The following is a 71873-nucleotide window of genomic DNA, read 5'->3' as shown; positions in this document are numbered from 1 at the left end:
TTTACAGTGGTCCCTGGGTGGTTTATCTTTATTTACAGTGGTCCCTGGGTGGTTTATCTTTATTTACAGTGGTCGCCGGGTGGTTTATCTTTATTTACAGTGGTCCCTGGGAGGTTTATCTTTATTTACAGTGGTCTCTGGGCGGTTTATCTTTATTTACAGTGGTCCCTGGGTGGTTTATCTTTATTTACAGTGGTCCCCGGGTGGTTTATCTTTATTTACAGTGGTCCTTGGGTGGTTTATCTTTATTTACTGTGGTCCCTGGGTGGTTTATCTTTATTTACAGTGGTTCCCGGGTGGTTTATCTTTATTTACAGTGGTCCCCGGATGGTTTATCTTTATTTACAGTGGTCCTTGGGTGGTTTATCTTTATTTGCAGTGGTCCCTGGGTGGTTTATCTTTATTTACAGTGGTTCCCGGGTGGTTTATCTTTATTTACAGTGGTCCCTGGGTGGTTTATCTTTATTTACAGTGGTTCCCGGGTGGTTTATCTTTATTTACAGTGGTACCTGTGTGGTTTATCTTTATTTGCAGTGGTACCTGGGTGGTTTATCTTTATTTACAGTGGTCCCTGGGTGGTTTAGCTTTATTTACAGTGGTCCCCGGGTGGTTTATCTTTATTTACAGTGGTCCTTGGGTGATTTATCTTTATTTACAGTGGTCCCTGGGTGGTTTATCTTTATTTACAGTGGTTCCCGGGTGGTTTATCTTTATTTACAGTGGTCCCTGGGTGGTTTATCTTTATTTACAGTGGTCCTTGGGTGGTTTATCTTTATTTGCAGTGGTCCCTGGGTGGTTTATCTTTATTTACAGTGGTTCCCGGGTGGTTTATCTTTATTTACAGTGGTCCCTGTGTGGTTTATCTTTATTTGCAGTGGTACCTGGGTGGTTTATCTTTATTTACAGTGGTCCCTGGGTGGTTTAGCTTTATTTACAGTGGTCCCCGGGTGGTTTATCTTTATTTACAGTGGTCCTTGGGTGATTTATCTTTATTTACAGTGGTCCCTGGGTGGTTTATCTTTATTTACAGTGGTTCCCGGGTGGTTTATCTTTATTTACAGTGGTCCCTGGGTGGTTTATCTTTATTTACAGTGGTTCCCGGGTGGTTTATCTTTATTTACAGTGGTACCTGTGTGGTTTATCTTTATTTGCAGTGGTACCTGGGTGGTTTATCTTTATTTACAGTGGTCCCCGGGTGGTTTATCTTTATTTACAGTGGTCCCCGGGTGGTTTGTCTTTATTTACAGTGGTTCCCGGGTGGTTTATCTTTATTTACAGTGGTCCCCGGATGGTTTATCTTTATTTGCAGTGGTCCCTGGGTGGTTTATCTTTATTTACAGTGGTTCCCGGGTGGTTTATCTTTATTTACAGTGGTCCCTGGGTGGTTTATCTTTATTTACAGTGGTTCCCGGGTGGTTTATCTTTATTTACAGTGGTACCTGTGTGGTTTATCTTTATTTGCAGTGGTACCTGGGTGGTTTATCTTTATTTACAGTGGTCCCTGGGTGGTTTAGCTTTATTTACAGTGGTCCCCGGGTGGTTTATCTTTATTTACAGTGGTCCTTGGGTGATTTATCTTTATTTACAGTGGTCCCTGGGTGGTTTATCTTTATTTACAGTGGTTCCCGGGTGGTTTATCTTTATTTACAGTGGTCCCTGGGTGGTTTATCTTTATTTACAGTGGTCCTTGGGTGGTTTATCTTTATTTGCAGTGGTCCCTGGGTGGTTTATCTTTATTTACAGTGGTTCCCGGGTGGTTTATCTTTATTTACAGTGGTCCCTGTGTGGTTTATCTTTATTTGCAGTGGTACCTGGGTGGTTTATCTTTATTTACAGTGGTCCCTGGGTGGTTTAGCTTTATTTACAGTGGTCCCCGGGTGGTTTATCTTTATTTACAGTGGTCCTTGGGTGATTTATCTTTATTTACAGTGGTCCCTGGGTGGTTTATCTTTATTTACAGTGGTTCCCGGGTGGTTTATCTTTATTTACAGTGGTCCCTGGGTGGTTTATCTTTATTTACAGTGGTTCCCGGGTGGTTTATCTTTATTTACAGTGGTACCTGTGTGGTTTATCTTTATTTGCAGTGGTACCTGGGTGGTTTATCTTTATTTACAGTGGTCCCCGGGTGGTTTATCTTTATTTACAGTGGTCCCCGGGTGGTTTGTCTTTATTTACAGTGGTCTCTGGGTGGTTTATCTTTATTTACCGTGGTTCCCGTGTGGTTTATCTTTATTTACAGTGGTCCCTGGGTGGTTTATCTTTATTTACAGTGGTCCCTGGGTGGTTTATCTTTATTTACAGTGGTCCCTGGGTGGTTTATCTTAATTTACAGTGGTCCCTGGGTGGTTTATCTTTATTTACAGTGGTCCCTGGGTGGTTTATCTTTATTTACAGTGGTCCCCGGGTGGTTTATCTTTATTTACAGTGGTCTCTGGGTGTTTTATCTTTATTTACAGTGGTCCCTGGGTGGTTTGTCTTTAGTTACAGAGGTCTCTGGGTGGTTTATCTTTATTTACAGTGGTCCCCGGGTGGTTTATCTTTATTTACAGTGGTCCCCGGGTGGTTTATCTTTATTTACAGTGGTCCCCGGGTGGTTTATCTTTATTTACAGTGGTTCCCGGGTGGTTTATCTTTATTTACCGTGGTCCCCGGGTGGTTTATCTTTATTTACAGTGGTCCCCGGGTGGTTTATCTTTATTTATGGTGTTCCCTGGGTGGTTTATCTTTATTTACAGTGGTCCCTGGGTGGTTTATCTTTATTTACAGTGGTCCCCGGGTGGTTTATCTTTATTTACAGTGGTCCCTGGGTGGTTTATCTTTATTTACAGTGGTCCCCGGGTGATTTATCTTTATTTACAGTGGTCCCTGGGTGGTTTATCTTTATTTACAGTGGTCCCTAGGTGGTTTATCTTTATTTACAGTGGTCCCCGGGTGGTTTATCTTTATTTACAGTGGTCCCTGGGTGGTTTATCTTTATTTATAGTGGTCCCTGGGTGGTTTATCTTTATTTACAGTGGTCCCCGGGTGGTTTATCTTTATTTACACTGGTCCCCGGGTGGTTTATCTTTATTTACAGTGGTTCCCGGGTTGTTTATCTTTATTTACAGTGGTCCCTGGGTGGTTTATCTTTATTTACAGTGGTCCCTGGGTGGTTTATCTTTATTTACAGTGGTCCCTGTGTGGTTTATCTTTATTTACAGTGGTCTCTGGGTGGTTTATCTTTATTTACAATGGTCCCTGGGTGATTTATCTTTATTTACAGTGGTCCCTGGGTGGTTTATCTTTATTTACAGTGGTCCCTGGGTGGTTTATCTTTATTTACAGTGGTCTCTGGGTGGTTTATCTTTATTTACAGTGGTCTCTGGGTGGTTTATCTTTATTTACAGTGGTCCCTGTGTGGTTTATCTTTATTTACAGTGGTCTCTGGGTGGTTTATCTTTATTTACAATGGTCCCTGGGTGATTTATCTTTATTTACAGTGGTCCCTGGGTGGTTTATCTTTATTTACAGTGGTCCCTGGGTGGTTTATCTTTATTTACAGTGGTCTCTGGGTGGTTCATCTTTATTTACAATGGTCCCTGGGTGGTTTATCTTTATTTACAATGGTCACTGGGTGGTTTATCTTTATTTACAGTGGTCCCCGGGTGGTTTGTTTTTATTTACAGTGGTCTCTGGGTGGTTTATCTTTATTTACAGTGGTCCCGGGTGGTTTATCTTTATTTACAGTTGTCCCTGGTTGGTTTATCTTTATTTACAGTGGTCCCTGGGTTGTTTGTCTTTATTTACAGTGGTCCCTGGGTGGTTTATCTTTATTTACAGTGGTCTCTGGGTGGTTTATCTTTATTTACAGTGGTCCCTGGGTGGTTTCTCTTTATTTACAGTAGTCTCTGGGTGGTTTATCTTTATTTACAGTGGTCCCCGGCTGGTTTATCTTTATTTACAGTGGTCCCTGGGTGGTTTATCTTTATTTACAGTGGTCCCTGGGCGGTTTATCTTTATTTACAGTGGTCTCTGGGTGGTTTATCTTTATTTACAGTGGTCCCTGGGTGGTTTATCTTTATTTACAGTGGTCTCTGGGTGTTTTATCTTTATTTACAGTGGTCCCCGGGTGGTTTATCTTTATTTACAGTGGTCCCTGGGTGGTTTATCTTTATTTACAGTGGTCCCTGGGTGGTTTATCTTTATTTACAGTGGTCCCTGGGTTGTTTATCTTTATTTACAGTGGTCCCTGGGTGGTTTATCTTTATTTACAGTGGTCCCTGGGTGGTTTATCTTTATTTACAGTGGTCCCTGGGTGGTTTATCTTTATTTCCAGTGGTCCCTGGGTGGTTTATCTTTATTTACAGTGGTCGCTGGGTGGTTTATCTTTATTTACAGTGGTCCCTGGGTGGTTTATCTTTATTTACAGTGGTCCCTGTGTGGTTTATATTTATTTACAGTGGTCCCTGGGTGGTTTATCTTTATTTACAGTGGTCCCTGGGAGGTTTCTCTTTATTTACAGTGGTCCCTGTGTGGTTTATCTTTATTTACAGTGGTCTCTGGGTGGTTTATCTTTATTTACAGTGGTCTCTGGGTGGTTTATCTTTATTTACAGTGGTCCCCGGGTGGTTTATCTTTATTTACAGTGGTCCCTGGGTGGTTTCTCTTTATTTACAGTGGTCTCTGGGTGGTTTATCTTTATTTACAGTGGTCCCCGGGTGGTTTCTCTTTATTTACAGTGGTCTCTGGGTGGTTTATCTTTATTTACAGTGGTCCCTGTGTGGTTTATCTTTATTTACAGTGGTCCCTGGGTGGTTTGTCTTTATTTACAGTGGTCCTCGGGTGGTTTATCTTTATTTACAGTGGTCCCTGGGTGGTTTATCTTTATTTACAGTGGTCTCTGGGTGTTTTATCTTTATTTACAGTAATCCCTGGGTGGTTTATCTTTATTTACAGTGGTCCCTGGGTGGTTTATCTTTATTTACAGTGGTCCCTGGGTGGTTTATCTTTATTTACAGTGGACCCTGGGCGGTTTATCTTTATTTACAGTGGTCCCGGGTGGTTTATCTTTATTTACAGTGATCCCCGGGTGGTTTATCTTTATTTACAGTGGTCCCTGGGTGGTTTATCTTTATTTACAGTGGTCCCTGGGTGGTTTATCTTTATTTACAGTGGTCCCTGGGTGGTTTATCTTTATTTACAGTGGTCCCTGGGTGGTTTATCTTTATTTACAGTGGTCCCCGGGTGGTTTATCTTTATTTACAGTGGTCTCTGGGTGGTTTATCTTTATTTACAGTGGTCCCTGGGTGGTTTATCTTTATTTACAGAGGTCCCCGTGTGGTTTATCTTTATTTACAGTGGTCCCTGGGTGGTTTACCTTTATTTACAGTGGTCCGCGGGTGGTTTATCTTTATTTACAGTGGTCTCTGGGTGGTTTATCTTTATTTACAGTGGTCCCTGGGTGGTTTATCTTTATTTACAGTGGTCTCTGGGCGGTTTATCTTATTTACAGTGGTCCCTGGGTGGTTTATCTTTATTTACAGTTGTCTCTGGTCGGTTTATCTTATTTACAGTGGTCCCTGGGTGGTTTATCTTTATTTACAGTGGTCCCCGGGTGGTTTATCTTTATTTACAGTGGTTCCCGGGTGGTTTATCTTTATTTACAGTGGTCCCTGGTTGGTTTATCTTTATTTACAGTGGTCCCTGGGTGGTTTATCTTTATTTACAGTGGTCCCTGGGTGGTTTATCTTTATTTACAGTGGTCTCTGGGTGGTTTATCTTTATTTACAATGGTCCCTGGGTGATTTATCTTTAATTACAGTGGTCCCTGGGTGGTTTATCTTTATTTACAGTGGTCCCTGGGTGGTTTATCTTTATTTACAGTGGTCTCTGGGTGGTTTATCTTTATTTACAATGGTCCCTGGGTGGTTTATCTTTATTTACAATGGTCCCTGGGTGGTTTATCTTTATTTACAGTGGTCCCCGGGTGGTTTGTTTTTATTTACAGTGGTCTCTGGGTGGTTTATCTTTATTTACAGTGGTCCCGGGTGGTTTATCTTTATTTACAGTGGTCCCTGGTTGGTTTATCTTTATTTACAGTGGTCCCTGGGTTGTTTGTCTTTATTTACAGTGGTCCCTGGGTGGTTTATCTTTATTTACAGTGGTCTCTGGGTGGTTTATCTTTATTTACAGTGGTCCCCGGGTGGTTTCTCTTTATTTACAGTGGTCTCTGGGTGGTTTATCTTTATTTACAGTGGTCCCTGTGTGGTTTATCTTTATTTACAGTGGTCCCTGGGTGGTTTATCTTGATTTACAGTGGTCCTAGGGTGGTTTATCTTTATTTACAGTGGTCCCTGGGTGGTTTATCTTTATTTACAGTGGTCTCTGGGTGTTTTATCTTTATTTACAGTAATCCCTGGGTGGTTTATCTTTATTTACAGTGGTCCCTGGGTGGTTTATCTTTATTTACAGTGGTCCCTGGGTGGTTTATCTTTATTTACAGTGGACCCTGGGCGGTTTATCTTTATTTACAGTGGTCCCGGGTGGTTTATCTTTATTTACAGTGATCCCCGGGTGGTTTATCTTTATTTACAGTGGTCCCTGGGTGGTTTATCTTTATTTACAGTGGTCCCTGGGTGGTTTATCTTTATTTACAGTGGTCCCTGGGTGGTTTATCTTTATTTACAGTGGTCCCTGGGTGGTTTATCTTTATTTACAGTGGTCCCCGGGTGGTTTATCTTTATTTACAGTGGTCTCTGGGTGGTTTATCTTTATTTACAGTGGTCCCTGGGTGGTTTATCTTTATTTACAGAGGTCCCCGTGTGGTTTATCTTTATTTACAGTGGTCCCTGGGTGGTTTACCTTTATTTACAGTGGTCCGCGGGTGGTTTATCTTTATTTACAGTGGTCTCTGGGTGGTTTATCTTTATTTACAGTGGTCCCTGGGTGGTTTATCTTTATTTACAGTGGTCTCTGGGCGGTTTATCTTATTTACAGTGGTCCCTGGGTGGTTTATCTTTATTTACAGTTGTCTCTGGTCGGTTTATCTTATTTCCAGTGGTCCCTGGGTGTTTTATCTTTATTTACAGTGGTCTCTGGGTGGTTTATCTTTATTTACAATGGTCCCTGGGTGGTTTATCTTTATTTACAGTGGTCCCTGGGTGGTTTATCTTTATTTACAGTGGTCTCTGGGTGGTGTATCTTTATTTACAATGGTCCCTGCGTGGTTTATCTTTATTTACAATGGTCCCTGGGTGGTTTATCTTTATTTACAGTGGTCCCCGGGTGGTTTGTTTTTATTTACAGTGGTCTCTGGGTGGTTTATCTTTATTTACAGTGGTCCCGGGTGGTTTATCTTTATTTACAGTGGTCCCTGGTTGGTTTATCTTTATTTACAGTGGTCCCTGGGTTGTTTGGCTTTATTTACAGTGGTCCCTGGGTGGTTTATCTTTATTTACAGTGGTCTCTGGGTGGTTTATCTTTATTTACAGTGGTCCCTGGGTGGTTTCTCTTTATTTACAGTAGTCTCTGGGTGGTTTATCTTTATTTACAGTGGTCCCCGGGTGGTTTATCTTTATTTACAGTGGTCCCTGGGTGGTTTATCTTTATTTACAGTGGTCCCTGGGCGGTTTATCTTTATTTACAGTGGTCTCTGGGTGGTTTATCTTTATTTACAGTGGTCCCTGGGTGGTTTATCTTTATTTACAGTGGTCTCTGGGTGTTTTATCTTTATTTACAGTGGTCCCCGGGTGGTTTATCTTTATTTACAGTGGTCCCTGGGTGGTTTATCTTTATTTACAGTGGTCCCTGGGTGGTTTATCTTTATTTAAAGTGGTCCCTGGGTTGTTTATCTTTATTTACAGTGGTCCCTGGGTGGTTTATCTTTATTTACAGTGGTCCCTGGGTGGTTTATCTTTATTTCCAGTGGTCCCTGGGTGGTTTATCTTTATTTCCAGTGGTCCCTGGGTGGTTTATCTTTATTTACAGTGGTCGCTGGGTGGTTTATCTTTATTTACAGTGGTCCCTGGGTGGTTTATCTTTATTTACAGTGGTCCCTGTGTGGTTTATATTTATTTACAGTGGTCCCTGGGTGGTTTATCTTTATTTACAGTGGTCCCTGGGAGGTTTCTCTTTATTTACAGTGGTCCCTGGGTGGTTTATCTTTATTTACAGTGGTCTCTGGGTGGTTTATCTTTATTTACAGTGGTCTCTGGGTGGTTTATCTTTATTTACAGTGGTCCCCGGGTGGTTTATCTTTATTTACAGTGGTCCCTGGGTGGTTTCTCTTTATTTACAGTGGTCTCTGGGTGGTTTATCTTTATTTACAGTGGTCCCCGGGTGGTTTCTCTTTATTTACAGTGGTCTCTGGGTGGTTTATCTTTATTTACAGTGGTCCCTGGGTGGTTTATCTTTATTTACAGTGGTCCCTGGGTGGTTTATCTTTATTTACAGTGGTCCCCGTGTGGTTTATCTTTATTTACAGTGGTCCCTGGGTGGTTTATCTTTATTTACAGTGGTCTCTGGGTGTTTTATCTTTATTTACAGTAATCCCTGGGTGGTTTATCTTTATTTACAGTGGTCCCTGGGTGGTTTATCTTTATTTACAGTGGTCCCTGTGTGGTTTATCTTTATTTACAGTGGACCCTGGGCGGTTTATCTTTATTTACAGTGGTCCCGGGTGGTTTTTCTTTATTTACAGTGATCCCCGGGTGGTTTATCTTTATTTACAGTGGTCCCTGGGTGGTTTATCTTTATTTACAGTGGTCCCCGGGTGGTTTATCTTTATTTACAGTGGTCTCTGGGTGGTTTATCTTTATTTACAGTGGTCTCTGGGCGGTTTATCTTATTTACAGTGGTCCCTGGGTGGTTTATCTTTATTTACAGTTGTCTCTGGTCGGTTTATCTTATTTACAGTGGTCCCTGGGTGGTTTATCTTTATTTACAGTGGTCCCTGGGTGGTTTATCTTTATTTACAGTGGTCCCTGGGAGGTTTCTCTTTATTTACAGTGGTCTCTGTGTGGTTTATCTTTATTTACAGTGGTCCCTGGGTGGTTTATCTTTATTTACAGTGGTCTCTGGGTGGTTTATCTTTATTTACAGTGGTCCCGGGTGGTTTATCTTTATTTACAGTGGTCCCTGGGTGGTTTATCTTTATTTACAGTGGTCCCCTGGGTGGTTTATCTTTATTTACAGTGGTCTCTGGGTGGTTTATCTTTATTTACAGTGGTCCCTGGGTGGTTTATCTTTATTTACAGTGGTCCCTGGGTGGTTTATCTTTATTTACAGTCGTCCCGGGTGGTTTATCTTTATTTACAGTGGTCCCTGGGTGGTTTATCTTTATTTACAGTGGTCCCCTGGGTGGTTTATCTTTATTTACAGTGGTCTCTGGGTGGTTTATCTTTATTTACAGTGGTCCCTGGGTGGTTTATCTTTATTTACAGTGGTCCCTGGGTGGTTTATCTTTATTTACAGTGGTCCCCGGGTGGTTTATCTTTATTTACAGTGGTCTCTGGGTGGTTTATCTTTATTTACAGTGGTCCCTGGGTGGTTTATCTTTATTTACAGTGGTCCCTGTGTGGTTTATCTTTATTTACAGTGGTCTCTGGGTGGTTTATCTTTATTTACAGTGGTCCCTGGGTGGTTTATCTTTATTTACAGTGGTCCCTGGGTGGTTTATCTTTATTTACAGTGGTCTCTGGGTGGTTTATCTTTATTTACAGTGGTCCCGGGTGGTTTATTTTTATTTATAGTGGTCCCTGGGTGGTTTATCTTTATTGTCAGTGGTCCCTGGGTGATTTTTCTTTATTTACAGTGGTCCCTGGGTGGTTTATCGTTATTTACAGTGGTCCCCGGGTGGTTTATCTTTATTTACAGTGGTCCCCGTGTGGTTTATCTTTATTTACAGTGGTCTCTGGGTGGTTTATCTTTATTTACAGTGGTCCCTGGGTGGTTTATCTTTATTTACAGTGGTTCCTGGGTGGTTTATCTTTATTTACAGTGGTTCCTGGGTGGTTTATCTTTATTTACAGTGGACCCCGGGTGGTTTCTCTTTATTTACAGTGATTCCTGGGTGGTTTATCTTTATTTACAGTGGTCCCCGGGTGGTTTATCTTTATTTACAGTGGGCCCCGGGTGGTTTATCTTTATTTACAGTGGTCCCTGGGTGGTTTATCTTTATTTACAGTGGTTCCTGGGTGGTTTATCTTTATTTACAGTGGTCCCCGGGTGGTTTATCTTTATTTACAGTGGTCCCTGGGTGGTTTATCTTTATTTACAGTGGTCCCTGTGTGGTTTATCTTTATTTACAGTGGTCCCTGGGTGGTTTATCTTTATTTACAGTTGTCCCCGGGTGGTTTATCTTTATTTGCAGTGGTCCCTGTGTGGTTTATCTTTATTTACAGTGGCCTCTGGGTGTTTTATCTTTATTTACAGTGGTCCCTGGGTGGTTTATCTTTATTTACAGTGGTCCCCGGGTGGTTTATCTTTATTTACAGTGGTCCCTGGGTAGTTTATCTTTATTTACAATGGTCCCCGGGTTGTTTATCTTTATTTACAGTGGTCCCTGGGTGGTTTATCTTTATTTACAGTGGTCCCCGTGTTGTTTATCTTTATTTACAGTGGTCCCCGTGTTGTTTATCTTTATTTACAGTGGTCTCTGGGTGGTTTATCTTTATTTACAGTGGTCCCTGGGTGGTTTATCTTTATTTACAGTGGTCTCTGGGTGGTTTATCTTTATTTACAGTGGTCCCTGGGTTGGTTATCTTTATTTACAGTGGTCCCTGGGTGGTTTATCTTTATTTACAGTGGTTCCCGGGTTGTTTATCTTTATTTACAGTGGTCCCTGGGTGGTTTATCTTTATTTACAGTGGTCCCTGGGTTGTTTATCTTTATTTGCAGTGTTCCCTGGTGGTTTATCTTTATTTACAGTGGTCTCTGGGTGGTTTATCTTTATTTACAGTGGTCCCTGGGAAGTATATCATTATACTGTATCATTTAGTGGGCAGCACGGTATATTATTATATCACTTAGCACCACTATATCATTTAGTGTGCAGCACGGTAGCATAGTGGATAGCACAATTGTTTCACAGCTCCAGGGTCCCAGGTTCGATTCCCGGCTTGGGTCACTGCCTGTGCGGAGTCTGCACATCCTCCCCGTGTGTGCGTGGGTTTCCTCCGGGTGCTCCGGTTTCCTCCCACAGTCCAAAGATGTGCAGTTTAGGTGAATTGGCCATCATAAATTGCCTTAGTGTCCAAAATTGCCCTTAGTGTTGGGTGGGGTTACTCGCTTATGGGGATAGGGTGGAGATGTGGACTTGGATAGGGTGCTCTTTCCAAGAGCCGGGCAGACGCGATGGGCCGAATGGCCTCCTTCTGCACTGAAAATTCTATGATCTATGATTTACTGTGGTCCCTGGGTAGAGTATCATGATTTACAGTGTTCACTCGGTGGTATATCATTATTTACAGTCGTCCCTCGGCAGTATATCTTTATTTACAGTGGTACCTAGGTACTATGTCATTATTTAAAGTGGTCCCTGCGTAGAATGTCATTATCTACAGTTGTCCCTGGATAGTAAATCTTAATTTGCCGTGGTCCATGCGTAGTATATAATTATTTACAGTGCTCCATGGGTAGAATATCATTATTTACAGTGGTCCCTGGTAGTATATCATTCTTTACAGTTGTCCCTGTGTAGTACATCATTACTTACTGTGACCCCTGTGTAGTACATCATTATTTACAGTCGTCCCTGGGCAGTATATCTTTATCTACAGCGGTCACTGGGTAGAATATCAGTATTTACAGTGACCCCTGTGTAGTACATCATTATTTACAGTGACCCCTGTGTAGTACATCATTATTTACAGTGGCCCCTGGGTAGATTATCATTATTTACAGTTGTCCCTCAGTATTATATCACTATTTACAGTTGTCCCTGTGTAGAATATCTTTATTTACAGTGGTCCCTGGGTAGTACATCATTATTTACTGCGGTCCCTGGGTAGTATGCCATTATTTACAGTGGCTGTGTGCAGTATATCATTATCTGCAGTGGTCCCTGGGTAGTATATCATTATTTACAATGATCACTGGATAGTATATCATTATATGCAGTGGTCCCTGGGTAGTATATCATTATTTACAGTGGTCCTTGTATAGAAAGTCTTTAATTACAGTGGTTCCTGGGCGTCATACCTTTATTTACAGTGGCCACTGGGTTGTATATCATTATTTACAGTGGCCACTGTGTAGTATATCATTATTTACAATAGTCCCTGGGTGGTATAATTTTATTTACAGTGGTCCCTGGGTGGTATTTCTTTATTTACAGTGGTCACTGGCTGGTATATCATTATTGACAGTGGTCCCTGTGCAGTATATCTTATTTACAGTGGTTCCTGGGTAGGTTATTATTATTTACAATGGTCCCTGGGTGGTGTACCTTTATTTACAGTGGTCCCTGGGTGGTGTTTCTTTATTTACAGTGGTCCCTGGGTTATTTATAAATATTAACAGAGGCCCCGGCATACAGTATCATTATTTACAGTGGTCCCTGGGTAGAATATCATTATTTACTGTGGTCCCTGTGTAGAATATCATTATTTACAGTGGTCACTGGGTGGAATATCAATATTTACAGTGGCCCCTGGTAGTCTATCATTATTTACAGTGGCTCTGTGCAGTATATCATTATTTACTGTTGCTCTGTGCAGTATATCATTATTTTCAATGATCACTGGGTAGTATATAATTATTTACAGTGAACCCTGGGTAGTATATCACTATTTGCAGTGGTCCCTGGGCAGTATATCTGTATTTGCAGATGATGTGGAGATGCCGGCGTTGAACTGGGGTGAGCGCAGTAAGAAGTCTTACAACACCAGGATAAAGTCCAATAGGTTTGTTTCGATGTCACGAGCTTTCGGAGCGCTGCTCCTTCCTCAGGTGAATGAAGAGGTATGCTCCAGAAACACATATATAGACAGATTCAAAGCTGCCAGCCAATGCTAGGAATGCGACCATTAGCAGGTGATTAAATCTTTACAGATCCAGAGATGGGGTAACCCCAGGTTAAAGAGGTGTGAATTGCATCAAGCCAGGACAATTGGTAGGACTTTGCAGGCCAGATGGAGGGGGATGAATGTAATGCGACATGAATCCCAGGTCCCGGTTGAGGCCGCACTCAAGTGTGCGGAACTTGGCTATAAGCTTCTGCTCGGCGATTCTGCGTTGTTGCGCGTCCTGAAGGCCGCCTTGGAGAACGCTTACCCGGAGATCAGAGGCTGAATGCCCTTGACTGCTGAAGTGTTCCCCGACTGGAAGGGAACATTCCTGCCTGGAGATTGTCGCGCGATGTCCGTTCATTCGTTGTCGCAGCGTCTGCATGGTCTCGCCAATGTACCACACTCGCCCAGCAGCCGCGGCCCCCCTCACCCTCACCCCCTCACCCCCTCCCCAAGCAGGCGCTGTCACCCTCCCCCCTCCCCCAGCAGCCGCGCCCCCCACTCACCCCCTCACCCCCTCCCCCAGCAGCCCCGCTCCCCCTCCCCAGCAGCCGCGGCCCCCCTCACCCTCACCCCCTCACCCCCTCCCCAAGCAGCCGCGGTCACTCTCCCCCTCGCCCAGCAGCCGCGCCCCCCTCACCCCCTCACCCCCTCCCCCAGCAGCCGCAGTCCCCCTCCATTTCCCAGCAACTGTGGTCCCCCTCCCCAGCAGCCGCGATCCCTCCCCATTCCCCAGCAGCCGCGGTCCCCCTCCCCCAGCAGCCGCCGTCCCCCCCTCCCCCAGCAGCCACGATCCCTCCCCCCTCCCCTAGCAGCCGCGGTCGCCCTCCCCTCCCCCAGCAGCCACGATCCCTCCACCCTCCCCCAGCAGCCGCTGTCCCCCTCCCCCCAGCAGCCGCGTTCCCCCTCCCCTTCCCCAGCAGCCACGATCGCTCCCCACTCCCCCAGCAGCCGCGTTTCCCCCTCCCCTCCCCCAGCAGCCGCGATCCCTCCCCCTCCCCCAGCAGCCGCGATCCCTCCCCCCTCCCCCAGCAGCCGCGGTCCCCCTTCTAACCCCCAGCAGCCGCAGTCCCCCTCCCCTCCTCCAGCAGCCGCGGTCCCCCTCTCCTCCCCCAGCAGCGCAGTCCACCTCCCTCTCCCCCAGCAGCCGCGGTCCGCCTCACCCAGCACCCGCAGTCCCCCTCCTTCTCACCAGCAACCGCGGTCCCCCTCCCCAGCAGCCGCGGTCCCGCTCCCCCTCTCCCCCAGCAGCCATGCTCCCCTCTTCCTCCCCCAGCAGCCGCGGTCCCCCTCCCCCTCCCCCAGCAGCCACGGTCCCCCTCCCCTACCCCAGCAGCCGCGGTCCCCCTCCCCCAGCAGCCGCGGTCCCCCTCCCCCAGCAGCCACGGTCCCCCTCCCCCAGCAGCCGCGGTCCCCCTCCCCCAGCAGCCGCGGTCCCCCTCCCCCAGCAGCCACGGTCCCCCTCACACTCCCCCAGCAGCCGCGGTCCCCCTACCCCTCCCCCAGCAGCCGCGGTCTCCCTCCCCCTCCCCCAGCAGCCGCAGTCTCCCTCCCCCTCCCCCAGCAGCCACGGTCCCCCTCCCCCAGCAGCCGCGGTCCCCTCCCCCAGCAGCCGCGGTCCCCCTCCCCCAGCAGCCGCGGTCCTCCTCCCCCTCCCCCAGCAGCCGCGGTCCCCCTCCCCAGCAGCCGCGGTCCCCCTCCCCCTCCCCCAGCAGCCGCGGTCCCCCTCCCCCAGCAGCCGCGGTCCCCCTCCCCCAGCAGCCACGGTCCCCCTCCCCCAGCAGCCGCGGTCGCCCTCCCCTCCCCCAGCAGCCACGATCCCTCCACCCTTCCCCAGCAGCCGCTGTCCCCCTCCCCCTCCAGCAGCCGCATTCCCCCTCCCCTCTTCCAGCAGCCGCGATCCCTCCCCCCTCCCCAGTAGCCGCGATCCCTCCCCCCTCCCCCAGCAGCCGCGGTCCCCCTCCTTACCCCCAGCAGGCTCGGTCCCCCTCCCCTCCCCCAGCAGCCGCGGTCCCCCTCCCCAGCAGCCGCGGTCCCCCTCCCCCAGCAGCATTTTCTCGGGTCGGACAGTTTGATGGTGCTGTTTATTTGATGTCTATATAATGTTTATTTGGATCTGTTTTCCCTGAGATTGCCTGTCCTGCCCGCTCTTCCCGCGGGCAGGGTGAGGCAGCGCCCGCCGCTGGCATCGGCCTGGAGCTGGGACACAACAAAGCAAAACAGACCAGAAGTAACTGATGGACAAAACAAAATGTGGGGAGTGCCCCAAACCGCGGGTGGAGCACAGCCCCAACAGAACAGGAAAAGAGACCAAACCTCACCCAATACCCGCCCAATGAAAGTGTGAGAATGGGGGTCGGTCCGGCAGCCCACCCCCTGCGGGGCCCAGCCAGCCCGGAAAGCTTCGCGTGTGCCCGTGGGCAGCGCCTGCCCCCGCTCCAGGGACCCTCGGCCGCCACCCAGCCCTTCCCACGGCACCCACAGCCCTCCGCCACCCAGCCCTTCCCACGGCACCCACAGCCCTCCGCCACCCAGCCCTTCCCACGGCACCCACAGCCCTCCGCCACCCAGCCCTTCCCACGGCACCCAATGCCCTCCCCCACCCAGCCCTTCCCACGGCACCCACAGCCCTCCGCCACCCAGCCCTTCCCACGGCACCCACATCCCGGCCCTCCCCCACCCAGCCCTGCCCACGGCACCCACCGCCCTCCGCCACCCAGCCCTGCCCACGGCACCCACCGCCCTCCGCTCCGCCAGCCACCCGAATGGAGATTGGCGGAGGTGCGGATTCCTGAGCAGCGGCTCCCTTACGACAGCCGCCACTCCTGACGGGGGAGAGCTGCGGCGCCTGGAGACCGTGTTCCAGACTTTGAGGAGGTCCTGGTACAAGACGGGCAGCGCCAACAGAGAGTTCCGAAGACCCTGCTGGTCCACAGACAGGAGCTGCACGTCGTAGTTCAGGCCGAGCCCCTGGGGGAAGTAATCCGTCGCCAGGGCCCCACCGTGGAGGAGGCTCAGCGTACAGGTAACGCTGCAGAGTCTGAGGGTGGAAAGTGGCAGTCTATGTGCGGAGGCACACCAGCGCCTGACCGCCCTCCGCCATCGGGAGACTCCAGACCCCCCAGCGACCCCGTGCAGTCGATTGTCCCAGAGGAACCGAAGCTGGGCTCTCTGGATGGTGTGACAAAGCCAGGGGGGGGGAGTCAGTGACCAGCCGGGACCACAGCATGGAGGCGATCAGCTGGTTTATGACGAGAACTCGGCCCCTGTAGGACAGCACTCGGAGTCGTCCTGTCCAGCGTCCCAGGCCAGCGGTGACCTTGGTCTCCAGCTCCTGCCAGTTCGCCGGCCAGGTTTCCTCTGCCGGGCAAAGATGGACTCCCAGGTAGAGGCTGTTGGTCCGACTCCAGCTGAAGGGCCCGAGCTCCTCTGGGAGGGGGTCCATCTGCCACGGACCGACCAGGAGTCCGGAATATTTGGCCCAGTTTATCCGTGCGGAAGACGCGGCAGAGTAGACAGCTTGGCTCTCTCGCATCCTCCGCACGTCCCCGGGGTCAGTGAACATGAGGAACACGGCATCAGCGTCCGCCGAGAGGACCACCCCCCCGTCCGGCTCGCGCAGAACCAGCCCCGTGAACCCCCTCCGCAGGAGGCACAGGAAAGGCTCCACGCACAGGGAGTAAGGTTGGCCGGACAGGGGGCAGCCCTGACGCACTCCTCTCCCAAAGCGAAAGGGCGCCGTCAGGGACCCGTTAACCTTAATCAGACTCTCCGAGGCGGCGGACAGTAACCGGATCCGGGCGACAAAATGCGTCCCGAACCCGAAGGCTCGCAGAGTCCCGAGCAAATCCCCGGGCCCCACCCTGTCGAACGCCTTCTCCTGGTCAAGAGACAGGAAGGTGCTCGACATACCAGTCCGCTGGGTAAAATGAGTAATGTCCCGGGCCAGGTGGATATTGTCATAGATTGTGCGGTCCGGGACTGTGTAGGACTGGTCAGGGTGGATCATGTGGTCCAGCACGGGGCCAAGGCGTAAACACAGCACCTTGGCAAAGATTTTATAGTCCGTGCTGAGGAGGGAGACCGGTCGCCAGTTCTTATGTCGGCGGTGATCCCCCTTCTTGGGCAGCAGGGCAACGACGGCCCTGCGCCCCGAAAGGGGCATCTCCCCGGTCGCGGTACAGTCCCCCAGGACCCCCGCGTAGTCGCTCCCCAGGACGTCCCAGCACGCCCTGAAGAACTCCACGGTCAGCCCGTCCAGCCCTGGGGATTTGCCCCGTGAGAGGCTGTCCAGGGCGCCGGTCAGCTCTTGGAGGTTGATGGCCTTGTCGAGCTTCCCGGCGCCCTCCGGGCCCACCTGCGGCAGCTCCTCCCACAGAACTCTGCAAGCGTCCTCGCTGGACGGATCCGGAGAGAAGAGGTCGGAGTAAAAATCCCTGATCGGGGCCCTGACCCCCTCCGGATCCGAGACGAGGGACCGGTCGTCGACCAGCAGCGTAGAAACCTGCCGACGGGCCCCGCGTCCTCTTTCCAGCGAGTAGAAGAAGCGGGAGCCGCGGTCCATGTCTGTTAGGAGACGGATCCGTGACCTCACGTACTCGCCGCTGGACCCGGCGAGGTGCAGGCCCCGCAGTGCGCCCCTCTTCTCCCTGTACACCAGCCCCAGGGCCGGGCCTCATCGGGCTGAGCGAGACGTGACTCCAGATCGAGGAGTTCCTCAGCCAGGTTGGCGATCGTGGAGTTCCGTACCGCCGTAGACCCCTCCGTGTACCCCTGACAGACGGCAAGGATCTGGGCCTTCCCCACATCCCACTGTAGCCTCAAGGAGGGGAAGCCATCCCGCTTCCTTCTCCAGCCGGCCCAGAAACGGCAGAACGAGTCCAGGAACCGCTCGTCCTCCAGCAGCAGGTTGTTAAAGTGCCAGTACGCGGACCGTGTCTGAGCGCGGGACGGGGCGAGACCCGCCCACACCAGGTGGTGATCCGAGCTCGGCACCTGCTCCATGGAGGCCGTCGGAACGCTGGGCAAGTACGTCTTGGAAATGTAAAGACGGTCGATGCTGGACGCTCTGAACGGGGGCCGCACAGAGGTGCGCACCCGCAATTCAGGATGGAGAGTCCGCCAGACATCCACCAAGTCAAAGGACCAAACCAGGTCCCTCAACTTCACCACCGCCGCCGGGCCGCGCTGGACTTCACCACGGTCCTTGTCCTTGAGGGTGCAATTACAATCCCCTCCGAGGACGATGCACTCTGTTTTTGAAAACTCACCACTATTCTCAGAATTCCCCCTCTACCAAAAAGGGCCGAGATTCTAAATGGTGATCAGGATTCTCACTCCCGACTCCGATGCAGGCTTCAGTGGGTGCTATTCAGGTCAAACTATATTTTCAAGTTATCCCCCGGTATAACCCATACCTTCACCAAAGATTTAATCTACTTCCCACTTAGAGGCATCGATCCTGGGTCCCGCATTGCTAAGTAAGTAAAGTAGACTTTGGAATAACCACTATTTCAGGTTAAATTAAGTTATTTTATTATTATATTTTTTCTTTTAACAGCTGCAAATACTTTCTTTACAGAAAGGAAAAAGACCTTGCTTCTGGGTCCTTCTGGGTGGTTGAAGGGATCTTCAGGCCCACCTTGACAATCAATCTTCTTTATAAAGTCTGGTCTTCTTTAGATGTAATCGCTGATGAGCTCGGTTGCTGTGTCCTGTCTTTCCCATGTACCGAGCTGTGAGAGCTGACTCTGCAGACTGTCGCTGAGCTGACATAGAGCTGACTTTAAATTCTAGTCTTCCTGAGATGTATTAGCTGTTTTAGCTCGGCTGCTATGCCTTGTCTTTCCCATGGCCGAGCTGACTGTAATCTGACTCTGAGCTGCTTGTTTCTTCTCTGCTTCTCTATCTCCCTCCCTCTGAGTTCTGGTTCTGGTTCTGGTAGTTCCTGCCCTGGTCTCTGGGTTTACATATTTTCCTAACAGTTATCTAGTTTTTATGACTATATCATAAAGTAATTTATTTCACTTTGATTGTAAAAAGTATCTTTGATCTAAACTTTCTAATCCAACTAAGTATTCATTTTGACATAACTGCATCTCAGAGATCTGATTACATTGTTTCCTGTGTGATGATCAAAATGCTTTGGTTTCAAGAGGTGTCACTTTTAATTCCTGTCATTTCTGTAGTTTTATTTTCCAATTGTGTCCTCAGCTCGTAATTTTGACTTTGATTTTGGCTTTGAATTATGTTTCTCGTAGACTGATAGTCTCCAGTTTTCTTTAATTTACCTGGTTTAGCAAATTTTCACACCTAGAATTATCACCAAATTCAACTGAACCTCATCCTTTTTTCCAGCTGCTAACTAAGACAGTTACTTTCAATGAAGGTGTGAGCCATTCTTTTTGGCTTCATTCAAAATCCTGTTTGTCTTGTTTGCTAAGCCTGCTTGAGCAAGGATATCTGCATTTTACAATCCTCTCCTGGCAGCTGCTGTTCACCCTTTGTGGGATCTTTCCTCTCTTGTTTCTCTCAGACCAGATATTGCCAGACTTCAATGTTTCAAATGACACATCTTTCCATATTTTCAATAACACCCCGTATTGACATTTGAAACAGATCTATATCATTTGATCAATTATACCCCCATCTAATTGTACTGATGAACATTTATACCCGACCTTTCTCATTTGTATGTCCATGTTTTGTGATTTTAAATTGTGCATCGAAATCAATTTGTAAATGTATCCATATCACAAACCAGTGTCTTTTTCGTTCTTTCCTCAAGTCCAATTACGGTGAACCATAGCCGTAGCCGCTCAGGAAGGTACCACAATAGCTATATCCGGGTTCCACTACCTCCAAAGCAGTTTACTTCCTTGGGGTAGCAACACCGTAGAAACTTCCTCATGTCCCTTAGAAACAGCACACAACTCAGTCCATCAGTAACCAAAAAGGCCATTTGTCCATCACTGGCTGTTTCGTGTCCATTTTTCCGTCATCCAAATTGCTTACCGTTTCTCATTGGAATAGTAAATTATGACATCATGTACCACCCACTGGTTCCCTCGCTTCATTAATTTAAAAGGTTCAATTGATCCTGCTTCTAACCCTGACTTCCCCACATTAATATCTAATATTGTTCGGAACCATGTATGTCTGCCAGCCCCTGGTGTACAGGAGAGAATATCATTCTGACAAACTTCCTTCAAATCCCTTTCATCTGTTATCATTTCCCTTACAACATTTGTAATACAATATGCCGACAGTATTCGCAAAACCGCATCGAACTGTCATTTTTTCCAAATAAATTCTCCCTATTGTTAAATACACAGTAAAAAAAAAAATAAAGACTTATCTTAACACATTACCCATCACCTAACTACACAAATAGACCGTGTGTTACAACTTTACATAATTGCAACTGTTATCACAATTTCAATACGAAAAATAAAGTACAATATCGACACATCCCTTCGTGGCTTTGGAACCAATAGTCACTACATACTAAATATGGCGTGTTAACAACATCAATATTATTTGTGATGTTCTATGCAGTTAAATCAAGAAAGCACACTAAACTACCACTATTCCCCCTCTATTAAAACATTCACACAGTTTCGAAATGCTGATCAAGTTCTCTAACGGCACACATACCCCCATTATCATACATACATAACAGTGCTAACAATTGACATGACATTTCTTCCTTAATAATGTTTACAGCTCGACAATGCAATATTGTTTGCTGCATTGGTAATAATTTTCCCCCCTTGGCATCAAGCTCCAAAATTTTTTAAACTATTGTTATTTATCATATTGGGGTTCCTCGTCAGTCACTGCTGTCTGCCGAGACCCTTAATAACTCCACCACATAGTACATACCCCATGGAGACCGCAGATCATCCATCAGCTGATGTCCAGTTAGAGATGTCTGACCGGAGGTTTCACTGTTCAGTAATAATTTGAGATTTTGATTTGTTTCCAACCCGTAAAGTTTTCCTACGGGCTCTATCATTTAATTCCCTCAAATATGTAGGCGATTGTATCATTAGTTTCCCCCCCCCCCCCAATCCTGTCTCAAACATTCCTTTCTGGAGTGCAGTTCTCTTCCTTCTTGTGAACTGGTTTGTCTGTTATTTACTTTTTCCATCTGAAAAATCAAATGAGCAGGTCAAGGGTGGAGAGGGCCCTATTCTTTAATTTGTACTTTCTATCTTCGTTTGAACACTCCCGAAGTGCCCTCTCCAAGACTTCCGGATTTCTTTTGTTACCATTTCTTTTATCTCTTTTCTTTTTTTTTTGAACTCGTTTATTTTCCTTATCGTTGATGTATATCACACAATGAAGGCCTGTTAAGCCTCCTCCTTCTGTCATTGCACCCCTGAGTGAGATTCGAAGAATCTCAAACTCCTCCCCTTTTGCTCACTCTGATCCAATCTGTCGAAACCTTACCCTGATACATTCCTGATATTGCTACTGCGTTTACTTCACTTACTTTATTTTGATTACGGCCGGACTTTTATGAAGGTAAGTTCCAAACATGACATTTTAACTTCATGATCTGTCCAATCAATGCTGCTAACAGGTTTTAATTCACTGTCTTCCCACCAATTGGGTCATGTGTTTTAATTGTGATATGATTTATTTTGCTCCAGACACCATGCTTCGCTAAGTCAACTGTATGTTTACCCAGATTCTGAACAAACTTGTCTTCACATTTTACAGCTTCACTGATTATTTTCCCTGCAGTTTTAGTTGGTAGTTTCACCCAAACGTCCTCTGTGTTATCAATTGTTTTAATATCTTAATTTTACCTGCATCTCTTTTTATCAAATCTTTTCCTGCCATCAGATTCCCTTTTCCTTATACTGCAAGTAATTCTCTTAATCTAACTTTTGATCCAAAATCTTTATTCTCTAAAGCTTCAATGTATTTAACATTCTAAACATGATTATTTTTGCTGGTGACATTTTTGAGTTGATCGGGCACTAGGACCCTGCGGAGCTATGCAGTGTCAATTTCAACGCTCAGTTTCAAAGCCTGCTAGCAGCTGACTGCTGCCCAGTACAAACTCTTTATCTGTTTATTCTGAGACCAATTTAACTCTGAACATACTGATTTATCACCTCATAATACTGATCACATTTTTACCTGCCATTTATAACTTTTAATTGATGTGAAACTCGGTTTTGCAAAATACAACATGTTTTTAAAAATACAAACACCAAAGGAAATTCACAATTCCGTATTAGACATACACACACTCATTCATCCGCTCAGATCTTGGACCTCTACTTTGTAGGGTTTCACAAACCCTTATTGAACACGCAAGCACCTTTATATACTGAGATCTTGGACCTCTGTTCAGTGGGGTTTTAGTTACTTTTAACAAAAATTGAGACCCCTCCATGCTGATAAAGTTTCACTTATGCAGGAGTTTTTGCCTCTATTAATTTCTTCCACTCTGGTTCATTGCTTCAACTCTCTTGACCGTGTTTCAGAGCAAGAGGATTATTCTAATTGCCATTTTTCGGAATTCTAAGTTCTGTTCCTGGTTGTCCCTTTCAATTGCAATCTGAAATTAAGGATAAGTACCCTTTCTGGGCCCTACCCAAGGCTAACTAAGGCACTATCTTCCTGTTTTTAGCTAAGGGTCGATTGGTTATTGGTCTCTAAAGATTCTAGGCGTCCTCTATTTCTTTTGGATTTACCCTCACAATCTGCCTTACTCTAAGGATGATTTATTTTTTGACCTCCTTTTACCAGTAATGGATGCAAGATTTTTAGTGCTGTCACCAAGATGTCTTGCAGACTTTTTCTCAGGGTCAGCATCTTCTAATTTGCTGATTTCACACCCAACCTGTGTTTTATGTCCCCTCGATCCACAGAATATCTTTGCAGAAATCAATCACATGACTTTCCAGACTAAACTAGGCAGGTAAAGTCTGACTCACAATAGACCAGAAAATTCTAATATTCTCGCCTTTGTGCCGGTTAGAAACTTCTAATATTCCAACCGTTTGTTGGGAACTAGAAACTTCTAATATTCAAGCCCCCTCTGCTGATTTAGAAACTTCTACTATTCTAGCCTCGTTTTACCTAGAAACTTCTAATATTCTAGGTCTCCACGCTGGATGCCATGGAGAAAGCAAAACAACCGGCTGGGCGCAATTCACACGGTGTTAACACGACGGCTGCCATGTGGAAAATAAAGCAACCCATTAGCTGTAATTGACAGGGTTTTAATTAAAACGTTGGGCGCCATGTTTTTGAAAACTCACCACTATTCTTAGATGTCCCCCTATACCAAAAAGGGGCGACATTCTAAATCGTGATCAGGGATTCTCACTCCCCGACTCCGATGCAAGCTTCAGTGGGTGCTATTCAGGTCAAACTATGTTTTCTATTTATCCCCGGGTATAACCCATGCCTTCACCGAAGATTTCATCTACTTACCACTTAGTACCATCGATCCTGGGTCCCGCATTGCTAAGTAAGTAAAGTAGACTTTGGAATAACCACCATTTCAGGTTAAATTAAGTTATTTTATTATTATATATTTTTTATTTTAAAAGCTGCAAATACTTTCTTTACAGAAAGGAAAAAGACCTTGCTTCTGGATCCTTCTGGGTGGTTGAAGGGACCTTCAGGCCCACCTTGACAATCAATCTTCTTTATAAATTCTGGTCTTCTTTAGATGTAATCGCTGATGAGCTCAGTTGCTGTGTCCTGTCTTTCCAATGTACCGAGCTGTGAGAGCTGGCTCTGCTGGCTATCTCTGAGCTGACATAGAGCTGATTCTTTAAATTCTAGTCTTCCTGAGATGTATCAGCTGTTTTTGCTCGGCTGCAATGCCTTGTCTTTCCCATGGCCGAGCTGACTGTAATCTGACTCTGAGCTGCTTGTTTCTTCTCTGCTTCTCTCTCTCCCTCCCTCTGAGTTCTGGTTCTTGTTCTGGTAGTCCCTGCCCTGGTCTCTGGGTTTACATATTTTTCTAACAGTTATCTAGTTTTTATGATTTTATTGTAAAGTAACTTATTTCACTTTGATTGTACAAAGTACGTTTGATTAAACCTTCTAATCCAACTACGTATTCATTTTGACATAACTGCATCTAATAGATCTGATTACAGTGTTTCCTTTGTGATGTTCAAAATGCTTTGGTTTCAAGAGGTGTTACTTTTAATTCCTGTCATTTCTGTAGTTTTATTTTGCAATTGTGGCCTCAGCTCATAATTTTGACTTTGATTTTGGCTTTGAATTATGTTTCTCGTAGACTGATAGTCTCCAGTTTTCTTTAATTTACCTGGTTTAGCAAATTTTCACACCTCGAATTATCACCAAATTCAACTGAACCTCATCCTTTATTCCAGCTGCTAACTAAGACAGTTACTTTCAATGAAGGTGTGGGCCATTGTTTTTGGCTTCATTCAAAATCCTGTTTGTCTTGTTTGCTGAGCCTGCTTGACCAAGGCTATCTGCATTTTGCAATTCTCTCCTGGCAGCTGCTGTTAACCCTTTGTGGGATCTTTCCCTGTATCCTCTCCTGTTTCTCCCGGACCACATATTGCCAGACTTCCATGTTTCAAATGACACATCTTTCCATATTTTCAATAACAAATCTCCCACCGGGATGGTGCCTGGAAGAGTGGACACCTTTTGGAAGAAAGTCGCCTGCTGCGGTCCGGCCACGGGAACGGATACATTTACAAAGTGAATCACTGCTGCCCCGAAACGGGCCTTTAGGTGCAGCAGAATGCCTGGCACCGGCTCCTTGACCCCCAAGATCTCCGGCTGAAAATGTGGAGCCAACAAGATAGCCACCCCGCCCGAAAGTGGGGCCAGGTGACTCATGAAGACTCCTCCTTGCCCCTCCAGGATCCACTGAGCTTCGTCACCCGGATGGCCTGGGTTTCCTGCAGTCAGCACATCCCGTACTTTCCGTCCCGGAGGATAGACAAGAACTGGAACCGGTGGTGCGCGTGGCTGCTGCCGTTGATGTGGAGGCTGGCCATGGTTACCTCCATGTCAGCAGCAATAGTTATCCATCACCTTTAGTGCTCAGAGTGGGGGTACCGCCCCTCGACTCCCTCAGGAGTCCCACAAGGAACGGAACAGCTTGGCGCTGCTCCTCCTGGTCTTGATCGAACTCCCGGGCCTCTCTGACATAGGCCCGGGCGGAGCCAAGAGCAGCCCCAAGTTTCCCCAGCTGCCCAGGGCCAGCCGCACACAGTCCGGGTGACCATGGTGCATTCCCAGAAATGTCCGGCGTTCCCCAGGGGGGACGAGGGGAAACTCGGTGCCGGGTGTGAGGGTGCCCTCTGCCTCGCTGCAGAGCGCGTCTAAATCCTCCTCCTCACCCGCCACCGAGCAGCCTTCCTCCTCCGAACGGTCACCTCCCGAGCTGGAGTCCCCCGCCACATGGAGTATGGCGGGCGGCACGGGCCCACCGGCTAACCCTTGGCCCGAGTCGACCCCACCCCCAGGGTCGCCCTCAGGCAGGTCCTTCGCAGGCTCCTCCCGCGGCTCAGGGCCCGTGGACGGCTCCTCCACCCGTGCCGGCGACTCCGGGACCTCCGAGAGTTCCGCGAGGTCCCCCAGAGACATGTCCGGGTTGAAAACAGGGCTCTCCGGCGTCGCCCACCCGGGTGTAGAGGGCGGGGAGCCTTCCCCGCCCTCCCCCGTCCACGACCCACAGTGGCACGATGAGCAGTTGCTGCTGCTGCCGGCCCCCGGCGATGGTGAAGAGGAGGCGTCCGGGGAGGAAACTTGCACCGGGCGGGACGGGCCCCCAGGGGCTTCGTCTCCGCTCGAACCCGGGTTCTCCTGCTCGGGGGGCGACAGCAGCTCGAGTGGCTCGGGGGCCTCGGAGGCCCCCCCGGCCTTGCTTCTCTTCATTGTGTGCCCCGGGCCAGGCGTCAGGGGGATGGGCACCAACACGGGAGACCCCCCCCCCCCTCCTCGCCCGGGGAGGGGGCAGCGAACTCCACCCCCCTTTGCGCGGGCAGGCGGCGCTTGCAGGGAGGGGGCGGCTCTGGATCGCCCTGCTGCACGGCCTCCATGGCGGGAGAGGCCCCGGCAGCATCCCCCTCCCCCTCCCGGCTCAGGCGGACAGAAGCCTGGCGGCGGAAGGAGTAGACATGGCGGAGGGAGGGGTCCCGCAGGCCGAGCGTCAGCGGCGCCGCCCCGGACCTGACCTCCCCCAGTAGGTTGGGATGGGGCAGGAGGAGCTCGGTGGGGAGGGAGGGCGGGACGTTTGATAGAACAACACGTTCTGCGGTGGCCTCCAGCGTCTCCACCGCCACGTGTGTCCCGCCCACCGTGAGCCCCCTTTCCAGGGCCCGGTGGGCCGCCTGCTCGGCCCGCAGGAAGAACCCGGCCTTGCCCTACATCCGCGAGGCGGCTACGATGGCCGAGGGGCCGACAGCCCCGCCCATCGCACGGGTGCCCACCTCAATGGTCATGGTAGGGTGGGCATAGCACTTCACCCCCCGCTGCCGCGTGAGCAGGCGGGAGGGCGAGGGCGCCGCGGGGGCAGCGGAGCGACGGGAGGCTGCCGCCCCCACATAATGTCTTGTCCGCCCTGCCCCCGGCAGTGGATGATGCCCCCGAGGTGCTGGCCAGAGGGTGGGAGGGCAGGAGGCCGGGCCTGCAGCCCTGGGTGATCCCACTCCCACCTCAGGCAGAGGGGTGGGAGGACAGGAGGCCGGGCCTGCAGCCCTGGATGGTCCCACTCCCACCTCAGGCAGAGGGGTGGGAGGACAGGAGGCCGGGCCTGCAGCCCTGGATGGTCCCAGTCCCACCTCAGACAGAGGGGTGGGAGGACAGGAGGCCGGGCCTGCAGCCCTGGATGGTCCCAGTCCCACCTCAGGCAGAGGGGTGCGAGGACAGGAGGCTGGGCCTGCCGCCCTGGATGGTCCCACTCCCACCTCAGGCAGAGGGCTGGGAGGACAGCAGGCCGGGCCTGCAGCCCTGGATGGTCCCGCTCCCACCTCAGGCAGAGGGGTGGGAGGACAGGAGGCCGGGCCTGCAGCCCTGGATGGTCCCAGTCCCACCTCAGGCAGAGGGGTGGGAGGACAGGAGGCTGGGCCTGCCGCCCTGGATGGTCCCACTCCCACCTCAGGCAGAGGGGTGGGAGGACAGGAGGCCGGGCCTGCAGCCCTGGATAGTCCCACTCCCACCTCAGGCAGAGGGGTGGGAGGACAGGAGGCCGGGCCTGCAGCCCTCGATGGTCCCACTCCCACCTCAGGCAGAGGGGTGGGAGGACAGGAGGCCGGGCCTGCAGCCCTGGATGGTCACACTCCCACCTCAGGCAGAGGGGTGGGAGGACAGGATGCCGGGACTGCAGCCCCGGATGGTCCCAGTCCCACTTCAGGCAGAGGGGTGGGAGGACAGGAGGCCGGGCCTGCAGCCCTCGATGCTCCCACTCCCACCTCAGGCAGAGGGGTGGGAGGACAGGGTCCGCAGTCCCCGATGGTCCCACTCCCACCTCAGGCAGAGGGCTGGGAGGACAGCAGGCCGGGCCTGCAGCCCTGGATGCTCCCACTCCCACCTCAGGCAGAGGGGTGATCAAACCGTGATCTTTATCAATGATGAGAATACGGAAACAGTGGAAGTTTAAACTGGACAGATATCTCACAGCTGGATTCACACAATACAGACAGCAATGTATCGTAGATTGTGGAAGTGCCACAAATGTTGTCAAATGCAGGACGTGGGGTCCCTCAATGTTTCAATCTTGCTGAGAGACTGTCAGCCCACAGGGACAACATTTCTGTTTATTAGGACTGATGGACAAGTTAAAATAGTTCCGTTTCAAAGTTTAAAATAACCAGTCATTGCTCTGTGCAGCTTTCGGAATCTGTCAGTGGAATTTACTTCACACAGGCAGGTTTAACAAGTGTATGGGGAACTGATTAGAAGCTTTGATGGAGATATCCCTGCATTATGGAAAGGTGTGAGATCTTTTTAGGGTTGAGAAATGGATTAAGGATCAAAGGAAGCAGTTTTTTCTTAACTACATTAGACTGAGAGCCTTGAAGATTCACAACTTCCATGAGCTGTGATAAAGGATTGATTAACCAAGGCCTATTATTCAAATACTTCAGACAAGTGAATAAGCTACAGGAACATTGAATATACAGACAGAGACAAGCAGACACCTTTATCGGAGCTTAAACTTCACGTTTGAATGTGAAGGGCTGAAATAAACAAGAGTCCACCCTGGGATTCGGTGCAATTTAAGTTCTGCTTTTCCAAAAAATAAAAATAACTATCTGCAATGAAAAATTCCTTGGGCAGGCCAGAGGGATTTTGACTCTGTATTTAACCCCAGACAGTATTTGTGTTGTGAGTGTTTGATGGACAGTGTAGATGAAGCTTTACTCTGAAACACTGGAATTCAGTCTCAGGGCTGATTTAATCAAAATGCTTCAGAATACTAATTGACATTGTACATAGAATCATAGAATCATAGAAGTTTACAGCATGGAAACAGGCCCTTCGGCCCAACCAGTCCATGCCGCCCAGTTTTTACCATTAAGCTAGTCCCAGTTGCCCGCACTTGGCCCATAACCCTCTATACCCATCTTACCCATGTAACTATCTAAATGTTTTTTAAAAGACACAATTGTACCCGCCTCTACTACTACCTCTGGCAGCCCATTCCAGACACTCACTACCCTCTGAGAGAAGAAATTGCCCCTCTGGGCCCTTCTGAATCTCTCCCCTCTCACCTTAAACCTATGCCCTCTAGTTTTAGACTCCCCTACCTTTGGGAAAAGATTATCTATGCCCCTCATTATTTTATAGACCTCTATAAGATCACCCCTAAGCCTCCTACGCTCCAAGGAAAAAGGTCCCAGTCTATTCGGCCTCTCAAAAAGAACAAAGAACAAAGAAATATACAGCACAGGAACAGGCCCTTCGGCCCTCCAAGCCCGTGCCGACCATGCTGCCCGACTAAACTACAATCTTCTACACTTCCTGGGTCCGTATCCGTCTATTCCCATCCTATTCATGTTTTGTCAAGTTGCCCCTTAAATGTCCCTATCGTCCCTGCTTCCACCACCTCCTCCGGTAGCGAGTTCCAGGCACCCACTACCCTCTGCGTAAAAAACTTGCCTCGTACACTTACTCCTTATAACTCAAACCATCAAGTCCCGGCAACATTCTAGTAAATCTTTTCTGCACTCTTTCCAGTTTAATAATATCCTTCCTATAATAGGGTGACCAGAACTGCACACAGTATTCCAAGTGTGGCCGTACCAGTGTCTTGTACAACTTCAACAAGACGTCCCAACTCCTGTATTCAATGTTCTGACCAATGAAACCAAGCCTGCCCAATGCCTTCTTCACCACCCTGTCCACCTGCGACTCCACCTTCAAGGAGCTATGAACCTGTACTCCTAGATCTCTTTGTTCTATAACTCTCCCCAACGCCCTACCATTAACTGAGTAGGTCCTGGCCTGATTCGATCTGCCAAAATGCATCACCTCACATTTATCTAAATTAAACTCCATCTGCCATTCGTCGGCCCACTGGCCTAATTGATCAAGATCCCATTGCAATCCTAGATAACCTTCTTCACTAACCACTGTGCCACCAATCTTGGTGTCATCTGCAAACTTACTAACCATGCCTCCTAAATTCTCATCCAAATCATTAATATAAATCACAAATAACAGTGGGCCCAGCACCGATCCCTGAGGCACACCACTGGTCACAGGCCTCCAGTTTGAAAAACAACCCTCTACAACCACCCTCTGTCTTCTGTCGTCCAGCCAATTTTGAATCCAATTGGCAACCTCACCCTGGATCCCGTGAGCTTTAACCTTCTGCAACAACCTACCATGCGGTACCTTGTCAAATGCTTTGCTAAAGTCCATGTAGACAACGTCTACTGCACTGCCCTCATCTACCTTCTTGGTCACCCCCTCAAAAAACTCAATCAAATTTGTGAGACATGATTTTCCACGCACAAAGCTATGCTGACTGCCCCAAATCAGTCCTTGCCTCTCTAAATGCTGGTAGATCCTGTCTCTCAGAATACCTTCAAGCAACTTACCTACTACAGACGTTAGGCTCACCGGTCTGTAGTTCCCAGGCTTTTCCCTGCTGCCCTTCTTAAACAAGGGCACAACATTCGCCACTCTCCAATCTTCAGGCACCTCACCTGTGGCTGCCGATGATTCAAATATGTCTGTTAGGGGACCCGCAATTTCCTCCCTAGTCTCCCACAACACCCTGGGATACATTTCATCAGGTCCCGGGGATTTATCTACCTTGATGCGCTTTAAGACTTCCAGCACCTCCTCCTCTGTAATATGCACACTTCTCAAGACATCACTATTTATTTCCCCTAATTTCCTAACATCCATGCCTTTCTCCACCGTGAATACCGATGAGAAATATTCATTCAGGATCTCACCCAACTCTTGTGGCTCTGCACATAGATGCCCTTGTTGATCCTTAAGAGGCCCTACTCTGTCCCTAGTTACTCTTTTCCCCTTTATGTATTTGTAGAATCTCTTTGGATTCTCCCTTGCATTATTTGCCAAAGCAATTTCATGTCCCCTTTTTGCCCTCCTGATTTCCCTCTTAACTCTATTTCGACAATCTCTATACTCTTCAAGGGATCCACTTGATCCCAGTTGCTTATGTACGTCATATGCCTCCTTCTTCTTTTTGACCAGAGTCTCAATATCTCGAGTCATCCAGGGTTCCCTACTTCTACCAGCCTTACCCTTCACTCTAAAGGGAATGTGCTTACCCTGCACCCTGGTTAACACATTTTTAAAAGCCTCCCATTTACCAGCCGTCCCTTTGCCTGCCAACAGTCTCCCCCAATCTACCTCTGCAAGTTCCTGTCTGATACCATCAAAATTGGCCTTGCCCCAATTAAGAATTTTAACTCTTGGGCCAGACCTATCATTCTCCATAGCTATCTTAAAACTAATGGAGTTATGGTCACTTGTCCCAAAGTGATCCCTCACTTCTGTCACTTGCATTTCCTTATTTCCCAAGACGAGGTCAAGTTTTGCCCCCTCTCTAGTCGGTCCATCCACATACTGAATGAGAAATTCCTCCTGAATACACTCAACAAATTTCCCTCCATCCAAGCCCCTAATGCTCTGGCTGTCCCAGTCAATGTTGGGAAAGTTAAATTCCCCTACTACTACCACCCTATTATTCTTGCAGCTATCTGTAATCTCCTTACATATTTGCTCCTCAATTTCCCGCTGACTATTTGGGGGCCTGTAGTACAGTCCTACAAGGTGATCTCTCCCTTCTTATTTTTCAGTTCCACCCATATAGACTCAGTGGGTGAACCCTCGGATATATCCCCTCTAAGTACTGCCGTGATGTTCTCCCTAATCAAAAACGCCACTCCCCCTCCTCTCTTACCTCCGGTTCTATCCTTTCTATAGCATCTGTACCACGGAACATTGAGCTGCCAGTCCTGCCCCTCCCTTAGCCATGTTTCAGTCATAGCTATAATATCCCAGTCGCATGTGCCCGTCCATGCCCTGAGTTCATCCGCTTTGCCCGTCAGGCCCCTTGCATTGAAATAAATGCAGTTTAATGTAGACCGTCCTTGCTCTCTGCCCTGCTTTCTCAGGTCATGCTTTACACACTCTCCCTTCCTGCCTTTTGTTTCTGTCCCCACTGACTTCCTACATCGGTTCCCATCCCCCTGCCACATTAGTTTAAACCCTCCCCAACTGCACTGGCAAACACACCCCCGAGAACATTGGTTCCGGTCCCACCCAGATGCAGACCGTCCGATTTGTACAGGTCCCACCTCCCCCAGAACCGGTCCCAATGTCCCAGGAATTTGAAACCCTCCGTCTTGCACCATCTCTCAAGCCACGTATTCATCCTAGCTATCCTGTCATTCCTACTCTGACTATCACGTGGCACTGGTAGCAATCCTGAGATTACTACCTTTGAGGTCCTACTTTTTAGTTTAACTCCTAACTCCCTAAATTCAGCTTGTAGGACCTCATCCCGTTTTTTACCTATATTGTTGGTGCCTATATGCACCACGACAGCTGGCTGTTCACCCTCCCCCCCGCCGCCCCCCCCCCCCCCAGAATGTCCTGCAGCCGCTCCGAGACAACCATGACCCTTGCACCAGGGAGGCAACATACCATCCTGGATTCTCGTTTGCGTCCACAGAAACGCCTGTCTATTCCCCTTACAATTGAATCCCCTATCACTATAGCTCTGCCACTCTTCTTCCTGCCCAGCTGCGCAGCAGAGCCAGCCACGGTGCCATGAACCTGGCTGCTGCTGCCTTCCCCTGGTGAGCCATCTCCCCCAACAGTTTCCAAAACGGTAAATCTGTTTTGGAGGGAGATGGCCGCAGGGGATCCCTGCACTGCCTTCCTACTCTTCCTCTGTCTGTTGGTCACCCATTCCCTATCTGCCTCAGTAATTTTAATCTGCGGTGTGACCAACTCACTGAATGTGCTATCCACAACTTCCTCAGCATCGCGGATGCTCCAAAGTGAGTCCATCCGCAGCTCCAGAGCCGTCAAGCGGTCTAACAGGAGCTGCAGTTGGACACACTTCTTGCAGATGAAGGAGTCAGGGACACCAGAAGGGTCCCTGACTTGCCACATCTCACAAGAGGAGCATGGCACAGGTCTGAGCTCTCCTGCCATGACTGAAACCTGAAGTTAAATTTGAACTACACTACACAGCTAAGAGAAAGTCAAAGAGAGAGAAATGACTTACCAGTCACAAGCCAATCACTTACCTGCTGGCTGTGATGTAATTGCTCCCGAGACTCCCTCACAGGTCTGCTTCTCTGTACCTCCTTAAGATGAGCACCAAATTCCCTTAACTAGTTAATTAATTTACTTAATTAATTGGATTTTTTTTTTTTTGGGGGCGGGGGGGGGGGGGGGAAACTTAACCCCAACACCGAACTCCAAAAAAAACACAGCCCTCACTCCCCTCTTTCCCGAACTCAGCCTTACCCAAACTCAGATACACACTGTTTGCCTCCAGCACTGTTTCTAAAGGCACTTCAGCCACACTCTTTGTATCCTTCCTGATTTACAGTCAGCCAATAGGCCTGCTCCCAAAACTGATCTCCCGAAACTAACAGCTGACCTGCAAGGTAAGGAAGTTGTTAAGCAGTACTTACCTCACCCACGCCGCGACCTTTTAAACTGTCCCCTCTGCCTCGCAGCTCCCGCGCTTTTTCAAACTCCCGCGCTGTTTCCAAGGTCCCGGCTCTCTCTCTCCCGAACTAACAGCTGACCTGCAAGGTAAGGAAGTTGTTAAGCAGTACTTACCTCACCCACGCCGGCACGATCCTTTAAAACAGAGATGTGGAGGAATTTATTCAGCCAGACGGTACTGAATCTGTGGAACTCTCTGTCACAGAAGGCTGTGGAGGCCAAATCAATGAGTGTCTTTAAGACAGAGACAGATAGGTTCTTGGTTAATAAGTAGATCAGGGGTTATGGGGAGAAGGTGAGAAGGTAGGAGAATGAGGATGAGAAACATATCAGCCATGATTGACTGGCGGAGCAGGCTCGCTGGGCCGAGTGACCAAGTTCAGCTCCTGTGTCTTATGGTCTTATGGCCGTAAATGTCCAACTCGGTTTGAAATATGGCTTTGGGTGTCTGCCTCCATTATTCTTACAGAAAATGAGGTAATGAAAGGATGTGAGGAACAAGCGGGAAATGACATTGAGGCAGAAGCTGAGCAGTGATTAAATTGAATGGTGGAGGAGGTGTGAGTGACCGTGTAGTCTCCCCATGTTGCCATTTGTTATCAGTTCCGGCTCTGCATTACTCCTGATGAATGTAGCTGCATGATCATATACTTCAGTTACATCTTTCCCACAGATATTTATATTGTTCATGGAAATAGTTCATTTACATCCAGATTATCCAAAACTAATATCATCTTAAATGTGTGGAACGAATCTCACATCATCGTCTTTTATTCCCAATAACCCAGCCCCAGCCAATCCAATCATCCCGAAGGGAAAACTGCTTCTAAACGATTCACACAGCGAGTGGTTCTGATCTGGTCTGCACGGCCTGGGACACTGGTGCCGGCAGATACAACAGTGGTTTCACAGGGAATGGTAGGAGCGACAGAAATCAAATGTACGTCTCCAGGGAAAGGGCGGTGCAGTGGGATTGAATCATCTGCTCATCTACAGAGCCGCTGAGGTCAAACGGAATGAAATGAAACGGAATGAAATGAAATGAAAATCGCTTATTGTCACAAGTAGGCTTCAAATGAAGTTACAGCGAAAAGCCCCTAGTCGCCACATTCCGGCGCCTGTTCGGGGAGGCTGGTACAGGAATTGAACCGTGCTGCTGGCCTGCCTTGGTCTGCTTTAAATGCCAGCGATTTATCCCAGTGTGCTAAACCAGCCCCAGGAATGAATGTCCTCCTTCGGCACTTCACGCATTTTAAAGGCTTTGGATGTGGTCTGGCTGTGAGATGATGGGACCAACACCTGCAGGTTCCCTCCAAGTTCCCCAGCACCGCGAGTATTCTCACTGTAATCCTTTCTATTCACTGTGTCCATGTGTGAACCCAGCGCCCGCTTTAGCTCACTGCTTACTTCACAGCATCAACTTCATTGTAAGTTCCAATCTGTCTGACCCTGGGCGCTGCCTGTGCTTTAATATTGAAAACATCTGTGTTGCTCCCAATAAAAGCAGACGCACATTTAATCATTCGAGGGAGGTCTATCTTTTTCAGGTTGCTTTACAATTATTGTTAAAAGCGGCTGTGCCACGTGTTTGCTTTCTGGCCTCTGACTGGGGAAAGACAAGTTCTATTCCAGCTCTGCACAATAACTGACCTATCACACTCTGTCAGTTATTCACAACTTAAATGGTGCAATACTGCATGGAGGACATTTACTTCATCCAGGATCTGATTTTATAATTTAGGAACAAGTTTGTTTCCTCAGCAAATGTATTAATCGGTATTGTGTTTCCCACATGATAGCCAGTTTCCCATATCTCCAAGAACACTCCCTCACACTCTATCTCTCCCTTGCACTCTCTCCCTCCCTCACCCTCACTCTCTCACACTATCCCTCTCTCAGACTCTCTCCCTCGCTCACACTCTCTCCCTCTCAACAATCCCTCCCACTCTCACACTCTCTCCCTCTCCCACACTGTCACCCACTCTCACACTCTCTCCCTCTCCCACACTGTCTCCCTCTCTCACACTGTCTCCCTCTCTCACACTCTCTCCCTCTCTCACACTGTCTCCCTCTCTCAAACTCTCTCCCTCTCTCACATTGTCACCCACTCTCACACTCTTTCCCTCGCTCACACTCTCTCCCTCTCAACAAATCCTCCCTCTCTCACACTCTCTCCCTCTCTCACACTGTCTCCCTCTCTCACACTCTCTCCCTCTCAACAATCCCTCCCTCTCTCACAATCTCTCCCTCTCTCACACTGTCTCCCTCTCTCACACTCTCTCCCTCTCCCACACTCTCTCCCTCACTCACACTCTCTCCCTCTGTCACACTCTCTCCCTCTCAACAATCCCTCCCTCTCTCACACTCTATCCCTCTCCCACACTTTCTCCCTCTCTCACTCTCTCTCTCTCTCTCTCTCTCACACTCCCTTCATCTCTCACAGTGTCTCACTCTCTCCCTCTCTCACACTCTCTCCCTCTCCCACACTGCCACCCACTCTCACACTGTCTCCCTCTCCCACACTCTCTCCCACTCTCACACTGTCTCCCTCTCTCACACTCTCTCCCTCTCCCACACTGTCACCCACTCTCACACTCACTCCCTCTCTCACACAGTCTCCCTCTCCCACACTGTCACCCACTCTCACACTCTCTCCCTCTCCCACACTGTCACCCACTCTCACACTCTCTCCCTCTCCCACACTGTCACCCACTCTCACACTCACTCCCTCTCTCACACAGTCTCCCTCTCCCACACTGTCACCCAGTCTCACACTCTCTCCCTCTCCCACACTGCCTCCCACTCTCACACTCTCTCCCTCTCCCACACTGCCTCCCACTGTCACACTCTCTCCCTCTCCCACACTGCCTCCCACTCTCCCACTCTCTCCCTCTCCCACAGTGCCTCCCACTCTCACACTCTCTCCCTCTCTCACACTCTCTCCCTCTCTCACACTGTCACCCACTCTCCCTCTCACTCCATCTCTCACACTGTCACCCACTCTCACACTCTCTCCCTCTCCCACACTGTCACCCAGTCTCACACTCTCTCCCTCTCCCACGCTGCCTCCCACTCTCACACTCTCTCCCTCTCCCACACTGCCTCCCACTCTCACACTCTCTCCCTCTCCCACACTGCCTCCCACTCTCTTCCTCTCTCACACTCTCTCCCTCTCTCACACTCTCACCCACTCTCCCTCTCACTCCCTCTCTCACACTGTCACCCACTCTCACACTCTCTCCCTCTCTCACACTCTCTCCCTCTCCCACACTGTCACCCACTCTCACACTCTCTCCCTCTCCCACACTGCCTCCCACTCTCACACTCTCTCCCTCTCCCACACTCTCTCCCTCTCCCACACTGCCTCCCACTCTCACACTCTCTCCCTCTCCCACACTGCCTCCCACTCTCACACTCTCTCCCTCTCCCACACTGCCTCCCACTCTCACACTCTCTCCCTCTCCCACACTGCCTCCCACTCTCACACTCTCTCCCTCACCCACACTGTCACCCACTCTCCCTCTCTCTCCCTCTCTCACACTGTCACCCACTCTCACACTCTCTCCCTCTCTCACACGCTCTCCCTCTCCCACACTGTCACCCACTCTCACACTCTCTCCCTCTCCCACACTGTCACCAACTCTCACACTGTCTCCCTCTCTCACACTCTCTCCCTCTCCCAGACTGTCTCCCTCTCTCACACTCTCTCCCTCGCTCACACTCTCTCCCTCTCAACAATCCCTCACACTCTCACACTCTCTCCCTCTCTCACACTGTCTCTCTCTCTGACACTCTCTCCCTCTCCCACACTGTCTCCCTCTCTCACACTCTGCCCCCCTCTCACACTCTTTCCCTCTCCCACACTACCTCCCACTCTCACACTCTCCCTCTCTCACACTCTCTCCCTCTCCCACACGCTCTCCCCCTCTCACACTCTCTCCCTCTCTCACACCCTCTCCCTCGCTCACACTCTCTCCCTCTCAACAATCCCTCCCACTCTCACACTCTCTGCCTCTCCCACACTGCCTCCCACACTCTCTCCCTCTCTCACACTCTCTCACACTCTCTCCCTCTCTCACACTCTCTCCCTCTCCCACACTGTCTCCCTCTCTCACACTTTCTCCCTCTCTCACACTCTCTCCCTCTCTCCCACTTTCTCCCTCTCTGACACTCTCTCCCTCTATCACATTCTGTCCCCCTCTCACACTCCCTCCCTCTCTCACAGTGTCTCACTCTCTCACACTCTCTCACTCTCTCACCCTCCCTCTCTCGCCCTCCCTCTCTCACACTTTCTCCCTCTCTCACACTCTCTCCCCCTCTCCCCTTTCGCATTCTCTCTTTTGTACTCCCTCCCTCTCTAGCACTCTCACCCTCTCTCACACTCTCTCCCTCTCCCACACTGCCACCCACTCTCACACTGTCTCCCTCTCCCACACTCTCTCCCACTCTCACACTGTCTCCCACTCTCACACTGTCTCCCTCTCCCACACTCTCTCCCACTCTCACACTGTCACCAACTCTCACACTGTCTCCCTCTCTCACACTCTCTCCCTCTCCCAGACTGTCTCCCTCTCTCACACTCTGCCCCCCTCTCACACTCTTTCCCTCTCCCACACTACCTCCCACTCTCACACTCTCTCCCTCTCTCACACTCTCTCCCTCTCCCACACGCTCTCCCCCTCTCACACTCTCTCCCTCTCTCACACTCTCTCCCTCGCTCACACTCTCTCCCTCTCAACAATCCCTCCCACTCTCACACTCTCTGCCTCTCCCACACTGCCTCCCACACTCTCTCCCTCTCTCACACTCTCTCACACTCTCTCCCTCTCTCACACTCTCTCCCTCTCCCACACTGTCTCCCTCTCTCACACTTTCTCCCTCTCTCACACTCTCTCCCTCTCTCCCACTTTCTCCCTCTCTGACACTCTCTCCCTTTATCACATTCTGTCCCCCTCTCACACTCCCTCCCTCTCTCACAGTGTCTCACTCTCTCACACTCTCTCACTCTCTCACCCTCCCTCTCTCACCCTCCCTCTCTCACACTTTCTCCCTCTCTCACACTCTCTCCCCCTCTCCCCTTTCGCATTCTCTCTTTTGTACTCCCTCCCTCTCTAGCACTCTCACCCTCTCTCACACTCTCCCCCTCACATTCTCTCCCTCTGACACATTCTCTACCTCAGTCACCCTCCCTCTCTCCCACTGTCTCCCACGTTGTCTCCCTGTCAGACTCTCTCCCTCTTTCACACTCTTTCCCTGTCTAACACAATCTACCTGTCTCACTCACTCTCCCTTCCTCACACTCTCTCCCTCTTTCACCCTCCATCTCTCACAATCCCTCTATCTCTCACACTCCCTCTCTCAAATTCCTGCCTCTCACATACTTTCTTCTTCATAGATACTCACTCCCACTCTCCCACTCTCTCTAGCAGATTTCCCTTGTCTCACACTTACCCCTCTCTCACATTCTGTCCCTCTCTCTCACTCTCCCCCCCCTCTCTCTCTCTGCATCATGCCTCCCTCCCTCCCTCTCTCACATCTCCGTTAGACACTTTCACACTCTGTCCCTCTCTCTCTCCATCCCTATATCTCTCTCCCTCCATGCCTCCCTCCCTCTCACAAAACACCCTCAATGACACTTTCTCTCACACTCTTTCTCTCTCTCACACTTTGTCCCTCTCTCACACTTTCTCTCACTCTCTATCCCTCTCTCACAATTTCTCTAAAACTCTTTCCCACTCTCACACTTTCTCTCACTCTCTATCCCTCTCTCACACTTTCTCTCACACACTTTCCCTCTCTCACACTTTCTCTCACTCTCTTTCCCTCTCTCACAGTTTTTCTCACTCTCTTTCCCTCTCTCACAATTTCTCTCACTCTCTTTCTCTCTCTCACAATTTCTCTCACAATCTTTCCCTCTCTCACACTTTCCCTCTCTCACACTTTTTCTCACTCTCATTCCCTCTCTCACAATTTCTCTCACTCTCTTTCCCTCTCTCACAATTTCTCTCACACTCTTTCTCTCTCTCACACGTTCTCTCACATTCTTTCCCTCTCTCACACTTTCCCTCTCTCACACTTTTTCTCACTCTCTTTCCCTCTCTCACAATGTCTCTGACTCTATTTCACTCTCTCACACTTTGTCTTAAACTCTTTCCCTCTCTCACACTTTCTCTCATACACTTTCCCTCTCTCACACTTTCCGTCTCTCACACTTTCTCTCACACTTTCCCTCTCTCACACTTTCTCTGACTCTCTTTCCCTCTCTCACACTTTCTCTCACACTCGTTCCCTCTCTTACACTTTCTCTCACACTTTCCCTCTCTCACACTTTCTCTGACTCTCTTTCCCTCTCTCACACTTTCTCTCACACTCGTTCCCTCTCTCACACTTTCTCTCACACTCTTTCCCTCTTTCACACTTTCTCTGACTCTCTTTCCCTCTCTCACATTTTCTCTCACACTCTTTCCCTCTCTCACACGTTCTCTCACACTCTTTCCCTCTATCACACTTTCTCTCACTCTGTTTCCCTCTCTCACACTTTCCCTCACTATCGTTCCCTCTCCCGCTCCCTCAGTCACTCAGTCGCTCTCTCCTGTACCTATGTCTAAGATTATGTGAGTATTTAATACACCATCCTTCTCACCCAATCTGCCTCCGTCAGCCACTCACCCTCTCCACTATCTGCTTCCCTTTCTCTCAGACAATCCACCTCCTTCTCCCGTTTTATCCTTTATTTCTCCACCCTCTTTCTCTCCCAATATCTCTCCTCACACCCTCTTTCTCTCTCACCCTGTCTTCTATCAGCACATCTCACACACCAGTTCTCTCTTCCTCCACATCTCACCCCGCCTGTCACCCAGTTGAAGTGTGTGTATCAGATGGAGGCCGGTGTCAGTTAGAGACGGGGTACTAGTTTTCACTGCTGACTATGTATTAATGCTGCTCTCTGAGGTGATGAGTTTGTCTCTGCCACAGCCTCTGAGTTTTCTGAGGTTCCAATGATTCTAAATAGTTTCTTAGTTTGAGGGGCTGAATCAGATTTAGATATGGGATCACATACTTTGCGCTTTAAATAGTTCCAGATTTTGGAGACATTGAAATATTCTACTCATGCTCAAACATAGCCTACTGAAATAAAATAAAGGAATGGTCACAGTTACAGAGACAGCTACACCCCAGAGTGCAGTGGACCCACCCAGAGAAACACACTGCCAATTGGAACTGAATCACTGAATGGTCACAGTTACAGAGACAGCTACACCCCAAAGTGCAGTGGACCCACCCAGAGAAACACACTGACAATTGGAACTGAATCACTGAGTGGTCACAGTTACAGAGGCAGCTACACCCCAGAGTGCAGTGTAATCACCCAGAGAAACACACTGACAATTGGAACTGAATCACTGAATGGTCACAGTTACAGAGGCAGCTGCACCCCAGAGTGCAGTGGAACCACCCAGAGAAACACACTGACAATTGGAACTGAATCACTGAATGGTCACAGTTACAGAGGCAGCTCCACCCCAGAGTGCAGTGTAACCACCCAGAGAAACACACTGACAATTGGAACTGAATCACTGAATGGTCACAGTTACAGAGACAGCTACACCCCAGAGTGCAGTGGAACCACCCAGAGAAACACACGGACAATTGGAACTGAATCACTGAATGGTCACAGTTACAGAGACAGCTACACCCTAGAATGCAGTGTAACCACCCAGAGAAACACACTGACAATTGGAACTGAATCACTGAATGGTCTCAGTTACAGAGGCAGCTACATCCCAGAGTGCAGTGGAACCACCCAGAGAAACACACTGACAATTGGAACTGAATCGCTGAATGGTCTCAGTTACAGAGGCAGCTACATCCCAGAGAGCAGTGGAACTACCCAGAGAAACACACTGACAATTGGAACTGAATCACTGAATGGTCACAGTTACAGAGACAGCTACACCCTAGAGTGCAGTGTAACCACCCAGAGAAACACACTGACAATTGGAACTGAATCACTGAATGGTCACAGTTACAGAGACAGCTACACCCCAGAGTGCAGTGGGCCCACCCAGAGAAACACACTGACAATTGGAACTGAATCACTGAATGGTCACCGTCACAGAGACAGCTACACCCCAGAGCGCAGTGGAACCACCCAGAGAAAAACACTGACAATTGGAACTGAATCACTGAATGGTCACAGTTACAGAGGCAGCTACACCCCAGAGCGCAGTGGAACCACCCAGAGAAAAACACTGACAATTGGAACTGAATCACTGAATGGTCACCGTCACAGAGACAACTACACCCCAGAGTGCAGTGGAATCACCCAGAGAAACACACTGAAAATTGGAACTGAATCACTGAAATGTCACAGTTACAGAGGCAGCTACATCCCAGAGAGCAGTGGAACCACCCAGAGAAACACACTGACAATTGGAACTGAATCTCTGAATGGTCACAGTTAGAGAGACAGCTACAACCCAGAGTGCATTGGAACCACCCTGAGAAACACACTGACAATTGGAACTGAATCACTGAATGGTTACAGTGGAGTGGGGGATATCTCTGAAACTATGTGAGATGTAGAGATTGGACTGATGGTTTCTGAGTGGACAGCATACTTTCTGTTAATGTTAGTTGAACAATGTGATCAACACCGTCCGGTGTTTGCAAAGAGGTCACTCACTCAGAAAAATAATATTTGCTTTCACTGAACACAATATCGTAATCTGTTTGTTCACGTCTTGAAAAATAAGTTAAAACGATGTCACAACCTCAATTTCCCTTGTGTGGTTCCACAGTGTATTAATTAAAAGCTTGGAGAATATATAACCTCAGAGTTTTAGACAGAGAGATTGCCAATCGCAGGAAGGGACACATCACTTCACACTGAAAATGCATCGTCCAATTGATATGGTTGAGAAAGTATTCTACCCAATCCTGGCTATTGTTGGTGTTCCTGGTAAGTGACTGTCACCATTGAATTGGTGTAAATCTGTGTGTGAGCGGCTCTCTGATTTTAAACTGCGACTGAAAATACCTGATCCTGATGTCGTGCTCACTGTAAAATAGACACCTGGTCAACGATATAATTGTCAAATGTATTCAAGCCTGTCAATGGTTTGAATCCCTTTCATCAACTCACAATAAACCTCTGTTTGTAACTCACTGGATCTCTGACCGGGGAAGTTATTATATTGAGTGGAATTTTGTATAATGTTAGATTGGATGACAGCAAAGGCAATCTCTCTGAAGGGAGGTTTAGGAGGAGAAAGAATTAAATCACACTGAGTGTGGGTATCTGTCACTGTAGAATTGTACTGACTGTGGGTCACTATCAGAGTGGAATATCTGACAGCGGTGAACAAGGGTTACTGGAAGTATCTGTCAGTGTGGAATTGTACTGACTGTGGGTCACTATCCAGAGTGGAATATCTGACAGCGGTGAACAAGGATTACTGGAAGTATCTGTCAGTGTAGAATTGTACTGACTGTGGGTCACTATCAGAGTGGAATATCTGACAGCGGTGAACAAGGATTACTGGAAGTATCTGTCAGTGTAGAATTGTACTGACTGTGGGTCACTATCAGAGTGGAATATCTGACAGCGGTGAACAAGGATTACTGGAAGTATCTGTCAGTGTAGAATTGTACTGACTGTGGGTCACTATCAGAGTGGAATATCTGACAGCGGTGAACAAGGATTACTGGAAGTATCTGTCAGTGTAGAATTGTACTGACTGTGGGTCACTATCCAGAGTGGAATATCTGACAGCGGTGAACAAGGATTACTGGAAGTGTCTGTCAGTGTGGAATTGTACTGACTGTTGTTCACTATCAGAGTGGAATATCTGACGGCGGTGAACAAGGGTTACTGGAAGTGTCTGTCAGTGTAGAATTGTACTGACTGTGGGTCTCTCACCAGAGTGGAATATCTGACAGCGGTGAACAAGGATTACTGGAAGTATCTGTCAGTGTAGAATTGTACTGAGTGTGGGTCTCTCACCAGAGTGGAATATCTGACAGCGGTGAACAAGGATTACTGGAAGTATCTGTCAGTGTAGAATTGTACTGAGTGTGGGTCTCTCACCAGAGTGGAATATCTGACAGCAGTGAAGAAAGATTACTGGAAGTGTCTATCAGTGTAGAATTGTACTGACTGTGGGTCTCTCACCAGAGTGGAATATCTGATTCAATTATCTATCTATTACTGGGACTATCTGTCCGTGTGGAATTGTATTGTGTGTGGGTCAGTAACTGGACTGAAATTAGTTGGTTCTGTTTTGAAATGATGTATTTTATTGGTGAGGGGTCGCTCCATTCTGTGGAGTTCTCTCTGTGTGTTTTAACTTTGGAATAGGTTGAAAACAGGAAGAGTTTGGCTGTGTTTTGAAGATGTTTGATATTTATTGTATGAAGTGCAATGTTTCTATCTCTGTTTTCTATTGATCTACTCTAACATGAACAGATATCACCCACAGTCTAAGATTTCACAAAACCCACAGCAGTGCAGCATTCCAATAGGTTTTGTGATATTTTCTCATTCCTATTCATCCTGAAATGAACTCACAAGTTTGATCAATTTTTATGGGTGTTTTTAAACTGTCTTTCTGCTTCACACGATTTGTGAATCTATTCACCTGAAGCCAGAAACCCCTCCAGTCCATTCACACACTTGTTTTCCAAGGAGTGATTGGGGGACTTATTGTTCTGAACAAAATGCAGCAGCGGACACTGATCTGTCGGGACATTAATGTCCCATCGAAATACCCACTTTGCAAATTCATAATGAATGATGACATGTGCCTGTAATGAGTTGTATTCTGCCTCTGTATTCACTATCACTCCCAATTTGATTCTGTCTGTAAATTGTGTAATTATCATTCTGCTTCCCGATCCCACACTGTTGATGGGAATGGTGAAGGAGAGTGATCCCAGTGCTGATCCTTGTGGAACACCACTTCCCACCTTCCACCAACCAGCCTAAATCCCTTTAACTCCTCTCGCTGTTTTCTGTGTGTGTCGCCAGCATGTGTCCATCCTGCTGCTGTGTCCCCTAACTCCACTGGCTCTGAGATTACCCATCAGTCTGTTATGTCGGATCTTACTGACGGCCTTTAGAAAATCAAATTGTTTAACATCCATCATACTACTCAGATCTATTATTTCTGGTAGTTATTGAAATAATTGGATGAAATGTGTCAGGAAGAATGCTGACTTTGGAATATGTGCCGGCTATTTAGTATACTCTGTGTTGCTGGATTTCTTTTAACTCAGACTTCTAATTCAATGCTTCCAACTGTTGACATTGTGACTGGAAGATTTGATTATATTCTGTTCTAAATTCAAGGATAACAGAGACCGACTTCTGCTTTTCAATTTTTTGGTAATTATTCTGATGGTGATCAGTGAATAGATAATATTGTCTCTGCTGTTTCTGTCTATTTTATGAATATTTGTTGTGAAATCCATCCGCCTCCAGTAATCTCCCTCTACCTGGACCCCACCCTCTGGCCTCCTATCAGCTCTTGGTCTTTTCATTGAGATCTGTCAGTGCGACATCGACCGTCTCAATTTCTCTGTGCCTCTCACCAACTCTATCCTGACTCACTCTAAACTTGCTCCAATCCGCTATCGAATATCCAACCCTGGCCTGGTGATCTAAGCTGCTCACAAGGGTGGTGTCATTATTGTCTGGTGTCCTGACCTCTTCCTCACAGAGGCTGACCGTCAGCTCTCAGACCCATCCTGGTACCTCCCCCTGGACCAGCAGCACACCACCAAACATCATGATATTGTTTACAGGGCTTTCACTGACCTCGTTGACTCTGGATATCTTCTGTCCACAGTCTCAGACATCAGAGTCCCACAATCCCACACATCCTGCATCAACCTCCCGCTTCTACCTCCTTCCCAAAATCCACAAACAGGAAAGTCCCAGTGCACCCATTATTTCGGCCTGTTCCAGCCCCACCAAGATCATTTCTTCCCATCTTGATTCCATCCGCTTTACCCTGTTCTGCCCCTTCCCAAAGACAGTGGTGGCACAGTGACACAGTGGTTTGCACTGCTGCCTCACAGCAGCAGGATCCCAAAATCAATTCCTACCTTGGGTGACTGTCTGTGTGGAGACTGTACTTTTTCTCCCTGTCTGTGTGGGTTTCCTCCGGGTCTCCGGTTACCTCCCATAGCCCAAAGATGTGCAGGTTAGGTGGATTGGCCAAGATAAATTGTGTTTAGTTTCCAGACAATTTTGATGGGGTCACTGGGTTATGGGGATGGGGTGGGCTGAACTGGTTTTCTCTTTCCAAGGGCCGGTGCAGACTCGATGGGCCGAATGGCCTCCTTTTGCACTGTACATTCTATATTTCTATTCCTCCCATGGTTATGAAGTGGGAAGGTCCCGCGTTTGTTTTATTTTTTTCCACTGATCGTGGAGTATTCAAATAAACCAGGAGTGGGGTCCAACCCCATCAGAAATCCAGTCCAGGGAACGGTCCAATCCGGGGTGTGGTCCAATAATTGAGCTGGGATGACAATCTCGGGTATGTTTGTATCCAGTTTGGGAAACCTGGCCGGCCTGAGTGAATCCTGTAAATCAGACTAAATGAGAAATGTAACCTCTCCCAAAGGTCTCTGAATTATAAACATTTTCCTACCACTGCCATCAAACTGACAGGGCTGCAATTCACACTTTCCCCCCCATTCCCCACCTTTAACACTGGAGTTACATTTCCTACTCCCCTCTCTGCAATGTTAATCTCTGTGCCCACTCCTCTCCCCACACCCCCACCCACCCACTGTCCATTATATTGATGCTGCAATTGTGTCCTGGTTCAGACAGGGAGATTCATTACCCAGTAATTTCCCGCGCCTCTCCTTTCTCTCTCTGACAGTTAATATACTGGGAATTGTGATTCTGTGTCGGGGGAAGTGTGGCCTCTCTACCTGCACCACTCGCTACCTGGTGGCCATGGCAACGGCGGATCTGCTGTTTATTATCACTCGTATCATACTGAACAAGATCAATGTTTATTATTTCCCCCGGAGTTTCCTGTCCCTCACCCATGTGTGTAGTGTTAACTTTGTCCTGCAGGCTGCAGCCAGGGACTGTTCTGTCTGGTTCACCCTCACTTTCTCCTTTGATCGATTTGTGGCCATTCGCTGCCAGAAACTGAAAAGTAAATATTGCACCGGGAAAACTGCGGCTGTGGTTCTGTCCACAAGCGGCCTCCTGCTCTGTGTGAAAAACATCCCCTGGTACTTTACATTCAAACCTGGGAGGATAATCGACAATGTCCAGTGGTTCTGCGTCACAAAGAGCAGCGTTTTCACTGACCCGGGATGGGGTGGGTATATCTGGTTTGATCAGGTTGTAACCCCATTGGTGCCGTTCTTCTCAATCCTGTTGACCAACGCTCTGACAGTCAGACACATTTTACTCAGCAGTCGGGTCCGGAAGGCACTGAGGGCCCAGAGTCAGGGAGACAATCGCAGCGACCCAGAGATGGAGAGCAGAAGGAAGTCAATGATTTTACTCTTCAGCATCTCCGGAACATTCATCCTCCTCTGGACCGTGTCTGTTATTAAATTTTTCTATATGGATGTGAGAGGATTATATTACCTCACCCTTCCTCAACATACTTTACAAATAGTCGGATATATGCTGCAGGATTTAAATTGCTGCACAAACACATTTATTTATGTGGTGACTCAGTCCAGGTTCAGGGAGCAGATCAAGGTCGGGGTGAAATATCCGTTTACATCAATTATTAAATTAATGAGAAAATAAAACTGACTGAAAACCCCTCAGCCAATCAGGAGCTCCAGCCGCTGACTGTCAGCCTCTCAGCCAATCAGGAGATCCAGCCGCTGACTGACAGCCTCTCAGCCAATCAGGAGCTCCAGCCGCTACAGACAGCCTCTCAGCCAATCAGGAGCTCCAGCCGCTGACTGACAGCCTCTCAGCCAATCAGGAGCTCCAGCCGCTGACTGACAGCCTCTCAGCCAATCAGGAGCTCCAGCCGCTAACTGGCAGTCTCTCAGCCAATCAGGAGCTCCAGCCGCCGACTGGCAGTCTCTCAGCCAATCAGGAGCTCCTGGCGCTGACTGACAGCCTCTCAGCCAATCAGGAGCTGGGTCTGGGGCGTGGGGAACACTGACAGTGCTGGCTGTGTGGTGAGAGCACTGACAGTGCTGGCTATGTGGTGGGAGCACTGACAGTGCTGGCTGTGTGAGGGGAGCACTGACAGTGCTGGCTGTGTGGTGGGAGCACTGACAGTGCTGGCTGTGTGTGGGGAGCACTGACAGGGCTGGCTGTGTGGGGGGAGCACTGACAGTGCTGGCTGTGTGGTGGGAGCACTGACAGTGCTGGCTGTGTGAGGGGAGCACTGACAGTGCTGGCTGTGTGGTGGGAGCACTGACAGTGCTGGCTGTGTGCCGGGAGCACTGAGAGTGCTGGCTGTGTGGGGGAGCACTGACAGTGCTGGCTGTGTGGGGGGAGCACTGACAGTGCTGGCTGTGTGGTGGGAGCACTGACAGTGCTGGCTGTGTGGGGGGAGCACTGACAGTGCTGGCTGTGTGGTGGGAGCACTGACAGTGCTGGCTGTGTGGTGGGAGCACTGACAGTGCTGGCTGTGTGGGGGGAGCACTGACAGTGCTGGCTGTGTGGTGGGAGCACTGACAGTGCTGGCTGTGTGGGGGGAGCACTGACAGTGCTGGCTGTGTGGTGGGAGCACTGACAGTGCTGGCTGTGTGGTGGGAGCACTGACAGTGCTGGCTGTGTGGGGGGAGCACTGACAGTGCTGGCTGTGTGGGGGAGCACTGACAGTGCTGGCTCTGTGGGGGAGCACTGACAGTGCTGGCTGTGTGTGGCGGGAGAACTGACAGTGCTGGCTGTGTGGGGGGAGCACTGACAGTGCTGGCTGTGTGGGGGGAGCACCGACAGTGCTGGCCGTGTGGGGGGAGAACTGAGAGTGCTGGCTGTGTGGGGGGAGCACGGACAGTGCTGGCTGTGTGGTGGGAGCACTGACAGTGCTGGCTGTGTGGTAGGAGCACTGACAGTGCTGGCTGTGTGGGGGAAGCACCGACAGTGCTGGCTGTGTGGGGGGAGAACTGAGAGTGCTGACTGTGTGGGGGAGCACTGACAGTGTGGCTGTGTGGGGAGAGCACTGACAGTGCTGGCTGTGTGGGGAGAGCACTGACAGTGCTGGCTGTGTGGGGGGAGCACTGACAGTGCTGGCTGTGTGGTGGGAGCACTGACAGTGCTGGCTGTGTGGTGGGAGCACTAACAGTGCTGGCTGTGTGGGGGAGGACTGACAGTGCTGGCTGTGTGGGGGAACTCTGACAGTGCTGGCTCTGTCGGCGAGCACTGACAGTGCTGGCTGTGTGGGGGGAGCACTGGCAGTGCTGGCTGTGTGGGGGAGCACTGACAGTGCTGGCTGTGTGAGGGAGCACGGGCACTGCTGGCTGTGTGGGGGAGCACTGACAGTGCTGGCTGTGTGGGGGGAGCACTGACAGTGCTGGCTTTGTGGAGGGAGCACTGACAGTGCTGGCTGTGTGATGGAGCACTGACAGTGCTGGCTGTGTGGTGGGAGCACTGACAGTGCTAGCTGTGTGGGTGGAGGACTGACAGTGCTGGCTCTGTGGGGGAGCACTGACAGTGCTGGCTGTGTGGTGAGAGCACTGACAGTGCTGGCTGTGTGGGGGGAGCACTGACAGTGCTGGCTGTGTGGTGGGAGCACTGACAGTGCTGGCTGTGTGGGGGGAGCACTGACAGTGCTGGCTGTGTGGTGGGAGCACTGACAGTGCTGGCTGTGTGGTGGGAGCACTGACAGTGCTGGCTGTGTGGGGGGAGCACTGACAGTGCTGGCTGTGTGGTGGGAGCACTGACAGTGCTGGCTCTGTGGGGGAGCACTGACAGTGCTGGCTGTGTGGGGGAGCACTGACAGTGCTGGCTCTGTGGGGGAGCACTGACAGTGCTGGCTGTGTGGGGAGAGCACTGACAGTGCTGGCTGTGTGGTGGGAGCACTGACAGTGCTGGCTGTGTGGTGGGAGCACTAACAGTGCTGGCTGTGTGGGGGAGGACTGACAGTGCTGGCTGTGTGGGGGAACTCTGACAGTGCTGGCTGTGTGGGGGGAGCACTGACAGTGCTGGCTCTGTCGGGGAGCACTGACAGTGCTGGCTGTGTGGGGGGAGCACTGGCAGTGCTGGCTGTGTGGGGGAGCACTGACAGTGCTGGCTGTGTGGGGGAGCACGGGCACTGCTGGCTGTGTGGGGGGAGCACTGACAGTGCTGGCTGTGTGGGGAGCAGTGACAGTGCTGGCTTTGTGGAGGGAGCACTGACAGTGCTGGCTGTGTGGTGGGAGCACTGACAGTGCTAGCTGTGTGGGTGGAGGACTGACAGTGCAGGCTCTGTGCGGGAGCACTTACAGTGCTGGCTGTGTGAGGGGAGCACTGACAGTTCTGGCTGTGTAGGGGGAGCACTGACAGTGCTGGCTGGGTGGGGGAGCACTGACAGTGCTGGCTGGATGGGGGAGCACTGACAGTGCTGCCTGTGTGGGGGATCACTGACAGGGCTGGCTGTCTGGGGAGCACTGGCAGTGCTGGCTGTGTGGGGGGAGCACTGACAGTGCTGGCTGTGTGGGGGAGCACTGACAGTGCTGGCTGTGTGGTGGGAGCACTGACAGTGCTGGCTGTGTGGTGGGAGCACTGACAGTGCTGGCTGTGTGGGGGAGCACTGACAGTGCTGGCTGTGTGGGGGAGCACTGACAGTTCTGGATGTGTAGGGGGAGCACTGACAGTGCTGGCTGGGTGGGGGAGCACTGACAGTGCTGGCTGGGTGGGGGAGCACTGACAGTGCTGGCTGTGTGGGGGATCACTGACAGGGCTGTCTGTCTGGGGGAGCACTGGCAGTGCTGGCTGTGTGGGGGAGCACTGACAGTGCTGGCTGTGTGGGGGAGCACTGACAGTGCTGGCTGTGTGGTGGGAGCACTGACAGTGCTGGCTGTGTGGTGGGAGCACTGACAGTGCTGGCTGTGTGGGGGAGCTCTGACTGTGCTGGCTGTGTGGGGGAGCACTGGCAGTGCTGGCTGTGTGGTGGGAGCACTGACAAAGCTGGCTGTGTGGGGGAGCTCTGACAGTGCTGGCTGTGTGGTGGGAGCACTGACAGTGCTGGCTGTGTGGGGGGAGCGCTGACAGTGCTGGCTGTGTGGTGGGAGCAATGGCAGTGCTGGCTGTGTGGTGGGAGCACTGACAGTGCTGGCTGTGTGGGGGAGCACTGACAGTGCTGGCTGTGTGGTGGGAGCACTGGCAGTGCTGGCTGTGTGGGGGAGCACTGCCAGTGCTGGCTGTGTGGTGGGAGCACTGACAGTGCTGGCTGTGTGGTAGGAGCACTGACAGTGCTGGCTGTGTGTGGGCAGCACTGACAGTGCTGGCTGTGTGGGGGAGCACTGACAGTGCTGGCTGTGTGGGGAGAGCACTGACAGTGCTGGCTGTGTGGGGAGAGCACTGACAGTGCTGGCTGTGTGGGGGAGCACTGACAGTGCTGGCTGTGTGGTGGGAGCACTGACAGTGCTGGCTGTGTGGTGGGAGCACTAACAGTGCTCGCTGTGTGGGGGAGGACTGACAGTGCTGGCTGTGTGGGGGAACTCTGACAGTGCTGGCTCTGTGGGGGAGCACTGACAGTGCTGGCTGTGTGGGGGGAGCACTGGCAGTGCTGGCTGTGTGGGGGAGCACTGACAGTGCTGGCTGTGTGGGGGAGCACTGACAGTGCTGGCTTTGTGGTGGGAGCACTGACAGTGCTGGCTGTGTGGTGGAGCACTGACAGTGCTGGCTGTGTGGTGGGAGCACTGACAGTGCTAGCTGTGCGGGTGGAGGACTGACAGTGCTGGCTCTGTGGGGGAGCACTGACAGTGCTGGCTGTGTGAGGGGAGCACTGACAGTTCTGGCTGTGTAGGGGGAGCACTGTCAGTGCTGGCTGTGTGGGGCGAGCGCTGACAGTGCTGGCTGGGTGGGGGAGCACTGACAGTGCTGGCTGTGTGGGGGAGCACTGACAGTGCTGGCTGTGTGGGGGAGCACTGACAGTGCTGGCTGTGTGGTGGGAGCACTGACAGTGCTGGCTGTGTGGTGGGAGCACTGACAGTGCTGGCTGTGTGGGGGAGCTCTGACAGTGCTGGCTGTGTGGGGAAGCACTGACAGTGCTGGCTGTTGGGGGAGCACTGACAGTGCTGGCTGTGTGGGGAGAGCACTGACAGTGCTGGCTGTGTGGGGGAGCACTGACAGTGCTGGCTGTGTGGTGGGAGCACTGACAGTGCTGGCTGTGTGGTGGGAGCACTAACAGTGCTCGCTGTGTGGGGGAGGACTGACAGTGCTGGCTGTGTGGGGGAACTCTGACAGTGCTGGCTCTGTGGGGGAGCAGTGACAGTGCTGGCTGTGTGGGGGGAGCACTGGCAGTGCTGGCTGTGTGGGGGAGCACTGACAGTGCTGGCTGTGTGGGGGAGCACTGACAGTGCTGGCTTTGTGGTGGGAGCACTGACAGTGCTGGCTGTGTGGTGGAGCACTGACAGTGCTGGCTGTGTGGTGGGAGCACTGACAGTGCTAGCTGTGCGGGTGGAGGACTGACAGTGCTGGCTCTGTGGGGGAGCACTGACAGTGCTGGCTGTGTGAGGGGAGCACTGACAGTTCTGGCTGTGTAGGGGGAGCACTGTCAGTGCTGGCTGTGTGGGGCGAGCACTGACAGTGCTGGCTGGGTGGGGGGAGCACTGACAGTGCTGGCTGTGTGGGGGAGCACTGACAGTGCTGGCTGTGTGGGGGAGCACTGACAGTGCTGGCTGTGTGGTGGGAGCACTGACAGTGCTGGCTGTGTGGTGGGAGCACTGACAGTGCTGGCTGTGTGGGGGAGCTCTGACAGTGCTGGCTGTGTGGGGAAGCACTGACAGTGCTGGCTGTTGGGGGAGCACTGACAGTGCTGGCTGTGTGGGGGAGCACTGACAGTGCTGGCTGTGTGGGGGAGCACTGACAGTGCTGGCGGTGTGGTGGGAGCACTGGCATTGCTGGCTGTGTGGGGGAGCGCTGACAGTGCTGGCTAAGTGGGGGAGCACTGACAGTGCTGGCTGTGTGGGGGGAGCACTGACAGTGCTGGCTGTGTGTGGGGAGCACTGACAGTGCTGGCTGTGTGGGGGGAGCACTGACAGTGCTGGCTGTGTGCTGGGAGCACTGACAGTGCTGGTTGTGTGGGGGAGCACTGACAGTGCTGGCTGTGTGGTGGGAGCACTGACAGTGCTGGCTGTGTGGAGGGAGCACTGACAGTGCTGGCTGTGAGGTGGAGCACTGACAGTGCTGGCTGTGGGGAGCACTGACAGTGCTGGCTGTGTGGGGGAGCACTGACAGTGCTGGATGTGTGAGGGGAGCACTGACAGTTCTGGCTGTGTAGGGGGAGCACTGACAATGCTGGCTGGGTGGGGGAGCACTGACAGTGCTGGCTGGGTGGGGGGAGCACTGACAGTGCTGGCTGTGTGGGGGAGCACTGGCAGTGCTGGCTGTGTGGGAGGAGCACTGACAGTGCTGGCTGTGTGGTGGGAGCACTGACAGTGCTGGCTGTGTGGGGGCGCACTGACAGTGCTGGCTGTGTGGGGGAGCACTGACAGTGCTGGCTGTGTGGGGGGAGCACTGACAGTGCTGGCTGTGTGGGGGGAGCACTGACAGTGCTGGCTGTGTGGGGGAGCACTGACAGTGCTGGCTGTGTGGGGGAGCACTGACAGTGCTGGCTGTGTGGGGGAGCACTGACAGTGCTGGATGTGTGATGGGAGCACTGACAGTGCTGGCTGTGTGGGGGAGCACTGACAGTGCTGGCTGTGTGGTGGGAGCACTGACAGTGCTGGTTGTGTGGGGAAGCACTGACAGTGCTGGCTGTGTGGTGGGAGCACTGACAGTGCTGGCTGTGTGGTGGGAGCACTGACAGTGCTGGATGTGTGGGGGAGCACTGACAGTGCTGGCTGTGTGGTGGGAGCACTGACAGTGCTGGCTGTGTGGGGGAGCACTGACAGTGCTGGCTGTGTGGGGGAGCGCTGACAGTGCTGGCTGTGTGGTGGGAGCAATGGCAGTGCTGGCTGTGTGGTGGGAGCACTGACAGTGCTGGCTGTGTGGGGGAGCACTGACAGTGCTGGCTGTGTGGTGGGAGCACTGGCAGTGCTGGCTGTGTGGGGGAGCACTGCCAGTGCTGGCTGTGTGGTGGGAGCACTGACAGTGCTGGCTGTGTGGTAGGAGCACTGACAGTGCTGGCTGTGTGTGGGCAGCACTGACAGTGCTGGCTGTGTGGGGGAGCACTGACAGTGCTGGCTGTGTGGGGAGAGCACTGACAGTGCTGGCTGTGTGGGGAGAGCACTGACAGTGCTGGCTGTGTGGGGGAGCACTGACAGTGCTGGCTGTGTGGTGGGAGCACTGACAGTGCTGGCTGTGTGGTGGGAGCACTAACAGTGCTCGCTGTGTGGGGGAGGACTGACAGTGCTGGCTGTGTGGGGGAACTCTGACAGTGCTGGCTCTGTGGGGGAGCACTGACAGTGCTGGCTGTGTGGGGGGAGCACTGGCAGTGCTGGCTGTGTGGGGGAGCACTGACAGTGCTGGCTGTGTGGGGGAGCACTGACAGTGCTGGCTTTGTGGTGGGAGCACTGACAGTGCTGGCTGTGTGGTGGAGCACTGACAGTGCTGGCTGTGTGGTGGGAGCACTGACAGTGCTAGCTGTGCGGGTGGAGGACTGACAGTGCTGGCTCTGTGGGGGAGCACTGACAGTGCTGGCTGTGTGAGGGGAGCACTGACAGTTCTGGCTGTGTAGGGGGAGCACTGTCAGTGCTGGCTGTGTGGGGCGAGCACTGACAGTGCTGGCTGGGTGGGGGGAGCACTGACAGTGCTGGCTGTGTGGGGGAGCACTGACAGTGCTGGCTGTGTGGGGGAGCACTGACAGTGCTGGCTGTGTGGTGGGAGCACTGACAGTGCTGGCTGTGTGGTGGGAGCACTGACTGTGCTGGCTGTGTGGGGGAGCTCTGACAGTGCTGGCTGTGTGGGGAAGCACTGACAGTGCTGGCTGTTGGGGGAGCACTGACAGTGCTGGCTGTGTGGGGGAGCACTGACAGTGCTGGCTGTGTGGGGGAGCACTGACAGTGCTGGCGGTGTGGTGGGAGCACTGGCATTGCTGGCTGTGTGGGGGAGCGCTGACAGTGCTGGCTAAGTGGGGGAGCACTGACAGTGCTGGCTGTGTGGGGGGAGCACTGACAGTGCTGGCTGTGTGTGGGGAGCACTGACAGTGCTGGCTGTGTGGTGGGAGCACTGACAGTGCTGGCTGTGTGCTGGGAGCACTGACAGTGCTGGTTGTGTGGGGGAGCACTGACAGTGCTGGCTGTGTGGTGGGAGCACTGACAGTGCTGGCTGTGTGGAGGGAGCACTGACAGTGCTGGCTGTGAGGTGGAGCACTGACAGTGCTGGCTGTGGGGAGCACTAACAGTGCTGGCTGTGTGGGGGAGCACTGACAGTGCTGGATGTGTGGGGAGCACTGACAGTGCTGGCTGTGTGGTGGAGCACTGACAGTGCTGGCTGTGTGGTGGGAGCACTGACAGTGCTAGCTGTGTGGGTGGAGGACTGACAGTGCTGGCTCTGTGGGGGAGCACTGACAGTGCTGGCTGTGTGAGGGGAGCACTGACAGTGCTGGCTGGGTGGGGGAGCACTGACATTGCTGGCTGGGTGGGGGAGCACTGACAGTGCTGGCTGTGTGGGGGAGCACTGACAGTGCTGGCTGTGTGGGGGAGCACTGACAGTGCTGGCTGTGTGGTGGGAGCACTGACAGTGCTGGCTGTGTGGTGGGAGCACTGACAGTGCTGGCTGTGTGGGGAAGCACTGACAGTGCTGGCTGTTGGGGGAGCACTGACAGTGCTGGCTGTGTGGGGGGAGCACTGACAGTGCTGGCTGTGTGGGGGGAGCACTGACAGTGGTGGCGGTGTGGTGGGAGCACTGGCATTGCTGGCTGTGTGGGGGAGCACTGACAGTGCTAGCTGTGTGGGGGAGCACTGACAGTGCTGGCTAAGTGGGGGAGCACTGACAGTGCTGGCTGTGTGAGGGGAGCACTGACAGTTCTGGCTGTGTAGTGGGAGTACTGGCAGTGCTGGCTGTGTGAGGGGAGCACTGACAGTGCTGGCTGGGTGGGGGGAGCATTGACAGTGCTGGCTGTGTGGTGGGAGCACTGACAGTGCTGGCTGTGTGGGGAGCACTGACAGTGCTGGCTGTGTGGGGGGTGCACTGACAGTGCGGGCTCTGTGGGGGAGCACTGACAGTGCTGGCTGTGTGGGGGAGCACTGGCAGTGCTGGCTGTGTGGGGGAGCACTGACAGTGCTGGCTGTGTGGGGGAGCACGGGCAGTGCTGGTTGTGTGGGGAGCACTGACAGTGCTGGCTGTGTGGGGGGAGCACAGACAGTGCTGGCTGTGTGGGGAGCACTGACAGTGCTGGCTTTGTGGTGGGAGCACTGACAGTGCTGGCTCTGTGGTGGAGCACTGACAGTGCTGGCTGTGTGGTGGGAGCACTGACAGTGCTAGCTGTGTGGGTGGAGGACTGACAGTGCTGGCTCTGTGGGGGAGCATTGACAGTGCTGGCTGTGTGAGGGGAGCACTGACAGTTCTGGCTGTGTGGGTTGAGCACTGACAGTGCTGGCGGTGTGGTGGGAGCACTGGCATTGCTGGCTATGTGGGGGAGCACTGACAGTGCTGGCTGTGTGGTGGAGAACTGACAGTGCTGGCTGTGTGGGGGAGCACTGACAGTGCTGGCTGTGTGGTGGGAGCACTGACAGTGCTGGCTGTGTGGTGGGAGCTCTGACAGTGCTGGCTGTGTGGGGGAGCACTGACAGTGCTGGCTCTGGGGGAGCACTGACAGTGCTGGCTGTGTGGGGGGAGCACTGACAGTGCTGGCTGTGTGGGGAGCACTGACAGTGCTGGCTGTGTGTGGGGAGCACTGACAGTGCTGGCGGTGTGGTGGGAGCACTGGCATTGCTGGCTCTGTGGGGGAGCACTGACAGTGCTGGCTGTGTGGGGGGAGCACTGACAGTGCTGGCTCTGTGGGGGAGCACAGACAGTGCTGGCTGTGTGAGGGGAGCACTGACAGTTCTGGCTGTGTAGGGGGAGCACTGGCAGTGCTGGCTGTGTGGGGGGAGCACTGACAGTGCTGGCTGGGTGGGGAGAGCATTGACAGTGCTGGCTGTGTGGGGGATCACTGACAGTGCTGGCTGTGTGGGGGAGCACTGACAGTGCTGGCTGTGTGGGGAGGAGCACTGACAGTGCTGGCTGTGTGGGGGGAGCACTGACAGTGCTGGCTGTGTGGTGGGAGCACTGACAGTGCTGGCTGTGTGGTGGGAGCACTGACAGTGCTGGCTGTGTGGGGGCGCACTGACAGTGCTGGCTGTGTGGGGGAGCACTGACAGTGCTGGCTGTGTGGGTGGAGCACTGACAGTGCTGGCTGTGTGGGGGGAGCACTGACAGTGCTGGCTGTGTGGGGGAGCACTGACAGTGCTGGCTGTGTGGGGGAGCACTGACAGTGCTGGCTGTGTGGGGGAGCACTGACAGTGCTGGCTGTGTGATGGGAGCACTGACAGTGCTGGCTGTGTGGGGGAGCACTGACAGTGCTGGCTGTGTGGTGGGAGCACTGACAGTGCTGGTTGTGTGGGGAAGCACTGACAGTGCTGGCTGTGTGGTGGGAGCACTGACAGTGCTGGCTGTGTGGTGGGAGCACTGACAGTGCTGGCTGTGTGGGGGAGCACTGACAGTGCTGGCTGTGTGGTGGGAGCACTGACAGTGCTGGCTGTGTGGGGGAGCACTGACAGTGCTGGCTGTGTGGGGGAGCGCTGACAGTGCTGGCTGTGTGGTGGGAGCAATGGCAGTGCTGGCTGTGTGGTGGGAGCACTGACAGTGCTGGCTGTGTGGGGGAGCACTGACAGTGCTGGCTGTGTGGTGGGAGCACTGACAGTGCTGGCTGTGTGGGGGAGCACTGCCAGTGCTGGCTGTGTGGTGGGAGCACTGACAGTGCTGGCTGTGTGGTAGGAGCACTGACAGTGCTGGCTGTGTGGGGGAGCACTGACAGTGCTGGCTGTGTGGGGGAGCACTGACAGTGCTGGCTGTGTGGGGAGACCACTGACAGTGCTGGCTGTGTGGGGAGAGCACTGACAGTGCTGGCTGTGTGGGGGGAGCACTGACAGTGCTGGCTGTGTGGTGGGAGCACTGACAGTGCTGGCTGTGTGGTGGGAGCACTAACAGTGCTCGCTGTGTGGGGGAGGACTGACAGTGCTGGCTGTGTGGGGGAGCTCTGACAGTGCTGGCTCTGTGGGGGAGCACTGACAGTGCTGGCTGTGTGGGGGGAGCACTGGCAGTGCTGGCTGTGTGGGGGAGCACTGACAGTGCTGGCTGTGTGGGGGAGCACGGGCAGTGCTGGCTGTGTGGGGGAGCACTGACAGTGCTGGCTGTGTGGGGGAGCACTGACAGTGCTGGCTTTGTGGTGGGAGCACTGACAGTGCTGGCTGTGTGGTGGAGCACTGACAGTGCTGGCTGTGTGGTGGGAGCACTGACAGTGCTAGCTGTGTGGGTGGAGGACTGACAGTGCTGGCTCTGTGGGGAAGCACTGACAGTGCTGGCTGTGTGAGGGGAGCACTGACAGTTCTGGCTGTGTAGGGGGAGCACTGTCAGTGCTGGCTGTGTGGGGCGAGCACTGACAGTGCTGGCTGGGTGGGGGGAGCACTGACAGTGCTGGCTGTGTGGGGGGGAGCACACAGTGCTGGCTGTGTGGGGGAGCACTGACAGTGCTGGCTGTGTGGTGGGAGCACTGACAGTGCTGGCTGTGTGGTGGGAGCACTGACAGTGCTGGCTGTGTGGGGGAGCTCTGACAGTGCTGGCTGTGTGGTGAAGCACTGACAGTGCTGGCTGTTGGGGGAGCACTGACAGTGCTGGCTGTGTGGGGGAGCACTGACAGTGCTGGCTGTGTGGGGGAGCACTGACAGTGCTGGCGGTGTGGTGGGAGCACTGGCATTGCTGGCTGTGTGGGGGAGCACTGACAGTGCTGGCTAAGTGGGGGAGCACTGACAGTGCTGGCTGTGTGGGGGGAGCACTGACAGTGCTGGCTGTGTGTGGGGAGCACTGACAGTGCTGGCTGTGTGGTGGGAGCACTGACAGTGCTGGCTGTGTGCTGGGAGCACTGACAGTGCTGGTTGTGTGGGGGAGCACTGACAGTGCTGGCTGTGTGGTGGGAGCACTGACAGTGCTGGCTGTGTGGAGGGAGCACTGGCAGTGCTGGCTGTGAGGTGGAGCACTGACAGTGCTGGCTGTGGGGAGCACTGACAGTGCTGGCTGTGTGGGGGAGCACTGACAGTGCTGGATGTGTGGGGAGCACTGACAGTGCTGGCTGTGTGGTGGAGCACTGACAGTGCTGGCTGTGTGGTGGGAGCACTGACAGTGCTAGCTGTGTGGGTGGAGGACTGACAGTGCTGGCTCTGTGGGGGAGCACTGACAGTGCTGGCTGTGTGAGGGGAGCACTGTCAGTGCTGGCTGGGTGGTGGAGCACTGACAGTGCTGGCAGGGTGGGGGGAGCACTGACAGTGCTGGCTGTGTGGGGGAGCACTGACAGTGCTGGCTGTGTGGGGGAGCACTGACAGTGCTGGCTGTGTGGTGGGAGCACTGACAGTGCTGGCTGTGTGGTGGGAGCACTGACAGTGCTGGCTGTGTGGGGAAGCACTGACAGTGCTGGCTGTTGGGGGAGCACTGACAGTGCTGGCTGTGTGGGGGGAGCACTGACAGTGCTGGCGGTGTGGTGGGAGCACTGGCATTGCTGGCTGTGTGGGGGAGCACTGACAGTGCTAGCTGTGTGGGTGGAGCACTGACAGTGCTGGCTAAGTGGGGGAGCACTGACAGTGCTGGCTGTGTGAGGGGAGCACTGACAGTTCTGGCTGTGTAGGGGGAGTACTGGCAGTGCTGGCTGTGTGGGGGGAGCACTGACAGTGCTGGCTGGGTGGGGGGAGCATTGACAGTGCTGGCTGTGTGGGGGAGCACTGACAGTGCTGGCTGTGTGGGGGAGCACGGGCAGTGCTGGTTGTGTGGGGAGCACTGACAGTGCTGGCTGTGTGGGGGGAGCACAGACATTGCTGGCTGTGTGGGGAGCACTGACAGTGCTGGCTTTGTGGTGGGAGCACTGACAGTGCTGGCTCTGTGGTGGAGCACTGACAGTGCTGGCTGTGTGGTGGGAGCACTGACAGTGCTAGCTGTCTGGGTGGAGGACTGACAGTGCTGGCTCTGTGGGGGAGCATTGACAGTGCTGGCTGTGTGAGGGGAGCACTGACAGTTCTGGCTGTGTGGGTTGAGCATTGACAGTGCTGGCTGTGTGGTGGAGAACTGACAGTGCTGGCTGTGTGGGGGGAGCACTGACAGTGCTGGCTGTGTGGTGGGAGCACTGACAGTGCTGGCTGTGTGGTGGGAGCTCTGACAGTGCTGGCTGTGTGGGGGAGCACTGACAGTGCTGGCTCTGGGGGAGCACTGACAGTGCTGGCTGTGTGGGGGGAGCACTGACAGTGCTGGCTGTGTGGGGAGCACTGACAGTGCTGGCTGTGTGTGGGGAGCACTGACAGTGCTGGCGGTGTGGTGGGAGCACTGGCATTGCTGGCTCTGTGGGGGAGCACTGACAGTGCTGGCTGTGTGGGGGGAGCACTGACAGTGCTGGCTCTGTGGGGGAGCACAGACAGTGTTGGCTGTGTGAGGGGAGCACTGACAGTTCTGGCTGTGTAGGGGGAGCACTGGCAGTGCTGGCTGTGTGGGGGGAGCACTGACAGTGCTGGCTGGGTGGGGAGAGCATTGACAGTGCTGGCTGTGTGGGGGATCAATGACAGTGCTGGCTGTGTGGGGGAGCACTGACAGTGCTGGCTGTGTGGGGAGGAGCACTGACAGTGCTGGCTGTGTGGGGGAGCACTGACAGTGCTGGCTGTGTGGTGGGAGCACTGACAGTGCTGGCTGTGTGGTGGGAGCACTGACAGTGCTGGCTGTGTGGGGGCGCACTGACAGTGCTGGCTGTGTGGGGGAGCACTGACAGTGCTGGCTGTGTGGGTGGAGCACTGACAGTGCTGGCTGTGTGGGGGGAGCACTGACAGTGCTGGCTGTGTGGGGGAGCACTGACAGTGCTGGCTGTGTGGGGGAGCACTGACAGTGCTGGCTGTGTGGGGGAGCACTGACAGTGCTGGCTGTGTGATGGGAGCACTGACAGTGCTGGCTGTGTGGGGGAGCACTGACAGTGCTGGCTGTGTGGTGGGAGCACTGACAGTGCTGGTTGTGTGGGGAAGCACTGACAGTGCTGGCTGTGTGGTGGGAGCACTGACAGTGCTGGCTGTGTGGTGGGAGCACTGACAGTGCTGGCTGTGTGGGGGAGCACTGACAGTGCTGGCTGTGTGGTGGGAGCACTGACAGTGCTGGCTGTGTGGGGGAGCACTGACAGTGCTGGCTGTGTGGGGGAGCGCTGACAGTGCTGGCTGTGTGGTGGGAGCAATGGCAGTGCTGGCTGTGTGGTGGGAGCACTGACAGTGCTGGCTGTGTGGGGGAGCACTGACAGTGCTGGCTGTGTGGTGGGAGCACTGACAGTGCTGGCTGTGTGGGGGAGCACTGCCAGTGCTGGCTGTGTGGTGGGAGCACTGACAGTGCTGGCTGTGTGGTAGGAGCACTGACAGTGCTGGCTGTGTGGGGGGAGCACTGACAGTGCTGGCTGTGTGGGGGAGCACTGACAGTGCTGGCTGTGTGGGGAGAGCACTGACAGTGCTGGCTGTGTGGGGAGAGCACTGACAGTGCTGGCTGTGTGGGGGGAGCACTGACAGTGCTGGCTGTGTGGTGGGAGCACTGACAGTGCTGGCTGTGTGGTGGGAGCACTAACAGTGCTCGCTGTGTGGGGGAGGACTGACAGTGCTGGCTGTGTGGGGGAACTCTGACAGTGCTGGCTCTGTGGGGGAGCACTGACAGTGCTGGCTGTGTGGGGGGAGCACTGGCAGTGCTGGCTGTGTGGGGGAGCACTGACAGTGCTGGCTGTGTGGGGGAGCACGGGCAGTGCTGGCTGTGTGGGGGAGCACTGACAGTGCTGGCTGTGTGGGGGAGCACTGACAGTGCTGGCTTTGTGGTGGGAGCACTGACAGTGCTGGCTGTGTGGTGGAGCACTGACAGTGCTGGCTGTGTGGTGGGAGCACTGACAGTGCTAGCTGTGTGGGTGGAGGACTGACAGTGCTGGCTCTGTGGGGAAGCACTGACAGTGCTGGCTGTGTGAGGGGAGCACTGACAGTTCTGGCTGTGTAGGGGGAGCACTGTCAGTGCTGGCTGTGTGGGGCGAGCACTGACAGTGCTGGCTGGGTGGGGGAGCACTGACAGTGCTGGCTGTGTGGGGGGGAGCACACAGTGCTGGCTGTGTGGGGGAGCACTGACAGTGCTGGCTGTGTGGTGGGAGCACTGACAGTGCTGGCTGTGTGGTGGGAGCACTGACAGTGCTGGCTGTGTGGGGGAGCTCTGACAGTGCTGGCTGTGTGGTGAAGCACTGACAGTGCTGGCTGTTGGGGGAGCACTGACAGTGCTGGCTGTGTGGGGGAGCACTGACAGTGCTGGCTGTGTGGGGGAGCACTGACAGTGCTGGCGGTGTGGTGGGAGCACTGGCATTGCTGGCTGTGTGGGGGAGCACTGACAGTGCTGGCTAAGTGGGGGAGCACTGACAGTGCTGGCTGTGTGGGGGGAGCACTGACAGTGCTGGCTGTGTGTGGGGAGCACTGACAGTGCTGGCTGTGTGGTGGGAGCACTGACAGTGCTGGCTGTGTGCTGGGAGCACTGACAGTGCTGGTTGTGTGGGGGAGCACTGACAGTGCTGGCTGTGTGGTGGGAGCACTGACAGTGCTGGCTGTGTGGAGGGAGCACTGGCAGTGCTGGCTGTGAGGTGGAGCACTGACAGTGCTGGCTGTGGGGAGCACTGACAGTGCTGGCTGTGTGGGGGAGCACTGACAGTGCTGGATGTGTCGGGAGCACTGACAGTGCTGGCTGTCTGGTGGAGCACTGACAGTGCTGGCTGTGTGGTGGGAGCACTGACAGTGCTAGCTGTGTGGGTGGAGGACTGACAGTGCTGGCTCTGTGGGGGAGCACTGACAGTGCTGGCTGTGTGAAGGGAGCACTGACAGTGCTGGCTGGGTGGTGGAGCACTGACAGTGCTGGCAGGGTGGGGGGAGCACTGACAGTGCTGGCTGTGTGGGGGAGCACTGACAGTGCTGGCTGTGTGGGGGAGCACAGACAGTGCTGGCTGTGTGGTGGGAGCACTGACAGTGCTGGCTGTGTGGTGGGAGCACTGACAGTGCTGGCTGTGTGGGGAAGCACTGACAGTGCTGGCTGTTGGGGGAGCACTGACAGTGCTGGCTTTGTGGTGGGAGCACTGACAGTGCTGGCTCTGTGGTGGAGCACTGACAGTGCTGGCTGTGTGGTGGGAGCACTGACAGTGCTAGCTGTGTGGGTGGAGGACTGACAGTGCTGGCTCTGTGGGGGAGCACTGACAGTGCTGGCTGTGTGAGGGGAGCACTGACAGTTCTGGCTGTGTAGTGGGAGCACTGACAGTGCTGGCTGTGTGGTGGGAGCACTGACAGTGCTGGCTGTGTGGGGAAGATCTGACAGTGCTGGCTGTGTGGGGTGAGCACTGACAGTGCTGGCTGTGTGTGGGGAGCACTGACAGTGCTGGCTGTGTGGTGGGAGCACTGACAGTGCTGGCTGTGTGCTGGGAGCACTGACAGTGCTGGTTGTGTGGGGGAGCACTGACAGTACTGGCTGTGTGGTGGGAGCACTGACAGTGCTGGCTGTGTGGAGGGAGCACTGGCAGTGCTGGCTGTGAGGTGGAGCACTGACAGTGCTGGCTGTGGGGGAGCACTGACAGTGCTGGCTGTGTGGGGGGAGCACTGACAGTGCTGCATGTGTGGGGGGAGCACTGACAGTGCTGGCGGTGTGGTGGGAGCCCTGGCATTGCTGGCTATGTGGGGGAGCACTGACAGTGCTGGCTGTGTGGTGGAGAACTGACAGTGCTGGCTGTGTGGGTGCGAGCACAGACAGTGCTGGCTGTGTGGTGGGAGCACTGACAGTGCTGGCTGTGTGGGGGAGCACTGACACAGAGAGAGTGAGGGACACAGAGAGAGGGAGGGACATAGATAGCGAGGGACACAGAGAGCGAGGGACACACAGAGAGAGCGAGGGACACAGACAGAGCCAGGGACATAGAGAGAGCGAGGGACATAGAGAGCGAGGGACACACAGAGAGAGTGAGGGACACAGAGAGTGAGGAACACAGAGAGCGAGGGAAACAGAGAGAGTGAGGGGCACAGAGAGAGTGAGGGACACAGAGAGTGTGGAACACAGAGAGCGAGGGACACAGAGAGAGCGAGGGACACTGAGAGAGCGAGGGACACAGAGAGTGTGGAACACAGAGAGCGAGGGACACAGAGAGAGCGAGGGACACTGAGAGAGCGAGGGACACAGAGAGAGTGAGTGACACAGAGAGAGTGAGGGACACAGAGCGAGGGACACAGACAGAGCGAGGGACACAGAGAGAGCGAGGGACACAGAGAGAGCGAGGGACACAGAAAGGGAGGGACACAGAGAGCGTGGGTCACACAGAGAGAGTGAGGGACACAGAGAGTGAGGAACACAGAGAGCGAGGGAAATAGAAAGAGCGAGGGACACAGAGACCGAGGGACACACAGAGAGAGTGAGGGACACAGAGAGTGTGGAACACAGAGAGCGAGGGACACAGAGAGAGCGAGGGACACAGAGAGAGTGAGGGGCACTGAGAGAGCGAGGGACACAGAGAGAGTGAGGGACACAGAGAGTGTGAGGGACACAGAGCGAGGGACACAGACAGAGCGAGGGACACAGAGAGAGCGAGGGACACAGAGAGAGTGAGGGACACAGAAAGGGAGGGACACAGAGAGAGTGAGGGACACAGAGAGAGCGAGGGACACAGAGAGAGTGAGGGACACAGCGAGAGTGAGGGACACTGAGAGAGCGAGGGACACAGACAGAGTGAGGGACACAGAGAGAGTGAGGGACACAGACAGAGCCAGGGACATAGAGAGAGCGAGGGACATAGAGAGCGAGGGACACACAGAGAGAGTGAGGGACACAGAGAGTGAGGAACACAGAGAGCGAGGGAAACAGAGAGAGTGAGGGGCACAGAGAGAGTGAGGGACACAGAGAGTGTGGAACACAGAGAGCGAGGGACACAGAGAGAGCGAGGGACACTGAGAGAGCGAGGGACACAGAGAGTGTGGAACACAGAGAGCGAGGGACACAGAGAGAGCGAGGGACACTGAGAGAGCGAGGGACACAGAGAGAGTGAGTGACACAGAGAGAGTGAGGGACACAGAGCGAGGGACACAGACAGAGCGAGGGACACAGAGAGAGCGAGGGACACAGAGAGAGCGAGGGACACAGAAAGGGAGGGACACAGAGAGCGTGGGTCACACAGAGAGAGTGAGGGACACAGAGAGTGAGGAACACAGAGAGCGAGGGAAATAGAGAGAGCGAGGGACACAGAGACCGAGGGACACAGAGAGAGAGTGAGGGACACAGAGAGTGTGGAACACAGAGAGCGAGGGACACAGAGAGAGCGAGGGACACAGAGAGAGTGAGGGGCACTGAGAGAGCGAGGGACACAGAGAGAGTGAGGGACACAGAGAGTGTGAGGGACACAGAGCGAGGGACACAGACAGAGCGAGGGACACAGAGAGAGCGAGGGACACAGAGAGAGTGAGGGACACAGAAAGGGAGGGACACAGAGAGAGTGAGGGACACAGAGAGAGCGAGGGACACAGAGAGAGTGAGGGACACAGCGAGAGTGAGGGACACTGAGAGAGCGAGGGACACAGACAGAGTGAGGGACACAGAGAGAGTGAGGGACACAGAGCGAGGGACACAGACAGAGCGAGGGACACAGAGAGAGCGAGGGACAGAGAGAGAGCGAGGGACACAGAAAGGGAGGGACACAGAGAGATTGAGGGACACAGAGCGCGAGGGACACAGAGAGAGTGAGGACACAGAGAGCGAGGGACACACAGAGATAGCGAGGGACACAGAGAGTGAGGGACACACATAGAGAGTGTGGGACACAGAGAGAGTGAGTGACAGAGAGAGAGAGTGTGGGACACATAGAGTGAGGGACACACAGACAGAGCCAGGGACACAGAGAGAGCGAGGGACACAGAGAGCGAGGGACACACAGAGAGAGCGAGGGACACAGAGAGCGAGGGACACACAGAGAGAGTGTGGGACAGAGAGAGAGTGAGGGACACAGAGAGTGAGGGATACAGAGAGTGAGGGACACAGACAGAGTGTGGGACACAGAGAGCGAGGGACACAGAGAGCGAGGGACACAGAGAGCGAGGGACACAGAGAGAGACAGGGACACAGAGAGCGCGAGGGACACAGAGAGTGCGAGGGACACAGAGAGCGCGAGTGACACAGAAAGCGTGAGGGACACACAGAGAGAGCGAGGGACACAGAGAGTGTGGGACACAGAGAGCGAGGGACACAGAGAGTGTGTGACACAGAGAGCGAGGGACACAGAGAGCGAGGGACACAGAGAGAGCGAGGGACACAGAGAGCGAGGGACACAGAGAGTGAGGGACACAGAGAGCGAGGGACACAGAGAGAGTGAGGGACACAGAGAGAGCGAGGGACACAGAGAGCGAGGGACACAGAGAGTGAGGGACACAGAGAGTGAGGGACACAGAGAGAGTGAGGGACACAGAGAGAGCGAGGGACACAGAGAGTGAGGGTCACAGAGAGTGAGGGACACAGAGAGAGTGAGGGACACAGAGAGCGAGGGACACAAAGAGCGAGGGACACAGAGAGAGCCAGGGACACAGAGAGCGCGAGGGACTCAGAGAGCGAGGGACACAGAGAGAGTGCGGGACACAGAGAGCGAGGGACACAGAGAGTGAGGAACACAGAGAGAGCCAGGGACACAGAGAGCGCGAGGTACACAGAGAGCGAGGGACACAGTGAGCGAGGGACACAGAGAGCGAGGGGCACAGAGAACGAGGGACACAGAGAGCGAGGGACACAGAGAGTGAGGGGCACAGAGAGCGAGGGACACAGAGAGCGAGGGACACAGAGAGCGAGGGGCACAGAGAGCGAGGGACACAGAGAGCGAGGGACACAGAGAGTGAAGGGCACAGAGAGCGAGGGACACAGAGAGCGAGGGGCACAGAGAGCGAGGGACACAGAGAGCGAGGGACACAGAGAGCGAGGGACACAGAGCGCGAGGTACACAGAGAGCCAGGGACACAGAAAGCGCGAGGAACACAGAGAGCGCGAGGGATACAGAGAGAGCGAGGGACACACAGAGAGCGAGGGACACAGAGAGAGCGAGGGGCAGAGAGAGAGCGAGGGACACAGACAGCCTGGGACACAGAGAGAGCGAGGGACACACAGCGAGCGAGGGACACAGAGAGAGCGAGGGGCAGAGAGAGAATGAGGGACAAAGAGAGCGTGAGGGACACAGAGAGCGTGAGGGACACAGAGAGCGCGAGGGACACAGAGAGCGCGAGGGACACAGAGAGCGAGGGTCACAGAGAGTGTGGGACACAGAGAGCGAGGGACACAGAGTGAGAGAGGGACACAGAGAGTGAGGGACACAGAGAGCGAGGGACACAGAGAACGAGGGACACAGAGAGCGCGAGGGACACAGAGAGCGCGAGGGACACAGAGAGCGCGAGGGACACAGAGAGCGAGGGTCACAGAGAGAGCGAGGGACAGAGAGAGAGCGAGGGACACAGAGCGAGGGACACAGAGAGCACGAGCGACAAAGAGAGAGTGAGGGACACAGAGAGAGCGAGGGACACAGGGAGCGCGAGGGACACAGAGAGCGCGAGCGACACAGAGAGCGCGAGGGACACAGAGAGAGCGAGGGACAGAGAGAGAGTAGGGGACACATAGAGAGCGAGGGACACAGAGAGCGAGGGACACAGAGAGCGAGGTCACAGAGAGAGTGAGGGATACAGTGAGTGAGGGACACAGAGTGTGGGACACGGAGAGCGAGGGACACAGAGAGCGAGGGACACAGAGCGTGAGGGACAATGCGAGCGCGAGGGACACTGCGAGCGCGAGGGACACACAGAAAGGGAGTGACATAGGCAGAGCGAGGGACACGCACCGAGGGACACAGGGAGAGCGAGGGACACAGAGTGAGCGAGGGACACAGCGAGAGCAAGGGACACAGAGAGAGTGAGGGACACAGAGAGCAAGGGACAGAGAGAGAGCGAGGGACACAGAGAGTGTGGAACACAGAAAGCAAGGGACACTGAGAGAGCGAGGGACACATCGAGCGAGGGACACAGAGAGAGCCAGGGACACAGAGAGCGCGAGGGACACAGAGAGCGCGAGTGACACAGAAAGCGCGAGGGACACATAGAGCGAGGGACACAGAGAGTGTGGGACACAGAGAGCGAGGGACACAGAGAGCGCGAGGGACACAGAGAGCGCGAGTGACACAGAAAGCGCGAGGGACACAGAGAGCGAGGGACACAGAGAGAGCGAGGGACACAGAGAGCGAGGGACACAGAGAGCGAGGGACACAGAGAGCCAGGGACACAGAAAGCGCGAGGGACACAGAGAGCGCGAAGGATACAGAGAGAGCGAGGGACACACAGAGAGCGAGGGACACAGAGAGTGAGGGAAACACTGAGAGAGTGTGGGACACAGAGAGCGAGTGACACAGAGAGCGCTAGGGACACAGAGAGCGCGAGGGACACAGAGAGCGAGGGACACAGAGAGCGAGTGACACAGAGAGCGCTAGGGACACAGAGAGCGCGAGGGACACAGAGAGCGAGGGACACAGAGAGCGCGAGGGACACAGAGAGAGCGAGGGGCAGAGAGAGAGCGAGGGACACAGAGAGCGAGGGGCAGAGAGAGAGCGAGGGACACACAGCGAGCGAGTGACACAGAGAGAGCGAGGGGCAGAGAGAGAACGAGGGACACAGAGAGCGCAAGGGACACAGAGTGCGCGAGGGACACAGGGAGCGCGAGGGACACAGAGAGCGAGGGACACAGAGCGATCGAGGGACACAGAGAGAGCGAGGGGCAGAGAGAGAGCGAGGGACACAGAGAGCCAGGGACACAGAGAGAGCGAGGGACACACAGCGAGCGAGGGACACAGAGAGAGCGAGGGGCAGAGAGAGAGCGAGGGACACAGAGAGCGAGCGACACAGAGAGAGCGAGGGACACAGAGAGCGAAGGACACAGAGAGCACGTGTGACACAGAGAGCGCGAGGGACACAGAGAGCGCGAGCGACTCAGACACCGGGAGGGACACAGAGACCGCGAGGGACAGAGAGAGAGTGGGGGACACAGAGAGAGCGAGGGTCACAGAGAGCAAGGGACACAGAGAGCGAGGGACACTTAGAGAGTGAAGGATACAGAGAGTGAGGGACACACTGAGAGAGTGTGGGACACAGAGGCGAGTGACACAGAGAGCGCGAGGGACACAGAGAGCGAGGGACACAGAGAGTGTGGGACACAGAGAGAGTGAGGGACACAGAGAGAGGGAGGGTCACAGAGAGCGAGGGACACAGAGAGCGAGGGACACACAGAGAGAGCGAGGGACACAGACAGAGCCAGGGACATAGAGAGAGCGAGGGACATAGAGAGCGAGGGACACACTGAGAGAGTGAGGGACACAGAGAGCGAGGGAAACAGAGAGCGAGGGACACAGAGAGCAAGGGACACAGAGAGAGTGAGGGGCACAGAGAGAGTGAGGGACACAGAGAGTGTGGAACACAGAGAGCGAGGGACACAGAGAGAGCGAGGGACACTGAGAGAGCGAGGGACACAGAGAGAGTGAGTGACACAGAGAGAGTGAGGGACACAGAGCGAGGGACACAGACAGAGCGAGGGACACAGAGAGAGCGAGGGACACAGAGAGAGTGAGGGACACAGAAAGGGAGGGACACAGAGAGCGAGGGACACAGAGAGCGAGGGTCACAGAGAGAGAGTGAGGGACACAGAGAGTGAGGAACACAGAGAGCGAGGGAAATAGAGAGAGCGAGGGACATAGAGAGCGAGGGACACACAGAGAGAGTGAGGGACACAGAGAGTGTGGAACACAGAGAGCGAGGGACACAGAGAGAGCGAGGGACACAGAGAGAGTGAGGGACACTGAGAGAGCGAGGGACACAGACAGAGCGAGGGACACAGAGAGAGCGAGGGACACAGAGAGAGCGAGGGACACAGAAAGGGAGGGACACAGAGAGAGTGAGGGACACAGAGAGAGCGAGGGACACAGAGAGAGTGAGGGACACAGCGAGAGTGAGGGACACTGAGAGAGCGAGGGACACAGAGAAAGTGAGGGACACAGAGAGAGTGAAGGACACAGAGCGAGGGACACAGACAGAGCGAGGGACACAGAGAGAGCGAGGGACACAGAGAGAGCGAGGGACACAGAAAGGGAGGGACACAGAGAGAGTGAGGGACACAGAGAGCGCGAGTGACACAGAAAGAGCGAGGACACAGAGAGCGAGGGACACAGAGAGCGAGGGACACACAGAGATAGCGAGGGACACAGAGAGTGAGGGACACACAGAAAGAGTGTGGGACACAGAGAGTGTGAGTGACACAGAGAGAGAGTGTGGGACACAGAGAGTGAGGGACACACAGACAGAGCCAGGGACACAGAGAGAGCGAGGGACACAGAGAGCGAGGGACACACAGAGAGAGCGAGGGACACAGAGAGCGAGGGACACACAGAGAGAGTGTGGGACACAGAGAGAGCGAGGGACACAGAGAGCAAGGGACACAGAGAGGAAGGGACACAGCGAGAGCGAGGGACACAGAGAGAGCGAGGGACACAGAGAGAGCGAGGGACACAGAGAGAGCGAGGGACACAGAGAGAGCGAGGCACACAGCGAGAGCGAGGGACACATGGAGGAAGAGGGACACAGAGAGAGCGAGGGACACAGAGAGCGCGAGGAACACAGAGAGAGCGAGGGACACAGAGAGTGAGGGACCCTGAGAGCAAGGGACACAGCGAGAGAGAGAGGGACACAACGAGAGAGAGGGGGACACAGCGAGAGGGACGGGTACACGGCGAGAGAGAGAGGGACACAGCGAGTGAGAGAGGACCGCAGCGAGAGAGAGAGGGGGACAGCGAGAGAGAGAGGGGCACAGCGAGAGAGAGAGGGGCACAGCGAGAGAGAGAGGAGCACACCGAGTGAGGGAGGGACACAGCGAGAGAGAGTGAGGGACACAGCGAGAGAGAGAGGGGCACAGCGAGAGAGAGTGAGGGACACAGCGAGAGAGAGAGGGACACAGCGAGAGAGAATGAGGGACACAGCGAGAGAGAGTGAGGGACACAGCGAGAGAGAGTGAGGGGCACAGCGAGAGAGAGTGAGGGACACAGCGAGAGAGAGTGAGGGACACAGCGAGAGAGTGAGGGACACAGCGAGAGAGAGAGGAGCACAGCGAGAGAGTGAGGGACACAGCGAGAGAGTGAGGGACACAGCGAGAGAGAGAGGAGCACACCGAGTGAGGGAGGGACACAGCGAGAGAGTGAGGGACACAGCGAGAGAGAGAGGAGCACAGCGAGAGAGTGAGGGACACAGCGAGAGAGTGAGGGACACAGCGAGAGAGTGAGGGACACAGCGAGAGAAAGTGAGGGACAGAGAGAGAGAGTGAGGGACACAGCGAGAGAGAGTGAGGGACGCAGCGAGAGAGAGTGAGGGACACAGCGAGAGAGAGTGAGGGACGCAGCGAGAGAGAGTGAGGGACACAGCGAGAGAGAGTGAGGGACACAGCGAGAGAGTGAGGGACACAGCGAGAGAGTGAGGGACACAGCGAGGGAGTGAGTGACGCAGCGAGAGAGAGTGAGGGACACAGCGAGAGAGAGTGAGGGACACAGCGAGAGAGAGTGAGGGACGCAGCGAGAGAGAGTGAGGGACACAACGAGAGAGAGTGAGGGACAGAGAGAGAGAGAGTGAGGGACACAGCGAGAGAGAGTGAGGGACCCAGCGAGAGAGAGTGAGGGACACAGCGAGAGAGAGTGAGGGACACAGCGAGAGAGAGTGAGGGACACAGCGAGAGAGAGTGAGGGACAGAGAGAGAGAGAGTGAGGGACGCAGCGAGAGAGAGTGAGGGACACAGCGAGAGAGAGTGAGGGACACAGCGAGAGGGACGGGTACACGGCGAGAGAGTGAGGGACACAACGAGAGAGTGAGGGACACAGCGAGTGAGAGAGGGGGACACAGCGAGAGAGAGTGAGAGACACAGCGAGAGAGAGAGTGAGGGACACAGCGAGAGAGAGAGTGAGGGACACAGCGAGAGAGAGTGAGGGGCACAGCGAGAGAGAGAGGAGCACAACGAGTGAGGGAGGGACACAGCGAGAGAGAGGGGGACACAGCGAGAGGGACGGGTACACGGCGAGAGAGAGAGGGACACAGCGAGTGAGAGAGAGGGATACAGCGAGAGAGAGAGGGGCACAGCGAGAGAGAGAGGGGCACAGCGAGAGAGAGAGGAGCACACCGAGTGAGGGAGGGACACAGCGAGAGAGAGAGGAGCACAACGAGAGAGAGAGTGAGGGACACAGCGAGAGAGAGAGGGACACACCGAGAGAGAGAGGGACGCAGCGAGAGAGAGAGGGA

The sequence above is a fragment of the Scyliorhinus torazame genome, chromosome 5 (assembly GCF_047496885.1).
Source record: "Scyliorhinus torazame isolate Kashiwa2021f chromosome 5, sScyTor2.1, whole genome shotgun sequence".
NCBI lineage: Eukaryota > Metazoa > Chordata > Chondrichthyes > Carcharhiniformes > Scyliorhinidae > Scyliorhinus > Scyliorhinus torazame.
This window is presented reverse-complemented; position numbering follows the sequence as displayed.